The following is a 66,807-nucleotide window of genomic DNA, read 5'->3' as shown; positions in this document are numbered from 1 at the left end:
AATTTTTTATGCATACTTCCGCATCCGCAAGGTGGCGGCCTCCATGGAGCGATTTGGTGCGTCAAAGCTTCGAAATTCTCAAAGGATCCAGCAAAATCTGGCTTTTCAACATAATACGTATGCGTTAATTCACAACACTGGCTTCGCCGGCTATTAATGTAGAGGATTCTGTGTGTATTGAGATTGGAGATTTCAAGAGTCGTAATATAATTGTCGGATGCATTTATAGGGACTGTCGATTAGTAGGGAAGTAAGCAGTGTTATTACCCAGATGACATTCATTAAGTATAAAATAACAATACTAGATTCTGACACATCAGCATAGGTGTAAACATAGGCTAATGAATAAAAAAAACTCAGCAATCCAAAAGAGACTACAAGAGCGCATATGGCATTTACGCCAGGCTGAACAGTTTACGGTTTGCATCCCACTGATAGCGCGGATCTGGATCTGGGCCTGAACCAAATCGAATCAATTAGTTCTTGTCAAATGTCCAACTTGTCCAACAAGTTTTGTCCGAATCCGTTCACACCTTTTTGAGGTATTATGCTATAGTAAAAAGCGGGTTGGAACAGTTTATTCGACGGTGTAGCCTCGTGAGCTTGCCAAAGTCTGAAGCCTCGGCCTATTAAACGGTGTGCTTATATGTTCTTTATTTATTAGACATCGTACGGATGTAAATGAACACTTGTTTTACTCTGCGTGTGTTGCACATCATGTGCAGCGAAATTTTACCTCCCTGCACCTTGTATTTATTCCTATTTTAAAAAACGCTTCTGTACACTGCCGTTGAGGCTATGTGTGCAAGCCACCATCTACAATTCCAATAGAAGAGACATAATTGCTCTTTTATGGAAAAGTTGCGTTTCTTTTATCCTCAAAAATATACCGCAGTGAACACACATTCCTGTTAAATGATTGGCCTTTAAAACCAACCTTTATGAAGGGGGACATACATCGGGACAAACACACAAACTGACATTGTGTTTTATGTGGTAGGTATCGTTTTTGTCCCTATCACTCAATGGTAAATAAATATAATCAATTTAAATTTTAACAAGTCAGGAGACGACGATGGTTTACGAGCGAGTGGTATTCAATGGCAATGCTCAATGAGCAATGTTATGAGGTTAGTTAGCTACACAATACCGAAAATTCGGTTCGATTCCGACACCTTTGACCTTTGTAACCTTCAAAGGTCAAAGGTCGAGGATTCTGAAATTTGTTGAAAAACTTGTATTTCATGATGTATGTGATAATATGAGATCATGTACGACATTTCACCCTATCAGGAAGCGAACAATGTAATAAAACCATCAAAAATCGACTTTTCTAAATTTCCTGACCTTGTGACCTTGACCTGGGGCGAAAATGAAAAATCGAGCTCCGTGGGGCTAGACACATGACATTGGCCTAACCAAATACCGAAACCCCTGTCAGATTCCACCAACTCCCTCGGAGAAGATGTAGCTTGAACTCAATTACCCCCTAAAAAGACATCTTTTTTGGGCGTGGCTCTGCCCACAATGGGCGCAATACACCCACTATAGGCAGGACACAACTAGATCATGATATCAACCTCCCACCCACGTTTCATCAAGATCGGATGATATCATGGGGTAGTTATGCTGCGGACAGACACACACACACAGACAGACGCACACACATGACGAATATAGTGGTCACTTGATAACTCGTGAACCAAAAAAATCTTCTATCCAGATCTGGATCTTCACCAAAATCGAATAATTTCGTCCTTGTCAAACACCCACCTTTTTTTTTTTTTTTTTTTTTTTGCAGGATCGAGGCTCGTGAAAGAGCTAATATTTATCACACAAAAAATCAAACAGACACATAAAGTATATAATAAGGGGAGCAGTAGACAAGATGGGAAGAGAATGGGAAGCACACAAACAGAACATTTGGGACCAGGGACATCGGGAGGTCTGTGGGAGGGTGAGGGCTTGGGGGGGAGGAGGTGTGGGAAGGGGGGGGGGGGCGGTGGAAGAAGTATAAAACACAAGGACACTGCAAGGACTTCCAGGAAAGAAGTTGGTATTTCAAGAAAGTGGATTTGGGGCGAATTAGCGGGGGTAGAAAAGATCAAGGTTTGGATGGGGGAAGATAAGAGATGGTGGTAAACAGCTGTTTTAAAGACCTGGAGGGAGGAGTGGGATTGAAGAGAGTGAGGGAGTTTGTTCCAGAGGCGGGAAAAAAAGGAATGAAAGAGTGAAGGTGAGCAGAGAGCCTAGATTTTGGCAGTTTAACCATAAGAGGGTTGCAGGCAGATCTTGTGCGACGTGTAGGAATATTTGGGGGACAAAGCACAGAGAGAGCTGGGGGGGGGGGGGCAAGGCCGGAGAGGAGTCGGTAGAAGATAGAAAGACCACCAACCTGCCTGTGGTGAGTAAGTGAAAGGCCCTCAGACTTAGCTTCATCGCGGGAGATTCCAATGATTCTGAAAGCTTTGATTTCTACAGCGTGAAGCCGAGCTAGGTCCACCTGTCCACCAAGTATCGTATGAATCCTTCCATAAGGTTTTCAGATATCCTGGTCATCAACAAACAAACGAACAGACAGACAGACAGGGGTGAAAAGATAACCTAAACAAACTCTACAACAGCAATAAGGCTTCTCCTATGATATAGTAGAAGTGTTAACAAAGGAGCGAGATAGATAATATTTATGCAAGAGTATTGAGGCTCAGGTGGAGTAGGTAAGCGAGATATTATGGATATCCTTAACACCTCGGTGTAGTCAGGACAGGTACTGGAGGATTTGAAAGTAACAAATATTACACTGTTATTTAAGAATTGCTCCAGAGAGGAATAGTGTAACTAACAAACGATAGACCTATAATGTTGACTTCAGCCATCGGGAAGGTATTGTAGTCATTAAGGAACAAATATGGAACATTTTCAATAATTTGAATCTACTTAAAGGTGGTCAGCATAGATTCACTAAATGGAATTCATATTTAATAATTATAATGCAGTTCTAGAAATCAGTTTCTGAATGGATGGATGAAGGAATTTTAGTGCATGTAGTCCATTTCGACTTTCAAAAAGCTGTTAGATTATGGGTAAGAATAATGAAAATAGAGATTACATGAAGCCAGGGACAATTTTGGAGCGTGTCACACAGGAGGAAGATCTGGGGGGGTGCGAGCAGACAGGACAATCACATATACAGTTTAATAGTACATAGGAGGGCAGTTGGGATGGGAGTAAGGCTGGGGTTAAAGATTGGTCAATGCATGGGATGGTCTTCCACCATTGGGAGTGACCGTAGTCAGTAGTCAGTGGGTAGGTATCTGGAAGCGGTAACGATGGCCGATGGGGGAGTACGAAGATGTTGGCATGATAGTGCAGGCTTCGTTGACCTATTGACGTTCTGTATTTCCAAGTATATTTAAATGTCGGTTCACTAATCCCGATGGAAGATCATTCACAGATCCACATTTTTTTGAGATATTGTCTCCGTTTCTGATTGGCCAAGCTGCTTTATCGCTGCCCCTCCCCCTTTATAACCACAAACGGAGCGAAGCGTGCTTGCTGGGAGGACAATCGGTTGTTATTCTTTCCGGAGACAAATCGAAGACGCTGCCGGCGTCCAAAGATAAACTAGAAAAGCTCACGTTTCGTGAAACCAGCTTTCCGAGAAGTTCTCGCGTTTTCAGATTCAAATACGTTTGTGTATCTCACGGTTTTTTTTTGTTTGTGTTTTTTTTTTGAGCGCCAATGCATTGGTGACGTCATAAACAATGCCCCACCCACACTGAGCACGGCGGGGGACACAGACCACCACGCCGTCCAGCAGACTTTGTCTCGACTCCTGCGATTCATGTTTGAGTGTAAAACGATTAGCTCAGCTCGGCAGGATGGCCTCGCGTCGGTAGCATGGAGTAACGAAGTTGTAGAAATCGTGCAAGTCCCTGCAGGAGTGTTCCCAATGAGAAGGGCGTGCGCCCCAATGCATCTTGGCTCGAGCGTAAAGGAAAGTGAGACAGCTCAAGGCAATTAGACGTAATGGAATCAGGGTAGAAGAAGAGAAAGATTTAGACACAGCTCATTACAAAGTGGAAGTTAATTCCCATCCACGAGATGTTGCAAAAAACCCCAGCAATTACAGGAGGAGATCCTGGCACAGAGGTGTGAATGCGGACATTTCCAACGTGCCTCCTCCGAAAAACCCGACCCGACTCTGGCTCCTGCACATGGGACGAAAACCCTGACCTCGGCCCAAAAGGCTAAACTGATGAAAGTGAAAGACCACGATATACCTCTGGCCTTTGTGGTGCCGCACTACTAACTTTGGTCAAAGGTGATTGGTAGTCTACGCATTAGCAGTCGTGACGATATGTCCTCTCACCTCTCGGGTGCTGCATCAAGGAGCATGATGCTATTGTAGCATGGATGGATCATTCTCGGCGGACCGTTAGGCACATAAGGCTGCCGAGGCAGTTTTGTGGGCTCGGGGGTGCAATCCTGGACAGGTCACCACTCCGACACAGGATACTCGACTGGCTCACTTCCCAGCAAGCTGGTGCTCATTTTGCCGACTTCAGAAGGAGACCAGGCTGAGTCAACCTGCCCGGTGTTATTTTGGCATGGCTGGGGCTTGAACTCAGGATCTTAAGATCCTCAAGCTAACTGCCTTAACCGTTAAGCCACCACCAAGCTTAATATTATAATATAGGAGATGGTATTGGTATTTATAGATCCTGGAAAGAGGTGGATGATCTCGTTAATTTGAAAACTTGCTCCATAGGCAGATTGAAAGAAAATAATCAAAGATTTAGGGAAATAATATAACGGGTATTGGACAAATCTCTCCTCTCTCTCTCTCTCTCTCTCTCTCTCTCTGTCTCTGTCTCTGTCTCTCTCTCTGTCTCTCTCTGTCTGTCTCTTTCTCTCTCTCTATCACTCTCTATCCCACCCCTCTCTCCCTATCCCCCTCTCCCCCCCCCCATCCTCTCTCCTTCTCCCCCACTCTCTTTCCCCCCCCTCCCCCTTCCCCCCTATCTTTCTCTCCCCATCTCTCTCTCCCCCTCCCTCTCTTGCTTTCCTTCTCTCGATCCCCTCCTCCCTCTCTCTCTCATTTTCTCTCTATCTCTCCCCCACCCCTCTCTCTCTCTCTCTCTCTTTCGTCCCCCTCTCTATTTCTTCCCCCTCTCTCTATTTATTCTCCCTCTCTCTCTCTCTTTCTCTATTTCTGTTTCTCTCCACCTACCATCCATATTTTTTACCCTCACCTGAGGAGAGGGTATTGCATTCCAGACCATTTGTCTGTTTATTTGTCTGTCTGTTTGTTTGTTTGTTTGTCTGTTTGTTTGTCCACACAGAATAAATATGATTTTCTCTGCAACCGTTGGTCTGATTGATAAGAAATTTTCACCATAGGTGCAAACTCCACCTGTATAATTTTTAAATGATAATTATGACGTCATAGATTACGTGGTATGGCCATCTTGGAAAAACCGAAAAACGTTGCACATCTATATCTCTGAAAGTGCTGCATAGAAAAATTGAGACATGGCTCATTGTCAAGAACTCTCCATGGGGAATAAAATATGTGAATGATGATGCCATCGGTGCCTCCATTATGACGTCATTATTCGACAAGCACAAAACTTCATCTGATCAAGATGAAATTTCTTGTCATCTAGGGATAAATTGGTGGAGAAAAAAAATTTGATGACGTCATCGATCACGTTTTTTTTTCTATACAACATCGAGGCTCGTGGAAGAGCTAACATTAAACACAAAAAGTTTCTGCAGGTTCGGCCCTCGCCATCTTGGAAAAACCAAAAATATTTGCACCTCTATATCTCCACACGCTCTGCATAGAAAAAATTGAGACATTGCTCATTAAAAAGAACTCGATGTGGACATCATCATCATCATATGTTAATGCCACTTAACATATGATGATGATATGAACTCTCCATCATCATATGTTAATGATGTCATAGGTACCTCCATTATGACGTCATAATTCAACAAGTACAAAACTTCATCCGATCAAGAAGAAATTTCTTGAGCATCATCTATGGATAAATTTGTGGAGAAAAAAAAAACGAGGACATCGTCGGTCAAGTGGTTCGGTCGCCATATTTGTTTTGACACAAACTCCTTAAAAACCACCGAAAACACGTCCTGGCGGGGTCTGCAATCTCTGAATGCTCCTTCTAGTTCAATGAATGTTTATGGTTCATGGAAAATCTCATGCATTGTTAAATGCAGGATGAGAATATCAGGAATCAAAGTTCATGGGATTTGAAGCCAAGCACCCACAGCACCAGGAACCACCTGCTCTGATGGGAACACCGACCAGGTCCTTCCCTTTTGGAATGCGGGCTCGAGCCCAGATTTTCTATGGGGGAGGGACAGTGGAGTAAAGCAAAGTTCAAAGCGAAAGGGACGTCACACGACAGTAACAGTTTGTTTGTTTTTCCTCATCAAAAAGCGTTTATTGTGAGCTGCAGGGCTATGAACAAATAATACTGAGTGAGTAAATGAAACAAGAGAGGGCTGGCGCGACGTATACACGGAGAAGAGTTAAAAGCGCAGCTTCACAGACATTCAGTTTAAATCAAGTTTCGGTTAACTTCCTTCACAAGTTGCATTTTTCAAAATTGCGTCTTCCACAGTACGCGGTTTATCAGTACTCTGCTGATCTTCGCCATGCTGGGTACATTACAGTCAAAAACATGGTATAAATAAAGATAATTAATACTGTAAATAAAATATAAAATTGTTATCGGTAAAATAATGCATACTTACACACAATTAGGATGTCTAGAAAACGGGTACATGTGCCACAGATAGAGGCGCTCTTAACTGTCAAGCAATGAAACTCTTTCATTTGGTACAAATAAACTTTACGCTAGTGCTCTTACAAAGGGTCTCTGTGCTAGAAACTGGTACGATTTAGAAATAAAAATAGAAAATAGAAACGTACCCCTCAAAAAGAAAAAAAAGACAACTCAAACAAAGTGCAATTTGCTTTTGCAGTTCCACGGCCAAACTGCAGAGTTTCATGTAACTTCGCAAGCAGCTACATTTAGGCAGGCCTCGACTACACCCCGACCCTCGCGCTCTACTCTGCCGGGATATCGGTGGGAATGCGGATCCCGGGTGGTTCCAGCCACGATAAACGCGTTATTTGATCGATCGCAAGAGTCTGTAGATGGACGCGCAGATGTTATCACCGCAATTGAAGAAGTGTAGGATTAGAAAAAAAAAAAAAAAAAAGGTTCATCCTGTTGCAAAAAAAAAGGAAAAAAAAAGCCATGCTCACTTTGGGTAGTGGTATCCGTGTGCGAAGACGAGGGGTGTTCGTGGATTTGAATGTTCGATTGATCCAATGACTCCGGGTTCGAGATAGGTCGAACAATGCGGGACCTTTGCAGCGAGTGACATATCCAGACCCACGAAGGAGTCGAAGTTGTTATTAAGTTGTTTCTTTATTTTCGTATTCAGTTCTTTTTTTGTTGTTGTCGTTTTGGATTTCCGACATCGGTTTGCCACGTGACAACCTCACCTCTAACGATGGCTAACACTAAGCGGTGGGCCATTGGGAGGTAAATGTCACGTGGCATAAGGCGTGCTACTAACTACGGTAGTTACATAATGAAGAGGGGCAGAACAAGTGAGATCTCTAAACTGTCTGATGCAAGAATAATTCGAGGTTTCTTAAACGGATTTCTGCATGGCGTACTGTATGGTGTACAGTACAAAATGAAGCACGCAGTACAAGGCCGACAACAGGACAGGGATGGTTACACCAAGGTTCAGACTCGGAAGCAAAACTATTTGTGGTCGGGGTTGAGGTTAGATTCAAACTTTGTGTTCGTGTGTTTGTTTTACCACTGCTGAACAATGTGACACACTTTTTTTCATGTACGACAACTACGGCACCATACTTTACTAATACATTTACTACACTGCTTAGTAGCAAAAAGATAAGCATAATATTGGACTTGAATCTCCACTTTCCCCAAGATGTCTTGTCTCGTTCTGAGGTTAAAGGCAAACGCCAATCGACTCCATGGCTTTGCTCCTCGCCACCTACGCCTTGGAATTGCCCTTCAGAAGTCCCTCTAATTGTTTGAATCCCCAAACCGATTGTTCCCGAATGATTGGAATTTCCCTTCATAATTCCCTCTAATTGTTTGAATCCCCCAAACCGATTGTTCCAGAATGACTGGAATTGCCCTTCAGAATTCCCTCTAATTGTTTGAATCCCCAAACCGATTGTTCCAGAATGATTGGAATTGCCCTTCAGGAGTCCCTCTAATTGTTTGAATCCCCCAAAGCGATTGTTCCCGAATGATTGGAATTGCCCTTCAGAATTCCCTCTAATTGTTTGAATCACCCAAACCGATTGTTCCCGAATGATTGGATTTGCCCTTCAGGAGTCCCTCTAATTGTTTGAATCCCCCAAAGCGATTGTTCCCGAATGATTGGAATTGCCCTTCAGAAGTCCCTCTAATTGTTTGAATCCCCAAACCGATTGTTCCCGAATGATTGCAAATTTCCCTTCAGAAGTCCCTCTAATTGTTTGAATCCCCCAAACCGATTGTTCCAGAATGATTGGAATTGCCCTTCAGAAGTCCCTCTAATTGTTTGAATCCCCCAAACCGATTGTTCCAGAATGATTGGAATTGCCCTTCAGAAGTCCCTCTAATTGTTTGAATCCCCCAAACCGATTGTTCCCGAATGATTGGAATTGCCCTTCAGAAGTCCCTCTAATTGTTTGAATCCCCCAAACCGATTGTTCCCGAATGATTGGAATTGCCCTTCAGAAGTCCCTCTAATTGTTTGAATCCCCCAAACCGATTGTTCCCGAATGATTGGAATTGCCCTTCAGAAGTCCCTCTAATTGTTTGAATCCCCCAAACCGATTGTTCCCGAATGATTGGAATTGCCCTTCAGAAGTCCCTCTAATTGTTTGAATCCCCAAACCGATTGTTCCCGAATGATTGGATTTGCCCTTCAGGAGTCACTCTAATTGTTTGAATCCCCCAAAGCGATTGTTCCCGAATGATTGGAATTGCCCTTCAGAAGTCCCTCTAATTGTTTGAATCCCCAAACCGATTGCTCCCGAATGATTGGAATTGCCCTTCAGAAGTCCCTCTAATTGTTTGAATCCCCAAACCGATTGCTCCCGAATGATTGCAAATTTCCCTTCAGAAGTCCCTCTAATTGTTTGAATCCCCCAAACCGATTGTTCCAGAATGATTGGAATTGCCCTTCAGAAGTCCCTCTAATTGTTTGAATCCCCCAACCGATTGTTCCAGAATGATTGGAATTGCCCTTCAGAATTCCCTCTAATTGTTTGAATCCCCCAAACCGATTGTTCCCGAACGATTGGAATTTCCCTTCAGAATTCCCTCTAATTGTTTGAATCCCCCAAACCGATTGTTCCAGAGTGATTGGAATTGCCCTTCAGAAGTCCCTCTAATTGTTTGAATCCCCAAACCGATTGTTCCCGAATGATTGGAATTGCCCTTCAGAAGTCCCTCTAGTTGTTTGAATCCCCCAAACAGTTTGTACCAGAGTGGTTGGAATTGCCCTTCAGAAGTCCCTCTAATTGGTTGAATCCCCCAAACCGATTGTTCCAGAGTGATTGGAATTGCCCTTCAGAAGTCCCTCTAATTGTTTGAATCCCCCAAACCGATTGTTTTGGAAGGATTGGAATTGCCCTTCAGAAGTCCCTCTAATTGTTTGAATCCCCCAACCGATTGTTCCAGATTGGTTGGAATTGCCCTTCAGAAGTCCCTCTAATTGTTTGAATCCCCCAAACCGATTGTTCCCAAATGATTGGAATTGCCCTTCAGAAGTCCCTCTAATTGTTTGAATCCCCCAAACCGTTTGTTCCAGAGTGGTTGGAATTGCCCTTCAGAAGTCTCTCTAATTGTTCGAATCCCCCAAACCGATTGTTCCAGAGTGGTTGGAATTGCCCTTCAGAAGTCTCTCTAATTGTTCGAATCCCCCAAACCGATTGTTCCAGAGTGGTTAGGCAAGCGGAAACTTTCCCCAGGTTCACTGGCCTGGCCGGAGAGATAACCGGGGAAAGGTCCACATGCTATCGGGAGTTAAAATCTGAGGGACGTTAGCACGCTGTGCTTTAAACTTACTGATAACCGATAAATGAAAGTTGTGTAACTGTTTACTGAGACGACGGTGGTGGTCGGTGGCTGAACAGAACTTTAAAACAAGAATCTCGTCCTTTGTTCAACAAATGGAAGCCATCGAGAGATCCTCCATACCAGTTACATTAACTTTGAGGATATACCATGAGCCTTTTTAAAAAATGAAGTCAAGTAGTTATCTGGACTCTGCGGACCCAGAGACACCAAAAGCAGCTGTTAAAACATTGGCAGGTTATAGTAGCGACCAGTTATACAAAACCTTTTTTGACTAGAAAATCGTAAGTAGAGCAACATTCATGCGTTTATGAAGATTCGGGTTTGTTAGTGGAAGCAAGGACAAGACGACGGGTAATTATGATTATATAAAGGCTAATGTTTGGTTATAAAGTCAGGGAGGTTCTGTATGTTCATGAAGATTGTATTTTTTTGTTGTTGTTGTTGCTGTTTTCTGTTTTAATCATACTGTCGCATTACAACATACATGTTGCTCGAGTCCACGCTGTCACATTGCGAGGGGCAATGCGCTCGCGTGTACATCAACGCACAGCGGAATACAGCAATGGGCTTGCCACCCGGCTTCACCTGTTCGCTCCGCCCGTTAATCTCACCTATCCCAACACGCACCACTCGCCCACCATCTCAGTTGCCCTATTGGAAAGAATTCACGGAATTCAAATTGAAAAGACAACCTTAACCATGGGCAAAACTTTTCTTCCCCAGCCAACTCCCTCCCCATAATCTTGCGCTCATCCCAAACAGAGCACTCATCCTTCGCACTTCGGACGGTCCTCGGGTCCACGCTGTCGCATTGCGAGGGGCAATGTGCTTGCGTGTGACAGGGATGACGTGTGAGCGAAGGTTGCCAGTCCCTGGCCACGCGTTTTCCTTCCCGGCTGTAATCTTCCCTCTGGCTCATCCGGCCATTAACCCCGAGACGCAAGGCGGCGATTCAGTGACCTCCTTCGGTTGTGACGCCTCCGTAAGTCTTTGTGCTGCTGCCGTTGTTTTGATATCGATGTCTTCCTCGTCCGCCGGCCTCTTGAGTCCCGCTTGTGACCAGTCGAGTCCTTGGCTTTCTGCCACAAAGAGAGAGTTGGGGTTATGGGTTGCATGCGACATCGGCACATCCATCGAGGCAGAAGTTTTTTCTCAAAATGTCCTGTACACCATAACAGTTATGGCAGCAACTATCAACTATTCGGTATTTAGAGAGGTGAGAGAGCAATTACAATGAAAAACCAAAAGTCCTTCATTCCCCATCGAAAGAGACTATTTCTATCTATGGGTGTTTTTTTTAGACATTGATGCTAAGTGTCGCTCACATTCGTGTGTTTATTCTCCCTACTTACCAACGCCAGAAATTATCGGCCAAACTGAAAACTAGCCACAGGCCTAATCTTTTGTAAAACAAAATTTCTGGGAGACCTTTTGTTATGTTTAGACCTAATAGTCAGGTTCACTATGTTAACAAATATAATTTCGTTCAAAATTTTGGGAGATTAGCAAACCTGTACATTTTGGAATCATCAGAGCACGGAGAATCCGAAAATCAATGTTGGTATTTGCACAGACACCTGCATGGCCGCCATTTTGGATTTTCAAAATGGCCGCCGTTAAATACATATTTTGCGCTATCTCGGCTTCTAGTCAACCTGGAAACTTAATTAAATATGCTAATCCTATGTTTTCTGGGTCAAGGAATCCAATAAAGGCCTCAAAGTAGTGCTCAGGATTATAGAAAAGCAACAAACAAAGGTAATTGAAAACCATTGTCTTTATATCTGGGATATAACTGTATCCAGAGCCGGCGCCAGACTATTTTGCGCCCTAGGCTAGGCCAGCTACTTGCATCCCCCCCCCCCCCCCCCCCCGCCAATTTTTTTTTTTTGCCAACTTCAATTATTAATTCTCCCGTTTTCCTGACTATGATCAATCCATGCGCCCAAAGACGAAATGGCGGCAGCGTTTTGAACATACCGGATGTGACGTATGGGAGATGGCGCATGGGAGCAGGCTATGTCCGTTTCAAACAGGATGTGACGTATGCCACGAAGCGTACATGCTCAAAATTAATCACTTACACTATTATGAACAATGAACTATTACATTTTCCTTTTATTATGTTTTTTGTATCAAACAATAATTTGTATAAAACTGTGATCCTTTAAGGTTCAGTAATGCGCCCCTCTGATGGCTGCGCCCTAGGCGGCTGCCTAGTTGGCCTAATGGTAGCGCCGGCCCTGACTGTATCACATAATACATGATATTGCAAGTCCTTTGAAGTTATAGGTATGGGTTTATAAAGCAAGAAAGCAGCCTTGTTAGTATCAGATTGAACTATAAGTCCTATACACAGGATCTACTAGGTCTATACCGTTCAGGAATATGCTTTTACAGATCTTCATCCCTGTCTTGAGTGTCATTTTCACAAAGGTGTCTACGCAAATGCCAACATTAATTTTTGGATTCCTCATGCTCTGAATATTCCAAAAATGTATAGTTTTGCTAATCTCCAAAAAATTTGAACGAAAAAAACATAGTGAACCTGACTATAAGTTATTACCTGACTATAAACCACCATAATCACAAGTAAGTTGCAAATTTGGAAAATCAACAAGGTAAGTGGGACCTTGTGATCAGAGAGGAGGTACCTATGTATCACGCATTTACTCAAAGGTACAACATCTTGAATGCTCTAGGATGCTTATAGTGGAACCATAATTCCATAAAGCTTTCTCTAAACGGCTATAAAATGCAAAAGTGAGTATGCAACAACTAAATGATTCTGTCATTGAAAAATCAGGAAATAATACCAAACTTTTTCTACAAATGAATTTTTATTTAAGGTTAGGGAAAATTTTGAAGTTGGCCTGTTTGTTTTTCCCATATTGGCACTTAGATCATTATGCTCAGATCAAAATTTCAAATCTTATTCACAGTACTGTACTGTGTTGATATGTCCATTGATTGCTTCATTGCCCTTGTACTTAATGTCAAAGTACTGTGATGTCACTTAATTTCTTAGTCCAGCAGGTGGTCATTTTTGTAGGCCTTGGCACTGTATAGTTAAATACCTTGGTCTGTTGTAGCTCTAAGTTCCTTTTACAGATATTTTCATGGTAATTGCTCTCCTGCTCTTTCCAACCTGTAGCTTCTGTCAGGGTTTTTGGTCAGGAAACTCGTTTTGCCACCACTTCACACTGATACACTCTGGCCATACCTAGGTGTAGAACGAAGAACTATGCATGTCGCTTTTTTTTCCCATATGCTGCATCAATTTGGAATTATTTGCTGGTCTTACTTATTGATTACACCTTCCTTATAAATGATATCACAATATTGAAATAAATTGAAAAGAAGAACACCACAGAGGGGTGCACAGTCAAATGCTGCAAAACGCATTCAGGATTATGCTTGACAACAGGAGACCCAGAGTCGAGTCTCAAAGGTTGAGACTGGGATGTTCAACGTTGAGACTGGAATGTCCAAGGTTTAGACTGGAATGTCCAAGGTTTAGACTGGGATGTCAAAGATTGAGTCTCGAGTCGAGTCTCATAGGCCATCTCAACTTCAATCTCAGATGTTAAGGATCGAGTCTCGTGTCGAGTCTCAACTTCAATCTCAGATGTCACAGATTGAGTCGAGTGTCATAGGCCAGGTCTCAACTTCAATCTCAGATGTCACGGATTGAGTCTCGTGTCTCGTCTCAGGCCGAGTCTCAACTTCAATCTCAGATGTAACGGATTGAGTCTCGTGTCGAGTCTCAACTTCAATCTCAGATGTCACAGATTGAGTCTCGTGTCGAGTCTCAACTTCAATCTCAGATGTCACAGATTGAGTCTCAAGTCGAGTCTCAGGCCGAGTCTCAACTTCAATCTCAGATGTCACGGATTGAGTCTCCAGTTGTGTCATAGGCTGGGTCTCAACTTCAATCTCAGATGTTATGGATTAAGTCTCATGTCGAGTCTCATAGGCCAAGTTTCAACTTCACTCTCTGATGTCACAAATTGAGTCTCCAGTTGTGTCATAGGCTGGGTCTCAACTTCAATCTCAGATGTTATGGATTAAGTCTCATGTCGAGTCTCATAGGCCGAGTTTCAACTTCAATCTCTGATGTCACAAATGATCTTTGATGCCTACCTGAGGCAACTCCGACAAGGAAATGTCAAAAGGCTGCATTGAGGTTATGGAGCATGGTGACTCTTGACAAGGACATTATGCTGACTATTTTGTTGTCATGTGGGTCTTTTGGGACTTCCACTGGTAACATGTATCCCAGTGCTACCTTCCGCATGGTTCTGGTTGTTGGCCACTAAACCGACACCCCTCACTTTGTTAGTGGGAAGAGTGACTGTGACACCATACCAGGACTATAACCAACACCTGACAAAGGGTGGATGAGCTCGCTTCGGAGATGGTGTCTCCTAAAAAAACACCCAAGGGGAGTAGGGAAATTTATTTTTCCACCTGGCCTAGTCACCCCCTCCTGCACAGTGGACCTGCGAAGAGGTTTTCTTGTTTCAGGACTAGGTGAAGGTTCTGCCAGTTTTCTTCTTTTTTTTGTAGCCCTTTACATTCAGTGGCTCTTTGCCTTGTTTAGGGCGAATCTCAAAAAAAAAAAAAACATCCGTGTCACAATTGTGTTGATATTACCCACAATATGGTATCAACTGTAAAAGTACTTGCCCAGGGACCAGTGTAATATTCAAATAAAGTCTGCTTATGGATCTTATATTATGGTGCATCAGTGATCCTGAGGCTCTGGTGGTTACATCTTAACGGTCATTATTAGATATGGTGGTCAACCGATCGAGAGCTAAAATTGCATCGCACAATAAGCACAAGGCAGTGGGACGGCATGCAGTATAGCAGAGAAGTACAGCAGAGAAGACGTATAGCAGAGAAGGCCACAGGGAAGCAATGGTGGGAAGCAAGTATGGAGAAAAATCAGATGGATGGAAGTGCAAAGCGACAGGAATGGCAGCCAAGCAAAGAAGCAATGTGGAGGGGGAAAAGCGTGAAGCGGTGTGGCGGCACACCCGCATGAGACGTTTCAAGGATCTGATCTTGAGGCTCGAGAGGCCGCGATCCACCTTGGCAGTGTTGGCGCAGTATGATTCGAGCAGACGAAGGGTACAGCGCCGGAAGCAGCACTCCTCTACGATCCCTCGCTCCACCCGCCTGGGACTCTTGAACGATGAATGTTTGACTGTGGGGCGGCAGGAAACAGAGTGAGTCGCTAATCTCTGCACTTGATGCTCTTCTCACCTTGATGGCTGTGATCTCTGCCTTTGCTTTCGTCTTACATTCGTTTACATTAAACTGGTAAAATTGCATTACTTACTAATTACTATTATTGATAATTATTATTTGCTCGATTGCACTATTTGTGTACGGTATATAAGTATTTTCCAAATCCTCACGACCACCACCCTGACCCTTTAGGAAATGGATCTTGTAAATCGTCACTGATGACGTGTTGCATTATGCAAATGAGGCGATTGGTTAAGGTACCCTTCATGTTATGTGGTGCCATTTAGTATACATATATACTATTGGGAAAGGGGTGGTGGTGCAAATTTAGTGTTTTAAGCTAATTTATTTTTGTTGTGAGTCCTTATGATTAACAAGTACAAAAAGTTTTAATTAAAACAAAAGCCGCGTCGATGTTACACAATGCCTAGATGCAGCTGTGCCTATAACGTCGATGTTATAGGCACAGGACATTCCTATTGATTCGATTACTTGATGTTATTTTTGTGCAAAGTGAAAATATATCTCGGCAATTTCCCGTGTGTGGCGACGAATTTTTAATATATCTCGGCATTTTCCCGTCTGTTATTTCAGGCAGTGTATGACTGACCATGCCGCAATTTTAAAAAACATATATCTCGGCAATTTCCCGTGTGTGGCGACACGTGAACGAAGCTATGCTCCTCTCTCCACATTATTGTGACGACGTATAAATTAAATATTTCATCGTGACGATTGTCATCAAATGGACGAATTTTTAATATATCTCGGCATTTTCCCGTCTGTTATTTCGGGCGGTGTATGACTGACCATGCCGCGATTTAAACAAAATATATATATCTCCGCATTTTCCCGTCTGTTATTTCGGGCGGTGTATGACTGACCATGCCGCGATTTAAAAAAAATATCTCAATGGACTTGAAGTTACAGGCCTTTGAGAATTCATTTCATTCTATAAAGGGCAACTTTCATCGGATTTTCTTCCCGTTTTTTTTCAACCGAGTCTAAAACTATGTTAGCGACTGTGAAAAATGAAATGATATATCGAATTTGATTTGAAATAAAACTGTGTGAGAGAGGAAGACACCACGGGCCTACAAAACAGGCCTCAAAGCTATGCGAGTTAATAAAATGGTGGATATTTGTTTATATGAGGCCTCTCCCAGAATGGGTGGAGCTATGGTTCCCAGAATGGGTGGAGCTTTGAGGTTTTGTCTTCCCTGCAAGAACAAGAAGAAGAACAACAACAACAACAGCAGAGGGCATTCTATGACCAGCGTCTGCGACGCGGCTAAAAACATCTGATTAGGTTTGATGGTTCGAGTGTCCTTGTATAATTAATTTCATAGGTTGTCCTTTTTGGTAAGTGAGGCCTACTAGTAGTTAGGCAGTTAAGAGGAAGCACCGTTCATTTTTTCAGGAAAGCACCAAATTTGGCACAGATGTAGTATGGACCTATACAATTGTTTTCCTGAGGGGCGCCCAAAAATTCAGAAAATTCAAAAAATCCAAAAAAATGTCCTGGATGCCGTGAAAAAGGGGAGAAAACGGGTATTGATTCAAACTGTAGATTCTGATATTGTGGTCTTGGCAATAGCACACTACTTTACCTACCAGTCACACGGTGTGGAGGAACTCTGGATTGCCATTGGCACTGGTAAAAGCTACCGCTACCTTGCCATCCATAAAATTGCCACCGGCCTTGGCCGCAGGAAGTCCGAGTCTTTGCCATTATTTCATGCCTTCCCTGGCTGCGACACAGTGTCATTTTTTGCCCAAATTGGGAAAAAGACAGCCTGGAAGGCTTGGGAGGCATACCCCAGCATCACGCAGACCTTTCATGCTCTCGCTTATAGGCCATCTGTGGACGCTATTACTATGGAACTACAGAGCATTGAAAGATACGTTGCCATCCTCTATGACCGGACTACCGAGATAAAGACAGTGAATGACATGCACCGACACTTGTTCACGAAGAAGGCAAGAACAATTGATCACATTCCCCCAACAGCAGACGCCTTCGACCAACACCTAAAACGTGCATGTTTTCAGGCTGGACACGTATGGAGTCAGGCACTTGTGCCCTACCCAGAACTTCCATCACCAGCTGATTGGGGCTGGATGAAAACAGGGACTTCTTGGACACCAATTTGGACCACAATACCACTGATACAGGAGGCATGTTCAGAGCTTACAAGCTGCCATTGTAAGTCGGCCTGTAAAGGCAACTGTAAATGCTCCAGGGCAAATCTGCCCTGCACATCACTGTGTGACTGCGATGGACAGTGCTTGTAGTACTACGCGTCTGTGCGAGAGCCTCCACCTTTCAAGTGCCCACAATATTTTAAGTTAAAACTGCAACTGTGTGTAACTTTGATTAATTAATACCGTTCCATTGTTATCAGAGACCAATAAAACAATGTGTATCACTTGGAATTGAAATTTTACCTAAAATACTATGAGAGATTCAAGGAAAATGGAAACACCATGGCGGCCATCTTGAAATTAAAGATGATGGATGCCAATCTTTATGCAATTGATCCCATTGGATTCAGAGACCAGGAAAACATGGGGTAAGACACTGGAACTGTGGTGTTATCGCTCATAGTATAGAAGTTATTGAGGGAAATAGGTCACAGAGGGCGGTCATGTTGAAATTCAATATGGCGGCCACCAGGGGTTCTGAATTTTTGGGCGCCCCTCAGGAAAACAATTGTATCGGTCCATACTACATCTGTGCCAAATTTGGTGCTTTCCTGAAAAAAAGAACGGTACGCCCTATTTTTCGGTCCTAACTGCCTAAGTATTGGGATTACTTATCTTGTTAATGTCCACAAGCAAAACTTGAAGCAAAACTTTTTTTCTCTAACAACAATATCTTGAGCATTTCTTGCCAGATGCTTGATATAACTTTCCCATGCTGTCTGAGGTTTTTGTCTCATTAATGAACAAAAGATGTAATGAGTCTGGTATTTTTGGTTTCGCTAGAATGACTTTGTTTATATGATATTGTCTTGACGTAGTAACGTCAACATCACTCACTGCAGAGCCAATGAAAATATTGTAAACTTCCCAAGAATGTCAACTTGATTCACACGCAGCACAGGCACGATGGACCGAATGCCCATTTCACATTGTTTGTCTCTATTTGTATGATATGTACAAGTGAGTTTAGACTAGATTAAGTATAAAAATTTAGGATGTTAAAAAAAAATTTTTTTTGAGGCCTGACTGCGTCTCCACCAAGTCGAACACATATTCGAGACTCAATAAATAAATGAGCAGCACAGACATCGGTTCACAGCCCTTTGATTGGTTCCGATGTGTTTATGTTTATAATAACGTTATGTCGCGTTTATGGGAAACTCATGGGTGTTGATCATCATTGGCGTCACAGGGTGTTGGAACATTGGGGGCGGGGCGGGTAGAGGTGGAATAATCATACACAATCGCACTTTTCTTTCATTTTGCCTGGAAATGACCTCAAAGCTGCTTGAACCTTAAGGATCTTTTGTCCAGCTGGGATGTTGTGTATAATTTTGTGGTTAAACGTCCGTGAATAGGATAGCCAGCACATTGAGTCACTACCTTCAGACCGTGCAGCCAAACAGCCAGCTGGAACACTGCCTTTGTATCCCAGGGTTCGAATCTCCATGAGACGGAGGGACTCACCGAGCAATGCGAGGGTTTTACCCTGAGAGCCAGCCCCGGACCCCCTCCGGTTTAACCTGATGAGCTCATGGAGTCTTGGAGCCCCAAAGAGTTCTCGAGTTGCACGTCGTTACGCAACACTTTTGGGCTGCTGCCTTGCATCAGAAACATAAGTATTAAATAAGAGCAATGAGGCTAGCTCATACATTCCAAAAACTTCCATGTTTTTCTTTTTCCTTCAATGGCCAACTCATGCGCTTTGTGCTGTGTTCGCACCTGCACATGGACATTATTCACCGAACACCTCATCAGCTGAGGCTGTGCAAAGACATGACCAATCCGCTTACGAACAAATCCACCATTTTCTAGCAATGTGGTGACGAGTGAAAGCTTCTCTTTCTGTCTCGTGTTTTTTTTGTTTTTTTTAAATCTCTCTCTCTCTCTCTTTCTCCTACTCCCTCTTACTCTCCACATTATTTACTTATTTTTTCTCATGGTCAAAGGGGAGCTTCGTCATCCGCAATCACATCAAGGCAAAGACAGTAGAGTACATCAATTGGATTTTTCCATTATAATTGCAATGACAAGGACTGTCATTGTAATTATAATGTAAAAAATATTGAACCCCATAAATTATTGCACACTCAAATTGTTACCCCACATCATGAGCCAGAGGTTGAGTTGGGAACACGAGCCAGGCCAAGACGAATATTTGAACTAGGACAGCAACTTCACCAGTAAAAGGAGTTTTGATGATAATTTTACAAAAAGATGTACTCTTCAGTTTATAGATATTTGTCTTATTATCGACCTATTGACAGTGCTTTCTGATTGGGAAAACCAAACAATGGCGATACAATTACACGACAACAAAGGGCCTCTCTCATAATCCACTCAAATCCAACTCATTTTGTCATTCTGAAGAGAAAGAATAAGTCCCCTTGGACAGATATTACATTGAAAGGAAACTGTTTAAATGCATTAAATGACTTCTCAGAAATATTTACCTCCGTCACCAAAGGTGACGCCTGTATGTTTACTTCTCTGTCTGTGAGCAGGATATCTCAAAGAGTTATGGTCGGATTCGGACTAAACCTAGTGGAGGGGTTTGCTGTGTAACAAAGGACGAATTGATTCGATTTCGGTGAAGATCTGAATCCGGAACCGGATACGATGTTTTTTTTTTAAGTGATTCAATCTTCATCATTGAGTGATACGGTCAAAAACGATATATATCATGATATTTCAAAAGGTTGTGGACAAGTAATGACAAAACTTGGTGGATGAGTTGGCTAAGTAATGAGAACAAGCCGATTCAATCCCAGTTTCGGACTATCAGTGGGATACAAAACATAAACCGTTCATCCTGGTAGTCCGTCCGCTCTACCGATTGCTGTTCCAGTTTGTTTTGTAACTATTTATTCACATAACAAATGAAACATGAGGAGCATTCGAAGAGCACACGAGAAGTCGATATAAATAGATATTGTACAGATAGGATTGTGTAGTATGAGCATGGGCCATGTGAGTAGGAAGCCCATCTCGATGCATGCAAGGAGAAAAACTGTGAGTTTAAGGTTGTTCATGCGTTCTTCACACAGGGAGTGAAGACATGTTAATTAGCTCTAGGGTTTAACATTAATCTCCCCAGTATGTCATTGCCTCCTGTGATTTCCCCTATTTTCTTACAATTATAACAAGCCGGTCAAAATAACCCACATCTTTACAATTACAACAACAACAATAACAACGAGTGCTCCATTAAACCACAACTACCGGCATAAATGCCGGCAGTACCCGGACATTACGATTGACAAATAAACCCCGCCTCGAAGGAATTGTAATCGGCAATTAAGCCCCACCCAGTAGAGGCGGAGAATCGGTGGGCGGTAAAGAGTGTCGTGACGCCCCGCCCCCGAAGTGCATGATTGATCAGGGTGACGTTATCGAGAGACTTCGAGAACGGAGGAATAAGAATCAGTCTTTCTTGTCCTGGCTTTGTGGTGGGCGGTCGTGTTTTCTCGTGTGCGATCATGAGGAGAACTTTCAGAGCTCGGGTGGACTTTTGCGATCATGAGGAGGAGTTGTTAGTGGCGGTTTGTGGGTTCGCGTTGTGCTTCCCCGGACGGCAGAGGGACCTGAGGGAAGATTACCCTAAAAAAGGACCTCACATTCATGGTGCCGAGGAGCGGCTGTCTTGTGCGCTTCCTGCCTGTGGGGCTTCGAGCTTCAACAACCAGCAAGCTCCTAAAAAAAAAAGAGTGCCGGCCGATATAAAAAGCACATTTTTTCTTTTTATTTTTTCTTTCCCCTGTTTTCGTTTGTCAGTGGAGACGTCTCACCGTAGGATTTGTTTTACCTCAACATTCTTTTTTATCGTATTGCATTTATTTTCATTAAACCATTATTATTCTTGCATTTCCTTTGTTGTGTCTTCTTTGCATGGTGTTGGGTCCATGAATAAACCAGTGTGGCTTTTGTCCATGCAGGTACGCACCCCATTGCTTTTTGTCCGATGCACGCCAAAAAGTGCCACCAATTTTCGGCTTGTTAGCCTCGGAGTAAAGACCGACCGGCTTTCCCTCCAAGGCTGGTCTTCAACGGCCACAGACCTGACTATGTATATATGTATATGTATATATATATATATATATATATATATATATATATATATATATATATATATATATATATATATATATATACATGGCGGGGCTAGCCCCAAAACTGTGGGAGTAGTTTGGGGACGGATGGACAGACAGACAGACGGACGGACAGACACTCCTGTTTTATAACATATATTATATAATTTCAAAACACACCTGGTCACAAGTGTGCCTCAATGACCGGGTGCCCAGTCGATGTCCTCAGCATAATCCTGTTTCGGCCCTTCAACCTCGATACGGTCAGATAAGGTGGGCCAGCAGGGGCACATACGCCTCCACATGCAGCAGCTACATCCGGATGCGTACATACCCCCACCCGCAGCCAGTGAGAACACAGACTACAACAACAAAACCGCCTCCACTCCCAGAATCCACAGCCCTTCATCCACTCGCACACCAAAAAAAACCAAAAAAACCGACCACCACCCTTACAACATGCACCACTCAAACAAAAACACATTAATGCAAAACCACACCCACTTCTGCAACACACACACACACACACACACACACACACACACACACACACACACACACACACACACCATTCACACATCTCCATTTCTCTTCCGCGCTCAGTCACTACCCATTTAGACTAAATGAAATATATATATATATATCAATTCATCGAATCAATTAACCCTGGTGGCTAAATTATATAAATTAACCTTTCCCATGTTGTTCTCCCCAATGAAAACTGCATAAAGCAACCAATAAAAGTTACACAAGGTAAGCCCTTTGCTGTTCTTCTACTCTGCCCAAGTTCATCTACAGCTGTAGTACATGCATGAGAATCCCAATGCTATATAATCGAAGCCACTTTAATAATTATCATTTACATAACCAGTGCACAATGTTTTGAGACATTGTGCTGTATATAGTTTTTGGCCCGATCTCTCAAATGTGAAGATGCACTTAGAAGATTATTATCATATCCGAATCCGGATCTTCACCAAAATTGAATCGATTATTCCTTGTCACACATCCAACCTCTCCACCAAATTTTGGCCGAATACATCCACAACTTTTTGAGATATACTGCTCACAGACATACAGACAGGGGTGCATACATAACCTAGGACCACCTACGCTGACATAGGTAAATATAGCTGAAAGATGGGTGGAGAAGTCAGACACTTGTGTGTCAGAAAACTCAACATTTTAGGATGAGAGGGGAGGCTATGTAGACATCCAATTCTGGTGGTTGCTAATTGAGGATATTCATTTTTTTTTTTCCTGGAAGTTCCAGCAGTGTCCATGTGTTTCGTACTTTCCCACCCCCCACCTCCACCCCCCCCCCCCGCCTTCCCATGCTTCCTCCCCGCCTAAATCTAGGCTCTCTGCTCACCTTCTCTCTTTCATTCCTCTTTTCTCCCACCTCTGGAACAAACTCCCTCACTCTCTTCAATCCCACTCCTCCATCCAGGTCTTTAAAACAGCTGTTCACCACCATCTCTCATCTTCCCCCCATCCAAAACCTTGATCTTTTCTACCCTCGTTAATTCACCCCAGATACACTTTTTTGAAATATCAACTTCTTTCCTGGAATTCCTTGCAGTGTCCATGTGTTTTATACTTCTCCCACCCCCCGCCCCCTCCTTCCCACAGATCTCCCGATGTCCCTGCTCTCAAACGTTGTACTTGTGTGCTTCTCTCTCTCTCCCCATCTTGTCTCCCGCTCCCTTTTTGTATGTTGTTGTGTGTCCGTTTGTTTTTGGGTTTTTTTTTTCCTGTGATTGATGTTAGTTAGCTCTCACACGATCCTCGATCTTGTATACAAAAAAAACAAACAAACAAAAAACGCCTATATTCACATTAATTTAAGGGATATTGATGAATAATTAACCCTTCAATAACACCAAATAATCTTGTAACTATATTAGAACTTTATGTGAACCTGCATAACTTTATTGAACCTCCATAATTATTGGAAAAGTGAAGTTAAATTTGTTAAATTTTTTTAAATTAAATGGTAAAGCCATTAGTTGGTAAATAAATGGTAAAGTTAAATGGTATACATGGAAATACCAAGAAATAAAAGCTTGCCTTCTGTACCCTTGCCTCATATTCATCTTTTGTTGAGTATATAGCAATAATAATTTAAAAATTATTTCACTGTTCCATTATTTATGGAGGGCACTGTATGTGCATGGGCTCACGAGACACCCTGGTGGTACACACACTCGTCTCTCAGCCGTCTCGCCTGGGTTTGAATCCCGACCCAGCTATCAACTGTCATCCTGGTGTTTTACACGCAGTGAGATTCATCAATGGATGTGCCATCCCTGGATGGAAGATAAACTGGTGTCCCATCTGCTGACATTCGTTGGTGGACGTGAAAGATCCCATGGTGTCCTTCATGAAGAGGAAGCGAGTTATCTCCGGCACCCTAAACAAATTACAAATTTTTGCCATAACTACAATTGGGAGACGGTTGGCAAACTACCCAACTTAAACCTTGCCAAGAAACTGCTTCAGCAACACCAACACTCCATAAAGAGTATGCTTCATATATGTACAGTCGTGGCCAAAAATATTGGCACCCTTGCACCTTTTTCAAATAATGTACCATTTCTTCCAGAAAATTGCTGAAATTAAAAAATCTTTTGGTATCCACATATGTGTTTCTTTGGTTTGCAGTGGAACAAAATCAAAAAAAAAAGCTGAAAAGATAACTAAATCTTAGCTTATTCCACACAGAAATCCTAAAATGGCCCAGACAATATCATTAGTACCTTTTAGTAGTTTATAGAAATAATTAGATTTCAAGCAGGTGATTCGCCTATACTTTGGAATTGAACTCACCTGTGGTGAGTTGCAGTTGCCTGCAATATAAAAATCACTCATTCAACCAGTTTGAATGGAGAAAAGGAGCCATTCTGCTGTTTTGTGTCACTGTGTGCCAATGAGCATGGAGAAAAGAAAGAAAACCAGAGAATTGTCTGAGGAGGTCAGACACAAGATTATAACCAAGCATGGACAATCTCAAGGCTGCAAGTCCATCTCCAGAGACCTTGATGTTCCTGTGTCCACCGTACACAATGTTATCAGGACGTTTATGGCCCATTGCACTGTAGCCAATCTCCCTGGATGTGGCTGCAAGAGAAAACTTGATCGAAGATTGCAGCGAAGGATTTTTTGAATGGTGGAGAGAGCACCTCAATCGACTGCCAACCAGATTCAAGCTGACCTTCAGACACAAGGTACGACAGTTTCAACTCGCACCATCCGTCGCCTAACCAATGAAAGGGGGTTCTATACCTGGGAGACCCAGGCGGAGCCCACTGCAAAGAAAGCCCGACTGGAGTTTGCCAAAACACACCTGAACAAGCCAAAATTATTCTGGGAGAATGTCCCATGGACAGATGAGACCAAATTAGAGCTTTTTTGGAAAGCACATCATCTCTATGTTTACAGAAAACAAAATGAAGTCTTCAAAGAAAAGAACACCTTCCCTACAGTCAAACATGGAGGAGGTTCAGTGATGTTTTGGGGTTGCTGTGCTGCCTCTGGTACTGGGTACCTTGAATGTGCGAATGGCATCATGAAATCAGGAGATTAAAAAGGCATTTTGGAGCGCAATGTTCAACCCAGTGTCAGAAATCTGGGTCTCCGGCGAAGGTCATTGGTCTTGCAGAAGGACAATGACCCCAAACACACTTCAAAAAGCACCCAGGAATGGTTCAAGACAAAACGCTGGAATGTTCTGAAGTGGTCAGAAATGAGTCCAGATCTAAATCCCATTGAACACCTGTGGGGAGATCTGAAAACATCAGTTGGGATAAGGCACCCTTCAAATCTGGGAGACTGGAGCAGTTTGCTCAAGAAGAGTGGGCCAAGCTGTCAGTATAGAGGTGTAGGAAGCTCATTAATGGTGATAGGAAGCGCTTGACTGCAGTTATTTTGTCCAACGGTTTGTTGTGTTCCCAAATATTAATCGAGGGTGTCAATAATTTTGTCAATGGATATATTAAGTTCTGAATCAAAAACAAAGGTTCTGTAATAGTGAAATAAAGAATGTGAAGACCAAATACTTTTGTCAATTTCATCTTTTTTTGGGTAGAAAATTGTGAGTTATTTAAAAAATGTGCAAGGGTGCCAATATTTTTGGCCAGGAATGTATATATATATATATATATAAAGACCCCAAACACACTTCTTCCGTTGTGATGACCTTCTTCTTCGGATGACTTCTGTTGAACTTGGGGACGACTAAGAAGAAGACCTTTGTTGGTCGAAAGCTTGTCGAAAATTAAAGATCGACCGTCTTGAAGCTTCGTCCGCGTCTGATTTAATCTCCCGATTATTTATTTAATGCAAGTGAGACGCCCTGCTCGTACTGTGGAGTTTCTACTATTTCTATATATATATATAATATAATATAATATAATATAATATCCACGATGCATATATGTATATGTATATGCAGTATATACGTACTTTATAGAATGCTAATGTGATATAAAAATGGGTTTGAAGAATAAACAATGTGCAGTTTTGTAAAAGATTATTACCTCCACAACCAAAGGTGGATGGAGGTTATGGTTTGGTTGTTGTTATTATCGTGAATATGATTTTGTTGTTATTATAGTGAATATGATTTGGTTGTTGTTATTATAGTGAATATGATTAGGTTGTTATTATAGTGAATATGATTTGGTTGCTGTTATTATAGTGAATATGATTTGGTTGTTATTATGACAATGAATATGATGAGGTTGTTGTTATTATAGTGAATATGATTTGGTTGTTGTTATTATAGTGAATATGATTAGGTTGTTATTATGATAGTGAATATGATGAGGTTGTTGTTATTATAGTGAATATGATTAGGTTGTTATTATGATAGTGAATATGATTTGGTTGTTGTTATTATAGTGAATATGATTAGGTTGTTATTATTATAGTGAATATGATGAGGTTGTTGTTATTATAGTGAATATGATTAGGTTGTTATTATGATAGTGAATATGATTTGGTTGTTGTTATTATAGTGAATATGATTAGGTTGTTATTATGATAGTGAATATGATGAGGTTGTTGTTATTATTGTGAATATGGTTTGGTTGTTGTTATTATAGTGAATATGATTTTGTTGTTGTTATTATAGTGAATATGATTAGGTTGTTATTATGACAGTGAATATGATGAGGTTGTTGTTATTATAGTGAATATGATTTGGTTGTTGTTATTATAGTGAATATGATTAGGTTGTTATTATAGTGAATATGATGAGGTTGTTGTTATTATAGTGAATATGATTTGGTTGTTGTTATTATAGTGAATATGATTTGGTTGTTGTTATTATAGTGAATATGATTAGGTTGTTATTATGATAGTGAATATGATTAGGTTGTTGTTATTATAGTGAATATGATTTGGTTGTTATTATGATAGTGAATATGATGAGGTTGTTGTTATCATAGTGAATATGATTAGGTTGTTATTATAGTGAATATGGTTTGGTTGTTGTTATTATAGTGAATATGATTTGGTTGTTGTTATTATAGTGAATATGATTAGGTTGTTGTTATTATAGTGAATATGATTTGGTTGTTGTTATTATAGTGAATATGATGAGGTTGTTGTTATTATAGTGAATATGATTTTGTTGTTATTATAGTGAATATGATTTGGTTGTTGTTATTATAGTGAATATGATTTGGTTGTTGTTATTATAGTGAATATGGTTTGGTTGTTGTTATTATAGTGAATATGATTTTGTTATTATGATAGTGAATATGATGAGGTTGTTGTTATTATAGTGAATATGATTTGGTTGTTGTTATTATAGTGAATATGGTTTGGTTGTTGTTATTATAGTGAATATGATTTTGTTATTATGATAGTGAATATGATGAGGTTGTTGTTATTATAGTGAATATGGTTTGGTTGTTGTTATTATAGTGAATATGATTTTGTTATTATGATAGTGAATATGATGAGGTTGTTGTTATTATAGTGAATATGATGAGGTTGTTGTTATTATCGTGAATATGATTAGGTTGTTATTATAGTGAATATGATGAGGTTGTTGTTATTATAGTGAATATGATTTGGTTGTTGTTATTATAGTGAATATGATTTGGTTGTTGTTATTATAGTGAATATGATTAGGTTGTTATTATGATAGTGAATATGATTAGGTTGTTGTTATTATAGTGAATATGATTTGGTTGTTATTATGATAGTGAATATGATGAGGTTGTTGTTATCATAGTGAATATGATTAGGTTGTTATTATAGTGAATATGGTTTGGTTGTTGTTATTATAGTGAATATGATTTGGTTGTTGTTATTATAGTGAATATGATTAGGTTGTTGTTATTATAGTGAATATGATTTGGTTGTTGTTATTATAGTGAATATGATGAGGTTGTTGTTATTATAGTGAATATGATTTTGTTGTTATTATAGTGAATATGATTTGGTTGTTGTTATTATAGTGAATATGATTTGGTTGTTGTTATTATAGTGAATATGGTTTGGTTGTTGTTATTATAGTGAATATGATTTTGTTATTATGATAGTGAATATGATGAGGTTGTTGTTATTATAGTGAATATGATTTGGTTGTTGTTATTATAGTGAATATGGTTTGGTTGTTGTTATTATAGTGAATATGATTTTGTTATTATGATAGTGAATATGATGAGGTTGTTGTTATTATAGTGAATATGGTTTGGTTGTTGTTATTATAGTGAATATGATTTTGTTATTATGATAGTGAATATGATGAGGTTGTTGTTATTATAGTGAATATGATGAGGTTGTTGTTATTATCGTGAATATGATTTTGTTATTATAGTGAATATGATGAGGTTGTTGTTATTATAGTGAATATGATTTGGTTGTTGTTATTATAGTGAATATGATTTTGTTATTATGGTGAATATGATGAGGTTGTTGTTATTATAGTGAATATGATTTGGTTGTTGTTATTATAGTGAATATGGTTTGGTTGTTGTTATTATAGTGAATATGATTTGGTTGTTGTTATTATAGTGAATATGATTTGGTTGTTGTTATTATAGTGAATATGGTTTGGTTGTTGTTATTATAGTGAATATGATTTGGTTGTTGTTATTATAGTGAATATGATTTGGTTGTTGTTATTATAGTGAATATGGTTTGGTTGTTGTTATTATAGTGAATATGATTTTGTTATTATGATAGTGAATATGATGAGGTTGTTGTTATTATTGTGAATATGATTTGGTTGTTGTTATTATAGTGAATATGATTAGGTTGCTATTATTACAGTGAATATGACTAGGTTATTGTTATTATTGTGAATATGATTTGGTTGTTGTTATTATAGTGAATATGATTACGTTGTTATTATGACAATGAATATGATGAGGTTGTTGGTATTATTGTGAATATGATTAGGTTGCTATTATTACAGTGAATATGACTAGGTTATTGTTATTATTGTGAATATGATTTGGTTGTTGTTATTATTGTGAATATGATTAGGTTGTTGTTATTATAGTGAATATGATTAGGTTGTTATTATTACAGTGAATATGACTAGGTTATTGTTATTATTGTGAATATGATTTGGTTGTTGTTATTATTGTGAATATGATTTGGTTGTTGTTATTATAGTGAATATGATTTTGTTGTTATTATAGTGAATATTATTTGGTTGTTGTTATTATAGTGAATATGATTTTGTTGTTATTATAGTGAATATTGTTTGGTTGTTGTTATTATACTGAATATGATTTGTTTGTTGTTGCAGTGAATATGATTTGGTTGTTGTTTTTATTGTGAATGATTTGGTTGTTGTAGCCAATATGATTTGGTTGTTGTTTTTATTGTGAATGATTTGGTTGTTGTTATAGCCAATATGATTTGTTTGTTGTTACAGTGAATATGATTTGGTTGTTGTTACAGTGAATATGATTTGGTTGTTGTTTTTATTGTGAATGATTTGGTTGTTGTAGCCAATATGATTTGGTTGTTGTTTTTATTGTGAATGATTCGGTTGTTGTAGCCAATATGATTTGGTTGTTGTTTTTATTGTGAATGATTTGGTTGTTGTTATAGCCAATATGATTTGGTTGTTGTTTTTATTGTGAATGATTTGGTTGTTGTTATAGCCAATATGATTTGGTTGTTGTTTTTATTGTGAATGATTTGGTTGTTGTAGCCAATATGATTTGGTTGTTGTTTTTATTGTGAATGATTTGGTTGTTGTTATAGCCAATATGATTTGGTTGTTGTTTTTATTGTGAATGATTTGGTTGTTGTAGCCAATATGATTTGGTTGTTGTTTTTATTGTGAATGATTTGGTTGTTGTAGCCAATATGATTTGGTTGTTGTTTTTATTGTGAATGATTTGGTTGTTGTTATAGCCAATATGATTTGGTTGTTGTTTTTATTGTGAATGATTTGGTTGTTGTTATAGCCAATATGATTTGGTTGTTGTTTTTATTGTGAATGATTTGGTTGTTGTTATAGCCAATATTATTTGGTTGTTGTTTTTATTGTGAATTATTTGGTTGTTGTTATAGCCAATATGATTTGGTTGTTGTTTTTATTGTGAATGATTTGGTTGTTGTTATAGCCAATATGATTTGGTTGTTGTTTTTATTGTGAATGATTTGGTTGTTGTAGCCAATATGATTTGGTTGTTGTTTTTATTGTGAATGATTTGGTTGTTGTTATAGCCAATATGATTTGGTTGTTGTTTTTATTGTGAATGATTTGGTTGTTGTAGCCAATATTATTTGGTTGTTGTTTTTATTGTGAATGATTTGGTTGTTGTAGCCAATATGATTTGGTTGTTGTTTTTATTGTGAATGATTTGGTTGTTGTTATAGCCAATATGATTTGGTTGTTGTTTTTATTGTGAATGATTTGGTTGTTGTTATAGCCAATATGACTAGGTTATTGTTATTATTGTGAATATGATTTGGTTGTTGTTATTATAGTGAATATGATTTGGTTGTTATTATTATAGTGAATATGATTTGGTTGTTATTATTATAGTGAATATGATTTGGTTGTTATTATTATAGTGAATATGATTTGGTTGTTGTTAATATAGTGAATATGATTTGGTTGTTGTTATTATAGTGAATATGATTTGGTTGTTATTATTATAGTGAATATGATTTGGTTGTTATTATTATAGTGAATATGATTAGGTTGTTGTTAATATAGTGAATATGATTTGGTTGTTATTATTATAGTGAATATGATTTGGTTGTTATTATGGTGAATATGATTAGGTTGTTATTATAGTGAATATGATTAGTTGTTGTTAATATAGTGAATATGATTTGGTTGTTATTATTATAGTGAATATGCTTTGGTTGTTATTATTATAGTGAATATGATTTGGTTGTTGTTAATATAGTGAATATGATTTGGTTGTTATTATGGTGAATATGATTTGGTTGTTGTTATTGTGAATGATTTGGTTGTTGTTATTGTGAATGATTTGGTTGTTGTTGTTATTGTGAATGATTTGGTTGTTATTATTGTGAATGTTTTGGTTGTTGTTATTATTGTGAATGATTTGGTTGTTGTTATTATTGTGAATGATTTGGTTGTTGTTATTATTGTGAATGATTTGGTTGTTGTTAATATAGTGAATATGATTTGGTTGTTATTATGGTGAATATGATTTGGTTGTTGTTATTGTGAATGATTTGGTTGTTGTTATTGTGAATGATTTGGTTGTTATTATTATTGTGAATGATTTGGTTGTTGTTAATATAGTGAATATGATTTGGTTGTTATTATGGTGAATATGATTTGGTTGTTGTTATTGTGAATGATTTGGTTGTTATTATTGTGAATGTTTTGGTTGTTGTTATTATTGTGAATGATTTGGTTGTTGTTATTATTGTGAATGATTTGGTTGTTGTTATTATTGTGAATGATTTGGTTGTTGTTAATATAGTGAATATGATTTGGTTGTTATTATGGTGAATATGATTTGGTTGTTGTTATTGTGAATGATTTGGTTGTTGTTATTGTGAATGATTTGGTTGTTATTATTATTGTGAATGATTTGGTTGTTGTTAATATAGTGAATATGATTTGGTTGTTATTATGGTGAATATGATTTGGTTGTTGTTATTGTGAATGATTTGGTTGTTATTATTATTGTGAATGATTTGGTTGTTGTTAATATAGTGAATATGATTTGGTTGTTGTTGTTATTGTGAATGATTTGGTTGTTGTTATTATTGTGAATGATTTGGTTGTTGTTAATATAGTGAATATGATTTGGTTGTTATTATGGTGAATATGATTTGGTTGTTGTTATTGTGAATGATTTGGTTGTTGTTATTATTGTGAATGATTTGGTTGTTATTATTGTGAATGTTTTGGTTGTTGTTATTATTGTGAATGTTTTGGTTGTTGTTATTATTGTGAATGATTTGGTTGTTGTTATTATTGTGAATGATTTGGTTGTTGTTAATATAGTGAATATGATTTGGTTGTTGTTGTTATTGTGAATGATTTGGTTGTTGTTATTATTGTGAATGATTTGGTTGTTGTTAATATAGTGAATATGATTTGGTTGTTGTTATTGTGAATGATTTGGTTGTTGTTATTGTGAATGATTTGGTTGTTGTTATTATTGTGAATGATTTGGTTGTTATTATTGTGAATGTTTTGGTTGTTGTTATTATTGTGAATGTTTTGGTTGTTGTTATTATTGTGAATGATTTGGTTGTTGTTATTATTGTGAATGATTTGGTTGTTGTTATTATTGTGAATGATTTGGTTGTTGTTATTATTGTGAATGATTTGGTTGTTGTTATTATTGTGAATGATTTGGTTGTTATTATTGTGAATGATTTGGTTGTTGTTATTATTGTGAATGATTTGGTTGTTGTTATTATTGTGAATGATTTGGTTGTTGTTATTATTGTGAATGATTTGGTTGTTGTTATTATTGTGAATGATTTGGTTGTTGTTATTATTGTGAATGATTTGGCTGTTGTTATTATTGTGAATGATTTGGTTGTTGTTATTATTGTGAATGATTTGGTTGTTGTTATTATTGTGAATGATTTGGTTGTTGTTATTATTGTGAATGATTTGGTTGTTGTTATTATTGTGAATGATTTGGTTGTTGTTATTATTGTGAATGATTTGGTTGTTGTTATTATTGTGAATGATTTGGTTGTTGTTATTATTGTGAATGATTTGGTTGTTGTTATTATTGTGAATGATTTGGTTGTTGTTATTATTGTGAATGATTTGGTTGTTGTTATTATTGTGAATGATTTGGTTGTTGTTATTATTGTGAATGATTTGGTTGTTGTTATTATTGTGAATGATTTGGTTGTTGTTATTATTGTGAATGATTTGGTTGTTGTTATTATCGTGAATATGATTTGTTTGTTGTGACTTCCCAAGAATGACAGGATATGACGTCAGTGGACGAGGTATTACGTCTCCCTGGACATTTCCTTGCACGTTTTGGCGTCACGTGGGTCGCGATGATCTTCTTCATTAACATCCTCATTGCTCCCTTCTCGCTCTGTGTCTCATTCTGTCTTTGTCTTTCGCACAGAATGAGGGAAAAAGAGAATCCTTCCACACAATCGCTTGAAGTGAATTGACCAATTAAAATGCCCTCCTCACCACAGGTGCCATTTCCTCAAACAGAACCCTTTGTTTCAGTTTCACGATCGGTCCGGCGAACACCTTGAGCTTTCTTTCTTTATTATCTCAATCGCCTAATTTTTGTTCCTAATTCTCCTCATTCCCCCCAAATACTTTCATTCCCCTCCTTCATTCCCTTCATGCCCCTCACCTCATTCCCCTCATTTATTTCCTCATTCCCCTCAGGCTCATTCCCTTCATATGGTCTTGTCCCTCCACGCGTTCAGATTCCCATCCCAGGTTAGTCGATCATCAATCATCTTCATGATCTAGGCCGCCATCTTTGGTTGTTATCTCTTTGGTTTTTATTATAATATGACGTTTATGGTTTGTTCTTATTTCTCCACTCTTCTCTTCAACCAAACAACAGTTAGACCTAACCTCTATCAACCAACATATATACATATTATACATATTATACATTGTGTGTGTGTAATCCAAATGTACATACCGACATTCTGTCTACACGACTGGAATGTACCCAATCCTTCACTGGACCTCGACCCCAGACCTCTGGTTTGTATATTCATGGCAAACAAACCCACGTGACCGACCACGTGACCGAATGTGCAGGTTTTCCTCAGTGACGTAGAGAGAAGTGTATATGTGAGAGGAGGTGTTAAAGAGGTCATGTTAACGAGGTGTCATTTTTGTTATCGACATATGCAGGTTTCAGAAGGTGGAACGGTACCCTTCCAGGCAAATTGTGTGTGTGTGTGGTGTGTGTATATATATATGTGTGTGTGTGTGTGTAACTTATAGTTGACTGTGATCCTGTAGTGTGTGTGTTTGTGTGTGTGCATGTGTGTGTGTGTGTGTGTGTGTGTGTGTGTGTGTGTGTAAGTTGCTGTTGTTGACTGTGATCCTGTACTGTGTGTGTGTGTGTGTGTGTGTGTGTGTGTGTGTGTGTGTGTGTGTGTGTGTGTGTAAGTTGCTGTTGTTCACTGTGATCCTGTAGTGTGTGTGTGTGTGTGTGTATGCTCGTCGAAGGGTTTGCACGTGCTAACTCAGGTGCGCTGATTGATCCATGTATCCATCGGATCCTCACTCGGTTATGTTGTGTCCACTGGACGTTTCAGCACCAGGTTCTGCATTGTTAGCGACTCGTGCGCCCCCTGCAGGCGCGCAGCGGGATGGACACGGCGAGGATGCCGTTTGAACATGAGGTTATTCCTGAATCCTGAGCCATTTGGCTCGTTTTCCACGCGGTGATGGAGGGAGCGCGGTGGATGCGAGTTGGCTCGCTGGGGCTAACGTTACGCTGTGGGAGTGCAGGAGCGGCGTGCCCAGAGTGCGCGGTGGTGGGAAGTGGGAACGACTGCGAGCGGGTGTTCGGGAGAAGGAAAGAGGATGGGAGGAGCTGCAGGAGGACCTCGGGAGGGTCGCGGCACGGAGCGCGTTTCCACCGGGGGGTAGCGAGCCACTCTCGTTTTGCGTGCTTTCCAGGAAATAAGAATTCCAAAGAAAATGGCGACTTGTGAGATTGGGAGTATTAGGGGCTACGAGCTTGAGAAGCATGTCTGACCCCCGCCAGGATCGCTCTACTTGTTAGAGGACCAGTTGAAGCAGTGAAACGAGTTCGGCAGAGTCTCCACAAAGGCTTAACTCGCTCGCCAGTGGGGTGACCATTTTGAGGCCGTTAATAAATGTCGTTCAGCTCCTTCACTCCACTCCTCTATAGGGGTGGAAGGAAGTAATTATTTTGCCATATGTACCAGCTATCAGAGTGCTCCGTAACCACATCAGGTGTTCAGGTGTCACCCTCACCCCGGTCACTTACGAAAGTGAAATCCCCGTGTCCCACACACGAACTGCAGCGCGTCCACCAGCTCGGCTCCGCAGAGGGTCTCCGGCGCCGCGCCGACGACCATGACAGACAGGCTGAAAGTCACTGACAGGAGCAAGAGGCGGTGCGGTGGGAACACCCGACACAGCTGTGAAAGATGGGGTGAAAGACAGAAAGTGTGGTTATGACGAGAGGAAGAAAGTACACCGGCGAAGGCAAATAGCAGGATTAATGGTGAGTCACACCTTCTCTAATCGAAGGATGTACAATAGCAATAAAATGTAAATAATATATCAGAAATCGAGCAACGGTCAGCTCGACTGATCTCTGAGAAATCGGCCATTGGGGGGTGAGAGAGAGAGAGAGGGAGAGAGAGATAGAGATAGAGATAGAGAGAGATATATATAGAGAGAGAGAAAGAGAGAGAGAGAGAGAGAGGTGATCATATGGGCAGCCCCGGGGGTGACCCAGAAGAGCCACAACGTGGGTGAGCCACCTTCTATGCGGCCGCGCCCAGGGGACCGGCGAGGCTTGCCACGACTTGCCCGGGAAGGCGACTCGTGCCTCGCGGATGGGGACGCATTCCAAAAATACGACGATGATTTGATGGAGACCGATTTGCGCCCTAATGCAATGCCCTGGTCACGTCGACCCCTCGTGCTGGGTCCGTTCCTCTGCCGAGGTGACGAGAGAAGCCGCGAAAGTGCTCCAAGAGGCACGAAAAGCCACGAAAAAAGATGTCTCGGTACATGCGTAATGCGGAGGTATTATCGCGTCCGTGGACACTGTGCGTTTGGAAAGTACTGGGAATGATATTCTGCTGCCTTTTTCAAGCGACGGTACAAAGCGAACGTCTTTGCAGAACGCGGTCCTCGCACCGTCCGTGCACCTTCTCACGTCGCCCCTGTCCAAGATTTCTGAACCCACGGCGAATCCCGGTGCAGACAATCAACGCAGACGGTTTTTTGCCCCCTCCTCGGTGTTCAAGTATTACATCACGATTGCACCGAGCGGTGAGATCATCACAATCCAGGTCCATCTCTGGAGACAGAGACAGAGAGAGAGAGAGAGAGAGAGAGAGAGAGAGAGAGAGAGAGAGAGAGAGAGAGAGTGAGAGAGTGAGAGTGAGTGAGTGAGTGAGATTGAGATGTTCGCATCTGATTTACCCTGCCCACGATCATGTCACGAGGTAGGTTAAGACCCACGAGTTGGCACCCTTGAATCGTGGTCCACACTTCGAAGCTCTCTCTACCTTTAGAAATCGACCTTCTGTTCTCACTGGAGGACGAGGTAAGGAAGGGAGGTGTCATGATGATCTCCACGGAGCGTCGGGGCATGATCTTAAGGAAGACCGATGCTTGTGGGCAACAGGCAGCGGCGATGGTTGCTGCAGCAGAGGTTATCCCACAACCCTCGGACTTTCTGACCGACGACCCCGTTTGCCTCCACCAGAGCTTCTCCCACAAAGCCCCACTAGCTCCTTCCTCTCTCTCTCTCCCGCACCTATCTCCAACCCGACGGGTGCATCCTCGAATCGTGGAATCGTCTCTTTGCACTCTACGCGATGCTCGGTCGCGGCGTTCTGCTGCAACACGACAGCGACACGTCGCAGACACAGGATCGTGACACCGACGTAGCTTTTGTGGCTATTTTTAGCAACAAATGACATCATTGTTACAACCCTTTGTACAATACCTATTGTTGCGCCCTATTATTTTTCCATACATTTGTGCGCACAATATCGCGCAAGCTTTGATTTCAGCCTCCACCCAACCTTTTTCGTTCAATACACAACACCTATAGGTATACCCACCCTCCCCCTCCCCAACCCCCCCTCCGTCTTTGGTTACCCTTACGTCACCCCTGCAGTTTTATATCGAGGACGTAACGCGCTGTTTTTCTTTGTTTTCCATGAGACGGAGCAACTTTGCGCAGTTCAAACGCTTGATGTCCCGTGCCCGTCACGCTGCAAAAACGGCACCGAACGCCGATCCGAGCCAATAGGTGCCAAGGTACACACAGGTGCGGTGCACATTCTGTCGAACATCGTCGTCGACCTGCGGCGCCAAAACCCATCGTTTCACCCGCTCAGCCAAATCCGCACATTCTGCACTCGCAAGTTCGGAGAGATTTTAAAATATCTGCTCCTTTTAATTTTAATGAAAGAAGAACAACATCGGAAATGCTCGCGTTCACACTTCTACCTGTAACTTCACGTTGGCACACTTTTTGCCTCGCACGTCATGAGGACTCGCGTCTGCCTGCCGGTCCATGATACGAGGATGGGCTTCGATGGGCTCGGGTGTGCGCACGAACGACTCGATCGGCACGAAAACGCGCAACTCCTCCAACTTTGGAGGAACGGACCGCGGTACCTGGCAGGAGGAGCCGCGTCGCTTCGGACTGTTGCCTCGATGCGAGCGGCCGCAGGAATCCATGGCGAGCTCGGTTCACGAGTAAGGGGTGGGGGGCAGGGGGAAAGGGTGTTTCTGACGGCTCGGGCCAGGGAGGGGAGAGCGGAACAGGAGAGAAGTGTGGACGCTCGACTCACGGCGGCCACCGAGCGAGGGGGTACCCGATGCACCCCGCCTTTTTATAAGAGTGTGTGCGAAATAGTCGTGCGCTCTCCTCCCCCAGCCGCCCACCGCCCCACGAATACCCCACCCTCTCCCGCAACCGCCCACCCCAGGCGCAGCTCGTTTGCTCCACAGCTGTTCGATTGATCTCACTGTGCAAATGAAAGTTCCTTCATCCTGTATACCTTGCGATGGCCATCGCAGCCTCCTCCCGACGAGTCGCCTCTCCGTGTGCCTTGTTCTCCGAGTGGCACCGAAGCGTTTCTCCGGAGGATCTCCCGTCCCGCGCGTCGCAACGATCTCTCACAGACGGATCGATGGAACACTCCTGTCTGTCTCGCCACGGCACAGATTTCCTGTCACTCAACTCCTCGAATCAAACCTCATCTCGATACGCGGAGTCTCCGCGTGCGGCGCAGGGTCGTTGGAGAATTCCTTGAAACATGCACTTATTATATATGGCGCTTTTCCCTTGGACGAGAATGAAATACAGTCTGAAAAAAAAAACATTTTCATTAATTTACTCTTTAACTCACCTGAACCGACCAAGCAATAGGGAACAGAACTTTCATTTTCACGAATTTACTCAATAAATTCACCTGAACCGACCAAACAATGGGAAACAAAACTTTCATTTTCACTAATTTACTCATTAAACTTACCTGAACCGACCAAACAATAGGGAACAGAACTTTCATTTTCACTAATTTACTCAATAAACTCACCTGATCCGACCAAACAATAGGAAACAAAACTTTCATTTTCACTAATTTTTTTTGTTTGTTTGTTTTTTTGTTTTTTTGTATACAAGATCGAGGCTCGTGAAAGAGCGAACATTAATCACACAGAAAGACAAACAGACACACAAAACAAATAACATCGGGAGCGGTAGACAAGATGGGGAGAGAGGGGGAAGGACACAAACACAACATTTGAGAGCAGGGACCGAGAGACATGGAGACATCGAGAGAACTGTGGGAGGGAGAGGGCTTTGGGGGGGGGAGGCTAGAAAATTTAGAAATTTACTAGAAACTAGAAACTAGAAATTTACTCATTAAACTCACCTGAACCGACCAAAAAATAGGAAACAAAACTTTAATATTCACATATTTACTCAGTAAACTTACCTCAACCGACCAATGTAAACACAACTTTCATTTTCATGAATGAATTCATGAACTCACATCAACCGACCAAACAATAGGAAACAAAACTTTCATTTTCACAAATTTACTCATTACACTTACCTGAACCGACCAAACAATAGGAAACAAAACTTTCATTTTCACTAATTTACTCATTAAACTCACCTGAACCGACCAAACAATTGTGAAACAAAACTTTCATTTTCACTAATTTACTCATGAAACTCACCTGAACCAACGAAACAATAGGAAACAAAACTTTCATTTTCACTAATTTACTCATTAAACTCACCTGAACCGACCAAACAATGGGAAACAAAACTTTCATTTTCACAAATTTACTCATTAAACTTACCTGAACTGACCAAACAATGGGAAACAAAACTTTATTTTCACAAATTTACTCATTCCACTTACCTGAACCGACGAAACAATGGGAAACAAAACTTTCATTTTCACAAATTTACTCATTAAACTTACCTGACCTGACCAAACAATGGGAAACAAAACTTTATTTTCACAAATTTACTCATTCCACTTCCTGAACTGACCAAACAATGGGAAACAAAACTTTCATGTACACAAATTTACTCATTACATTTACCTGAACCGACCAAACATTGGGAAACAAAACTTTCATTTTCGCAAATTTACTCATTAAACTCACCTGAACCGACCAAACAATAGGAAACAAAACTTTCATTTTCACTAATTTACTCATTAAACTTACCTGAACCAACCAAACAAGAGGAAACAAAACTTTCATTTTCACTAATTTACTTATCAAACTTACCTGAACCGACCAAGCAATAGGGAACAGAACTTTCATTTTCACTAATTTACTCATGAAACTTACCTAAACCGACCAAACAATAGGAAACAAAACTTTCATTTACACAAATTTACTCATCAAACTTACCTGAACCGACCAAACAATAGGAAATAAAACATTCATTTTCACAAATTTACTCATTAAACTCACCTGAACCGACCAAGCAATAGGGAACAGAACTTTCATTTTCACTAATCTACTCATTAAACTCACCTGAACTGACCAAACAATGAGGACTAAAACTTTCATTTTCACAAATTTACTCATTAAACTCACCTGAACCGACCAAACAAAAGCAAACAAAACTTTCATTTTCACATATTTACTCAATAAACTTACCTGAACCGACCAAACAATGGGGAACAAAACTTTCATTTTCATTAATTTACTCATTAAACTCTCCTGAACCGACCAAACAATAGGAAACAAAACTTTCATTTTCACAAATTTACTCATTAAACTCTCCTGAACCGACCAAACAATCAGAAACAAAACTTTAATTTTCACATATTTACTCAGTAAACTTACCTCAACCTACCAATATAAACAAAACTTTAATTTTCACATATTTACTCAGTAAACATACCTCAACCTACCAATATAAACACAACTTTCATTTTCACGAATGAATTCATGAACTCACCTAAACCGACCAAACAATAGGAAACAAAACTTTCATTTTCACAAATTTGCTCATTACACTGACCTGAACCGACCAAACAATGGGAAGCAAAACTGTCATTTTCACAAATTTACTCATTACACTTACCTGAACCGACCAAACAATGGGAAACAAAACTTTCATTTTCACAAATTTACTCATTACACTTAACTGAACCGACCAAACAATGGGAAACAAAACTTTCATTTTCTCTAATTTACTCATTAAACTCACCTGAACCGACCAAACAATAGGGAACAGAACTTTCATTTTCACTCATTTACTCATTAAACTTACCTGAACCGACCAAACAATAGGAAACAAAACTTTCATTTACACAAATTTACTCATCAAACTTACCTGAACCGACCAAACAATAGGAAACAAAACTTTCATTTTCACAAATTTACTCATTAAACTTACCTGAACTGACCAAACAATATTTAAGAATCTTTCATTTTCACAAATTTACTCATTAAACTCACCTGAAACGACGAAACAAGAGGAAACATAACTTTCACTTGAACATATTTACTCAGTAAACTTACCTCAAGCGACCAATGAGAACACAACTTTCTTTTTCACTAATTTATGCAGTAAACTTACCTGAGCCAACGAAACGATGGAAAGAAAACTTTCATTTTCTCTAATTTACTCATTAAACTCACCTGCACCGACCAAACAATGAGGACTAAAACTTTCATTTTCACTGCTTTACTCATTAAATTTACCTGAACCGACCAAACAATTGTTAACAAAACTTTAATTTTCACAAATTTACTCATTAAACTGACATGAACCGACCAAACAATAGGGAACAGAACTTTCATTTTCACTCATTTACTCATTAAACTCACCTGAACCAACCAAACAATAGGGAACAGAACTTTCATTTTCACTCATTTACTCATTAAACTTACCTGAACCGACCAAACAATGGTTAACAAAACTTTCATTTTCACAAATTTACTCATTAAACTCACCTGAAACGACCAAACAATGGGAAACAAAACTTTCCTTTTCACTAATTTACTCATTGAACTTACCTGAACCGACCAAACAATAGGAAACAAAACTTTCATTTTCACAAATTTACTCATTAAACTCTCCTGAACCGACCAAACAATCGGAAACAAAGCTTTAATTTTCACATATTTACTCAGTAAACTTACCTCAACCTACCAATATAAACACAACTTTCATTTTCACGAATGAATTCATGAACTCACCTGAACCGACCAAACAATAGGAAACAAAGCTTTCATTTTCACAAATTTACTCATTACACTGACCTGAACCTGCCAAACAATGGGAAGCAAAACTGTCATTTTCACAAATTTACTCATTACACTTACCTCAACCGACCAAACAATGCGAAACAAAACTTTCATTTTCACAAATTTACTCATTACACTTACCTGAACCGACCAAACAATGGGAAACAAAACTTTCATTTTCACAAATTTACTCATTAAACTCTCCTGAACAGACCAAACAATGGGAAACAAAACTTTCATTTTTACTAATTTACTCATTAAACTAACCTGATCCGACCAAACAATCGGAAACAAAACTTTCATTTTCACTAATTTACTCATTAAACTCACCTGTACCGACCAAACAATGATGACAAAAACGTTCATTTTCACTCCTTGACTCATTAAATTTACATTAACACTCCAAACAATGGTTAACAAAACTTTAATTTTCACAAATTTACTCATTTAACTCACATGAACCGACCAAACAATAGAAAACAAAACTTCCATTTTTACTAATTTACTCATTAAACTCACCTGATCCGACCAAACAATTTGGAAACAAAACTTTCATTTTCACTAATGTACTCATTAAACTCACCTATACCGACCGACCAAACAATAGGAAACAAAACTTTCATTTTCACAAAATTACTCATTACACTTGACTGAACCACCCAAACAATGGGGGAAAAAAACTTTCATTTTCACAAATTTACTCATTAAACTCACCTGAACTGACGAACAAGAGGAAATAAAACTTTCATTTACATTAATTTACTCATTAAACTCACCTGAACCGACCAAACAATGAGGCCAAAAACGTTCATTTTCACTACTTGACTCATTAAATTTACGTTAACCGACCAAACAATGGTTAACAAAACTTAAATTTTCACAAATTTACTCATTAAACTCACATGAACCGACCAAACAATAGAAAACAAAACTTTCATTTTTACTAATTAACTCATTAAACTCACCTGATCCGACCAAACAATCGGAAACAAAACTTTCATTTTCACTAATTTACTCATGAAACTTACCTAAACCGACCAAACAATAGGAAACAAAACTTTCATTTACACAAATTTACTCATCAAACTTACCTGAACCGACCAAACAATAGGAAATAAAACATTCATTTTCACAAATTTACTCATTAAACTCACCTGAACCGACCAAGCAATAGGGAACAGAACTTTCATTTTCACTAATCTACTCATTAAACTCACCTGAACTGACCAAACAATGAGGACTAAAACTTTCATTTTCACAAATTTACTCATTAAACTCACCTGAACCGACCAAACAAAAGCAAACAAAACTTTCATTTTCACATATTTACTCAATAAACTTACCTGAACCGACCAAACAATGGGGAACAAAACTTTCATTTTCATTAATTTACTCATTAAACTCTCCTGAACCGACCAAACAATAGGAAACAAAACTTTCATTTTCACATATTTACTCAGTAAACTTACCTCAACCTACCAATATAAACAAAACTTTAATTTTCACATATTTACTCAGTAAACATACCTCAACCTACCAATATAAACACAACTTTCATTTTCACGAATGAATTCATGAACTCACCTAAACCGACCAAACAATAGGAAACAAAACTTTCATTTTCACAAATTTACTCATTACACTGACCTGAACCGACCAAACAATGGGAAGCAAAACTGTCATTTTCACAAATTTACTCATTACACTTACCTGAACCGACCAAACAATGGGAAACAAAACTTTCATTTTCACAAATTTACTCATTACACTTAACTGAACCGACCAAACAATGGGAAACAAAACTTTCATTTTCTCTAATTTACTCATTAAACTCACCTGAACCGACCAAACAATAGGGAACAGAACTTTCATTTTCACTCATTTACTCATTAAACTTACCTGAACCGACCAAACAATAGGAAACAAAACTTTCATTTACACAAATTTACTCATCAAACTTACCTGAACCGACCAAACAATAGGAAACAAAACTTTCATTTTCACAAATTTACTCATTAAACTTACCTGAACTGACCAAACAATATTTAAGAATCTTTCATTTTCACAAATTTACTCATTAAACTCACCTGAAACGACGAAACAAGAGGAAACATAACTTTCACTTGAACATATTTACTCAGTAAACTTACCTCAAGCGACCAATGAGAACACAACTTTCTTTTTCACTAATTTATGCAGTAAACTTACCTGAGCCAACGAAACGATGGAAAGAAAACTTTCATTTTCTCTAATTTACTCATTAAACTCACCTGCACCGACCAAACAATGAGGACTAAAACTTTCATTTTCACTGCTTTACTCATTAAATTTACCTGAACCGACCAAACAATTGTTAACAAAACTTTAATTTTCACAAATTTACTCATTAAACTGACATGAACCGACCAAACAATAGGGAACAGAACTTTCATTTTCACTCATTTACTCATTAAACTCACCTGAACCAACCAAACAATAGGGAACAGAACTTTCATTTTCACTCATTTACTCATTAAACTTACCTGAACCGACCAAACAATGGTTAACAAAACTTTCATTTTCACAAATTTACTCATTAAACTCACCTGAAACGACCAAACAATGGGAAACAAAACTTTCCTTTTCACTAATTTACTCATTGAACTTACCTGAACCGACCAAACAATAGGAAACAAAACTTTCATTTTCACAAATTTACTCATTAAACTCTCCTGAACCGACCAAACAATCGGAAACAAAGCTTTAATTTTCACATATTTACTCAGTAAACTTACCTCAACCTACCAATATAAACACAACTTTCATTTTCACGAATGAATTCATGAACTCACCTGAACCGACCAAACAATAGGAAACAAAGCTTTCATTTTCACAAATTTACTCATTACACTGACCTGAACCTGCCAAACAATGGGAAGCAAAACTGTCATTTTCACAAATTTACTCATTACACTTACCTCAACCGACCAAACAATGCGAAACAAAACTTTCATTTTCACAAATTTACTCATTACACTTACCTGAACCGACCAAACAATGGGAAACAAAACTTTCATTTTCACAAATTTACTCATTAAACTCTCCTGAACCGACCAAACAATGGGAAACAAAACTTTCATTTTTACTAATTTACTCATTAAACTAACCTGATCCGACCAAACAATCGGAAACAAAACTTTCATTTTCACTAATTTACTCATTAAACTCACCTGAACCGACCAAACAATGATGACAAAAACGTTCATTTTCACTCCTTGACTCATTAAATTTACATTAACACTCCAAACAATGGTTAACAAAACTTTAATTTTCACAAATTTACTCATTTAACTCACATGAACCGACCAAACAATAGAAAACAAAATTCCATTTTTACTAATTTACTCATTAAACTCACCTGATCCGACCAAACAATTTGGAAACAAAACTTTCATTTTCACTAATGTACTCATTAAACTCACCTATACCGACCGACCAAACAATAGGAAACAAAACTTTCATTTTCACAAAATTACTCATTACACTTGACTGAACCACCCAAACAATGGGGGAAAAAAACTTTCATTTTCACAAATTTACTCATTAAACTCACCTGAACTGACGAACAAGAGGAAATAAAACTTTCATTTACATTAATTTACTCATTAAACTCACCTGAACCGACCAAACAATGAGGCCAAAAACGTTCATTTTCACTACTTGACTCATTAAATTTACGTTAACCGACCAAACAATGGTTAACAAAACTTAAATTTTCACAAATTTACTCATTAAACTCACATGAACCGACCAAACAATAGAAAACAAAACTTTCATTTTTACTAATTAACTCATTAAACTCACCTGATCCGACCAAACAATCGGAAACAAAACTTTCATTTTCACAAATTTACTCATTAAACTCACCTGAACCGACCAAAAAATAGGAAACAAAACTTTAATATTCACATATTTACTCAGTAAACTTACCTCAACCGACCAATGTAAACACAACTTTCATTTTCATGAATGAATTCATGAACTCACATCAACCGACCAAACAATAGGAAACAAAACTTTCATTTTCACAAATTTACTCATTACACTTACCTGAACCGACCAAACAATAGGAAACAAAACTTTCATTTTCACTAATTTACTCATTAAACTCACCTGAACCGACCAAACAATTGTGAAACAAAACTTTCATTTTCACTAATTTACTCATGAAACTCACCTGAACCAACGAAACAATAGGAAACAAAACTTTCATTTTCACTAATTTACTCATTAAACTCACCTGAACCGACCAAACAATGGGAAACAAAACTTTCATTTTCACAAATTTACTCATTAAACTTACCTGAACTGACCAAACAATGGGAAACAAAACTTTATTTTCACAAATTTACTCATTCCACTTACCTGAACCGACGAAACAATGGGAAACAAAACTTTCATTTTCACAAATTTACTCATTAAACTTACCTGACCTGACCAAACAATGGGAAACAAAACTTTATTTTCACAAATTTACTCATTCCACTTCCTGAACTGACCAAACAATGGGAAACAAAACTTTCATGTACACAAATTTACTCATTACATTTACCTGAACCGACCAAACATTGGGAAACAAAACTTTCATTTTCGCAAATTTACTCATTAAACTCACCTGAACCGACCAAACAATAGGAAACAAAACTTTCATTTTCACTAATTTACTCATTAAACTTACCTGAACCAACCAAACAAGAGGAAACAAAACTTTCATTTTCACTAATTTACTTATCAAACTTACCTGAACCGACCAAGCAATAGGGAACAGAACTTTCATTTTCACTAATTTACTCATGAAACTTACCTAAACCGACCAAACAATAGGAAACAAAACTTTCATTTACACAAATTTACTCATCAAACTTACCTGAACCGACCAAACAATAGGAAATAAAACATTCATTTTCACAAATTTACTCATTAAACTCACCTGAACCGACCAAGCAATAGGGAACAGAACTTTCATTTTCACTAATCTACTCATTAAACTCACCTGAACTGACCAAACAATGAGGACTAAAACTTTCATTTTCACAAATTTACTCATTAAACTCACCTGAACCGACCAAACAAAAGCAAACAAAACTTTCATTTTCACATATTTACTCAATAAACTTACCTGAACCGACCAAACAATGGGGAACAAAACTTTCATTTTCATTAATTTACTCATTAAACTCTCCTGAACCGACCAAACAATAGGAAACAAAACTTTCATTTTCACAAATTTACTCATTAAACTCTCCTGAACCGACCAAACAATCAGAAACAAAACTTTAATTTTCACATATTTACTCAGTAAACTTACCTCAACCTACCAATATAAACAAAACTTTAATTTTCACATATTTACTCAGTAAACATACCTCAACCTACCAATATAAACACAACTTTCATTTTCACGAATGAATTCATGAACTCACCTAAACCGACCAAACAATAGGAAACAAAACTTTCATTTTCACAAATTTACTCATTACACTGACCTGAACCGACCAAACAATGGGAAGCAAAACTGTCATTTTCACAAATTTACTCATTACACTTACCTGAACCGACCAAACAATGGGAAACAAAACTTTCATTTTCACAAATTTACTCATTACACTTAACTGAACAGACCAAACAATGGGAAACAAAACTTTCATTTTCTCTAATTTACTCATTAAACTCACCTGAACCGACCAAACAATAGGGAACAGAACTTTCATTTTCACTCATTTACTCATTAAACTTACCTGAACCGACCAAACAATAGGAAACAAAACTTTCATTTACACAAATTTACTCATCAAACTTACCTGAACCGACCAAACAATAGGAAACAAAACTTTCATTTTCACAAATTTACTCATTAAACTTACCTGAACTGACCAAACAATATTTAAGAATCTTTCATTTTCACAAATTTACTCATTAAACTCACCTGAAACGACGAAACAAGAGGAAACATAACTTTCACTTGAACATATTTACTCAGTAAACTTACCTCAAGCGACCAATGAGAACACAACTTTCTTTTTCACTAATTTATGCAGTAAACTTACCTGAGCCAACGAAACGATGGAAAGAAAACTTTCATTTTCTCTAATTTACTCATTAAACTCACCTGCACCGACCAAACAATGAGGACTAAAACTTTCATTTTCACTGCTTTACTCATTAAATTTACCTGAACCGACCAAACAATTGTTAACAAAACTTTAATTTTCACAAATTTACTCATTAAACTGACATGAACCGACCAAACAATAGGGAACAGAACTTTCATTTTCACTCATTTACTCATTAAACTCACCTGAACCAACCAAACAATAGGGAACAGAACTTTCATTTTCACTCATTTACTCATTAAACTTACCTGAACCGACCAAACAATGGTTAACAAAACTTTCATTTTCACAAATTTACTCATTAAACTCACCTGAAACGACCAAACAATGGGAAACAAAACTTTCCTTTTCACTAATTTACTCATTGAACTTACCTGAACCGACCAAACAATAGGAAACAAAACTTTCATTTTCACAAATTTACTCATTAAACTCTCCTGAACCGACCAAACAATCGGAAACAAAGCTTTAATTTTCACATATTTACTCAGTAAACTTACCTCAACCTACCAATATAAACACAACTTTCATTTTCACGAATGAATTCATGAACTCACCTGAACCGACCAAACAATAGGAAACAAAGCTTTCATTTTCACAAATTTACTCATTACACTGACCTGAACCTGCCAAACAATGGGAAGCAAAACTGTCATTTTCACAAATTTACTCATTACACTTACCTCAACCGACCAAACAATGCGAAACAAAACTTTCATTTTCACAAATTTACTCATTACACTTACCTGAACCGACCAAACAATGGGAAACAAAACTTTCATTTTCACAAATTTACTCATTAAACTCTCCTGAACCGACCAAACAATGGGAAACAAAACTTTCATTTTTACTAATTTACTCATTAAACTAACCTGATCCGACCAAACAATCGGAAACAAAACTTTCATTTTCACTAATTTACTCATTAAACTCACCTGAACCGACCAAACAATGATGACAAAAACGTTCATTTTCACTCCTTGACTCATTAAATTTACATTAACACTCCAAACAATGGTTAACAAAACTTTAATTTTCACAAATTTACTCATTTAACTCACATGAACCGACCAAACAATAGAAAACAAAACTTCCATTTTTACTAATTTACTCATTAAACTCACCTGATCCGACCAAACAATTTGGAAACAAAACTTTCATTTTCACTAATGTACTCATTAAACTCACCTATACCGACCGACCAAACAATAGGAAACAAAACTTTCATTTTCACAAAATTACTCATTACACTTGACTGAACCACCCAAACAATGGGGGGAAAAAACTTTCATTTTCACAAATTTACTCATTAAACTCACCTGAACTGACGAACAAGAGGAAATAAAACTTTCATTTACATTAATTTACTCATTAAACTCACCTGAACCGACCAAACAATGAGGCCAAAAACGTTCATTTTCACTACTTGACTCATTAAATTTACGTTAACCGACCAAACAATGGTTAACAAAACTTAAATTTTCACAAATTTACTCATTAAACTCACATGAACCGACCAAACAATAGAAAACAAAACTTTCATTTTTACTAATTAACTCATTAAACTCACCTGATCCGACCAAACAATCGGAAACAAAACTTTCATTTTCACTAATTTACTCATTAAACTCACCTGAACTGACCAAACAATCGGAAACAAAACTTTCGTTTTCACTAATTTACTCATTAAATTCACATGAACCGACCAAACAATTTGGAAACAAAACTTTCATTTTCTCTAATTTACTCATTAAACTCACTTGAACTGACCAAACAATCGGAAACAAAACTTTCATTTTCACAAGTTTACTCATTAAACTCACCTGAACGGAACAAACAATTGGAAACAATACTTTCATTTTCACGAATGTACTCATTAAACTCACTTATACCGACCGACCAAACAATAGGAAACAAAACATTCATTTTCACAAATTTACTCATTACACTTACCTGAACCGACCAAACAATGGGAAACAAAACTTTCATTTTCACAAATTTACTCATTAAACTCACCTGAACCGACCAAACAATGGGAAACAAAACTTTCATTTTTACTCATTTACTCATTAAACTCACCTGATCCGACCAAACAATCGGAAACAAAACTTTCATTTTCACTAATTAACTCATTAAACTCACCTGAACCGACCAAACAATGAGGACAAAAACGTTCATTTTCACTACTTGACTCATAAAATTTACGTTAACCGACCAAACAACGGTTAACAAAACTTTAATTTTCACAAATTTACTCATTAAACTCACATGAACCGACCAAACAATAGAAAAGAAAACTTTCATTTTGACTAATTTACTCATTAAACTCACCTGATCCGACCAAACAATCGGAAACAAAACTTTCATTTTCACTAATTTACACATTAAATTCACCTGAACCGACCAAACAATTTGGAAACAAAACTTTCATTTTCTCTAATTTACTCATTAAACTCACCTGAACCGACCAAACAATGAGGACTAAAACTTTCATTTTCACAAGTTTACTCATTAAACTCACCTGAACCGAACAAACAACAGGAAACAATACTTTCATTTTCACTAACGTACTCATTAAACTCACCTATACCGACCGACCAAACAATAGGAAACAAAACATTCATTTTCACTACTTTACTCATTAAACTCACCTGAATCGACCAAACAATAGGAAACAGAACTTTCATTTTCACTCATTTACTCATTAAACTTACCTGAACCGACCAAACAATGGGAAGCAAAACTTTCATTTTCACAAATTTACTCATTACACTTAACTGAACTGCCCAAGCAATGGGGGAAAAACTTTCATTTTCACAAATTTACTCATTAAACTTACCTGAACCGACCAAACAATTGGGAACAAAACTTTTATTTTCACTAATTTACTCATTAAACTCACCTGAACCGACCAAACAATGGGGAACAGAACTTTCATTTTCACTCATTTACTCATTAAACTTACCTGAACCGACCAAACAATGGTTAACAAAAACTTTCATTTTCACAAATTCACTCAAGAAACTCACCTGAACCGACCAAACAATAGACAACAAAACTTTCATTTTTACTAATTTACTCATTAAACTCACCTGATCCGACCAAACAATGGTTAACAAAACTTTCATTTTCACAAATTTACTCATTAAATTCACCTGAACCGACCAAACAATTTGGAAACCAAACTTACATTTTCTCTAATTTACTCATTAAACTCACCTGAACTGACCAAACAATCGGAAACAAAACTTTCATTTTCACAAGTTTACTCATTAAACTCACCTGAACGGAACAAACAATAGGAAACAATACTTTCATTTTCACGAATACAACAACAACAACATGCATTTTAATTCATTTTCACTAATGTACTCACTAAACTCACCTATACCGACCGACCAAACAATAGGAAAGAAAACATTCATTTTCACAAATTTACTCATCACACTTACCTGAACCGACCAAACAATGGGAAACAAAACTTTCATTTTCACAAATTTACTCATTCAACTCACCTGAACCGACCAAATAATGGGAAACAAAACTTTCATTCTTACTAATTTACTCATTAAACTCACTTGAACCGACCAAACAATTGGAAAAAACTTTCATTTTCACAAATTTACTCATTAAACTCACCTGAACTGATGAACAAGAGGAAATAAAACTTTCATTTTCATTAATTTACTCATTAAACTCACCTGAACCGACCAAAGAATGAGGACAAAAACGTTCATTTTCACTACTTGACTCATTAAATTTACGTTAACCGACCAAACAATGGTTAACAAAACTTAAATTTTCACAAATTTACTCATTAAACTCACATGAACCGACCAAACAATAGAAAACAAAACTTTCATTTTTACTAATTAACTCATTAAACTCACCTGATCCGACCGAACAATCGGAAACAAAACTTTCATTTTCACTAATTTACTCATTAAACTCACCTGAACTGACCAAACAATCAGAAACAAAACTTTCGTTTTCACTAATTTACTCATTAAATTCACCTGAACCGACCAAACAATTTGGAAACAAAACTTTCATTTTCTCTGATTTACTCATTAAACTCACTTGAACTGACCAAACAATCGGAAACAAAACTTTCATTTTCACAAGTTTACTCATTAAACTCACCTGAACGGAACAAACAATCAGAAACAATACTTTCATTTACACGAATGTACTCATTAAACTCACTTATACCAACCGACCAAACAATAGGAAACAAAACATTCATTTTCACAAATTTGCTCATTACACTTACCTGAACCGACCAAACAATGGGAAACAAAACTTTCATTTTCACAAATTTACTCATTAAACTCACCTGAACCGACCAAACAATGGGAAACAAAACTTTCATTTTTACTAATTTACTCATTAAACTCACCTGAACCGACCAAACAATAGGAAACAAAGCTTTCATTTTCACAAATTTACTCATCAAACTTACCTGAACCGACCAAACAATAGGAAATAAAACATTCATTTTCACTAATTTACTCATTAAACTCACCTGAACCGACCAAGCAATAGGGAACAGAACTTTCATTTTCACTAATCTACTCATTAAACTCACCTGAACTGACCAAACAATGAGGACTAAAACTTTCATTTTCACAAATTTACTCATTAAACTCACCTGAACCGACCAAACAAAAGCAAACAAAACTTTCATTTTCACATATTTACTCAATAAACTTACCTGAACCGACCAAACAATGGGGAACAAAACTTTCATTTTCATTAATTTACTCATTAAACTCTCCTGAACCGACCAAACAATAGGAAACAAAACTTTCATTTTCACAAATTTACTCATTAAACTCTCCTGAACCGACCAAACAATCAGAAACAAAACTTTAATTTTCACATATTTACTCAGTAAACTTACCTCAACCTACCAATATAAACACAACTTTCATTTTCACGAATGAATTCATGAACTCACCTAAACCGACCAAACAATAGGAAACAAAACTTTCATTTTCACAAATTTACTCATTACACTGACCTGAACCGACCAAACAATGGGAAGCAAAACTGTCATTTTCACAAATTTACTCATTACACTTACCTGAACCGACCAAACCATGGGAAACAAAACTTTCATTTTCACAAATTTACTCATTACACTTAACTGAACCGACCAAACAATGGGAAACAAAACTTTCATTTTCTCTAATTTACTCATTAAACTCACCTGAACCGACCAAACAATAGGGAACAGAACTTTCATTTTCACTCATTTACTCATTAAACTTACCTGAACCGACCAAACAATAGGAAACAAAACTTTCATTTACACAAATTTACTCATCAAACTTACCTGAACCGACCAAACAATAGGAAACAAAACTTTCATTTTCACAAATTTACTCATTAAACTTACCTGAACTGACCAAACAATATTTAAGAATCTTTCATTTTCACAAATTTACTCATTAAACTCACCTGAAACGACGAAACAAGAGGAAACATAACTTTCACTTGAACATATTTACTCAGTAAACTTACCTCAAGCGACCAATGAGAACACAACTTTCTTTTTCACTAATTTACGCAGTAAACTTACCTGAGCCAACGAAACGATGGAAAGAAAACTTTCATTTTCTCTAATTTACTCATTAAACTCACCTGCACCGACCAAACAATGAGGACTAAAACTTTCATTTTCACTGCTTTACTCATTAAATTTACCTGAACCGACCAAACAATTGTTAACAAAACTTTAATTTTCACAAATTTACTCATTAAACTGACATGAACCGACCAAACAATAGGGAACAGAACTTTCATTTTCACTCATTTACTCATTAAACTCACCTGAACCGACCAAACAATAGGGAACAGAACTTTCATTTTCACTCATTTACTCATTAAACTTACCTGAACCGACCAAACAATGGTTAACAAAACTTTCATTTTCACAAATTTACTCATTAAACTCACCTGAAACGACCAAACAATGGGAAACAAAACTTTCCTTTTCACTAATTTACTCATTGAACTTACCTGAACCGACCAAACAATAGGAAACAAAACTTTCATTTTCACAAATTTACTCATTAAACTCTCCTGAACCGACCAAACAATCGGAAACAAAGCTTTAATTTTCACATATTTACTCAGTAAACTTACCTCAACCTACCAATATAAACACAACTTTCATTTTCACGAATGAATTCATGAACTCACCTGAACCGACCAAACAATAGGAAACAAAGCTTTCATTTTCACAAATTTACTCATTACACTGACCTGAACCTGCCAAACAATGGGAAGCAAAACTGTCATTTTCACAAATTTACTCATTACACTTACCTCAACCGACCAAACAATGCGAAACAAAACTTTCATTTTCACAAATTTACTCATTACACTTACCTGAACCGACCAAACAATGGGAAACAAAACTTTCATTTTCACAAATTTACTCATTAAACTCTCCTGAACCGACCAAACAATGGGAAACAAAACTTTCATTTTTACTAATTTACTCATTAAACTAACCTGATCCGACCAAACAATCGGAAACAAAACTTTCATTTTCACTAATTTACTCATTAAACTCACCTGAACCGACCAAACAATGATGACAAAAACGTTCATTTTCACTCCTTGACTCATTAAATTTACATTAACACTCCAAACAATGGTTAACAAAACTTTAATTTTCACAAATTTACTCATTTAACTCACATGAACCGACCAAACAATAGAAAACAAAACTTCCATTTTTACTAATTTACTCATTAAACTCACCTGATCCGACCAAACAATTTGGAAACAAAACTTTCATTTTCACTAATGTACTCATTAAACTCACCTATACCGACCGACCAAACAATAGGAAACAAAACTTATATTTTCACAAAATTACTCATTACACTTGACTGAACCACCCAAACAATGGGGGAAAAAAACTTTCATTTTCACAAATTTACTCAATAAACTCACCTGAACTGACGAACAAGAGGAAATAAAACTTTCATTTACATTAATTTACTCATTAAACTCACCTGAACCGACCAAACAATGAGGCCAAAAACGTTCATTTTCACTACTTGACTCATTAAATTTACGTTAACCGACCAAACAATGGTTAACAAAACTTAAATTTTCACAAATTTACTCATTAAACTCACATGAACCGACCAAACAATAGAAAACAAAACTTTCATTTTTACTAATTAACTCATTAAACTCACCTGATCCGACCAAACAATCGGAAACAAAACTTTCATTTTCACTAATTTACTCATTAAACTCACCTGAACTGACCAAACAATCGGAAACAAAACTTTCGTTTTCACTAATTTACTCATTAAATTCACATGAACCGACCAAACAATTTGGAAACAAAACTTTCATTTTCTCTAATTTACTCATTAAACTCACTTGAACTGACCCAACAATCGGAAACAAAACTTTCATTTTCACAAGTTTACTCATTAAACTCACCTGAACGGAACAAACAATAGGAAACAATACTTTCATTTTCACGAATGTACTCATTAAACTCACTTATACCGACCGACCAAACAATAGGAAACAAAACATTCATTTTCACAAATTTACTCATTACACTTACCTGAACCGACCAAACAATGGGAAACAAAACTTTCATTTTCACAAATTTACTCATTAAACTCACCTGAACCGACCAAACAATGGGAAACAAAACTTTCATTTTTACTCATTTACTCATTAAACTCACCTGATCCGACCAAACAATCGGAAACAAAACTTTCATTTTCACTAATTAACTCATTAAACTCACCTGAACCGACCAAACAATGAGGACAAAAACGTTCATTTTCACTACTTGACTCATAAAATTTGCGTTAACCGACCAAACAACGGTTAACAAAACTTTAATTTTCACAAATTTACTCATTAAACTCACATGAACCGACCAAACAATAGAAAAGAAAACTTTCATTTTGACTAATTTACTCATTAAACTCACCTGATCCGACCAAACAATCGGAAACAAAACTTTCATTTTCACTAATTTACACATTAAATTCACCTGAACCGACCAAACAATTTGGAAACAAAACTTTCATTTTCTCTAATTTACTCATTAAACTCACCTGAACCGACCAAACAATGAGGACTAAAACTTTCATTTTCACAAGTTTACTCATTAAACTCACCTGAACCGAACAAACAACAGGAAACAATACTTTCATTTTCACTAACGTACTCATTAAACTCACCTATACCGACCGACCAAACAATAGGAAACAAAACATTCATTTTCACTACTTTACTCATTAAATTTACCTGAACCGACCAAACAATGGTTGACAAAACTTTCATTTTCACTAATTTACTCATTTAATTCACCTGAACCGACCAAACAATTGGGAAGCAAAACTTTCATTTTCTCTAATTTACTCATTAAACTCACCTGATCCGACCAAACAATCGGAAACAAAACTTTCATTTTCACTAATTTACTCATTAAACTCACCTGAACTGACCAAACAATCGGAAACAAAACTTTCGTTTTCACTAATTTACTCATTAAATTCACATGAACCGACCAAACAATTTGGAAACAAAACTTTCATTTTCTCTAATTTACTCATTAAACTCACTTGAACTGACCAAACAATCGGAAACAAAACTTTCATTTTCACAAGTTTACTCATTAAACTCACCTGAACGGAACAAACAATAGGAAACAATACTTTCATTTTCACGAATGTACTCATTAAACTCACTTATACCGACCGACCAAACAATAGGAAACAAAACATTCATTTTCACAAATTTACTCATTACACTTACCTGAACCGACCAAACAATGGGAAACAAAACTTTCATTTTCACAAATTTACTCATTAAACTCACCTGAACCGACCAAACAATGGGAAACAAAACTTTCATTTTTACTCATTTACTCATTAAACTCACCTGATCCGACCAAACAATCGGAAACAAAACTTTCATTTTCACTAATTAACTCATTAAACTCACCTGAACCGACCAAACAATGAGGACAAAAACGTTCATTTTCACTACTTGACTCATAAAATTTACGTTAACCGACCAAACAACGGTTAACAAAACTTTAATTTTCACAAATTTACTCATTAAACTCACATGAACCGACCAAACAATAGAAAAGAAAACTTTCATTTTGACTAATTTACTCATTAAACTCACCTGATCCGACCAAACAATCGGAAACAAAACTTTCATTTTCACTAATTTACACATTAAATTCACCTGAACCGACCAAACAATTTGGAAACAAAACTTTCATTTTCTCTAATTTACTCATTAAACTCACCTGAACCGACCAAACAATGAGGACTAAAACTTTCATTTTCACAAGTTTACTCATTAAACTCACCTGAACCGAACAAACAACAGGAAACAATACTTTCATTTTCACTAACGTACTCATTAAACTCACCTATACCGACCGACCAAACAATAGGAAACAAAACATTCATTTTCACTACTTTACTCATTAAATTTACCTGAACCGACCAAACAATGGTTGACAAAACTTTCATTTTCACTAATTTACTCATTTAATTCACCTGAACCGACCAAACAATTGGGAAGCAAAACTTTCATTTTCTCTAATTTACTCATTAAACTCACCTGAACCGACCAAACAATGAGGACTAAAACTTTCATTTTCACTACTTTACTCATTAAACTCACCTGAATCGACCAAACAATAGGAAACAGAACTTTCATTTTCACTCATTTACTCATTAAACTTACCTGAACCGACCAAACAATGGGAAGCAAAACTTTCATTTTCACAAATTTACTCATTACACTTAACTGAACTGCCCAAGCAATGGGGGAAAAACTTTCATTTTCACTAATTTACTCATTAAACTCACCTGAACCGACCAAACAATGAGGACAAAAACGTTCATTTTCACTACTTGACTCATTAAATTTACGTTAACCGACCAAACAATGGTTAACAAAACTTAAATTTTCACAAATTTACTCATTAAACTCACATGAACCGACCAAACAATAGAAAACAAAACTTTCATTTTTACTAATTAACTCATTAAACTCACCTGATCCGACCAAACAATCGGAAACAAAACTTTCATTTTCACTAATTTACTCATTAAACTCACCTGAACTGATCAAACAATCGGAAACAAAACTTTCGTTTTCACTAATTTACTCATTAAATTCACATGAACCGACCAAACAATTTGGAAACAAAACTTTCATTTTCTCTAATTTGCTCATTAAACTCACTTGAACTGACCAAACAATCGGAAACAAAACTTTCATTTTCACAAGTTTACTCATTAAACTCACCTGAACGGAACAAACAATAGGAAACAATACTTTCATTTTCACGAATGTACTCATTAAACTCACTTATACCGAACGACCAAACAATAGGAAACAAAACATTCATTTTCACAAATTTACTCATTGCACTTACCTGAACGGAACAAACAATAGGAAACAATACTTTCATTTTCACGAATGTACTCATTAAACTCACTTATACCGACCGACCAAACAATAGGAAACAATACTTTCATTTTCACGAATGTACTCATTAAACTCACTTATACCGACCGACCAAACAATAGGAAACAAAACAATCATTTTCACAAATTTACTCATTACACTTACCTGAACCGACCAAACAATGGGAAACAAAACTTTCATTTTCACAAATTTACTCATTAAACTCACGTGAACCGACCAAACAATGGGAAACAAAACTTTCATTTTTACTAATTTACTCATTAAACTCACCTGATCCGACCAAACAATCGGAAACAAAACTTTCATTTTCACTAATTAACTCATTAAACTCACCTGAACCGACCAAACAATGAGGACAAAAACGTTCATTTTCACTACTTGACTCATAAAATTTACGTTAACCGACCAAACAACGGTTAACAAAACTTTAATTTTCACAAATTTACTCATTAAACTCACATGAACCGACCAAACAATAGAAAAGAAAACTTTCATTTTGACTAATTTACTCATTAAACTCACCTGATCCGACCAAACAATCGGAAACAAAACTTTCATTTTCACTAATTTACACATTAAATTCACCTGAACCGACCAAACAATTTGGAAACAAAACTTTCATTTTCTCTAATTTACTCATTAAACTCACCTGAACCGACCAAACAATGAGGACTAATACTTTCATTTTCACAAGTTTACTCATTAAACTCACCTGAACCGAACAAACAACAGGAAACAATACTTTCATTTTCACTAACGTACTCAGTAAACTCACCTATACCGACCGACCAAACAATAGGAAACAAAACATTCATTTTCACTACTTTACTCATTAAATTTACCTGAACCGACCAAACAATGGTTGACAAAACTTTCATTTTCACTAATTTACTCATTTAATTCACCTGAACCGACCAAACAATTGGGAAGCAAAACTTTCATTTTCTCTAATTTACTCATTAAACTCACCTGAACCGACCAAACAATGAGGACTAAAACTTTCATTTTCACTACTTTACTCATTAAACTCACCTGAATCGACCAAACAAGAGGAAACAGAACTTTCATTTTCACTCATTTACTCATTAAACTTACCTGAACCGACCAAACAATGGGAAGCAAAACTTTCATTTTCACAAATTTACTCATTACACTTAACTGAACTGCCCAAGCAATGGGGGAAAAACTTTCATTTTCACAAATTTACTCATTAAACTTTCCTGAACCGACCAAACAATTGGGAACAAAACTTTTATTTTCACTAATTTACTCATTAAACTCACCTGAACCGACCAAACAATGGGGAACCGAACTTTCATTTTCACTCATTTACTCATTAAACTTACCTGAACCGACCAAACAATGGTTAACAAAAACTTTCATTTTCACAAATTTACTCAAGAAACTCACCTGAACCGACCAAACAATAGACAACAAAACTTTCATTTTTACTAATTTACTCATTAAACTCACCTGAACTGACCAAACAATCGGAAACAAAACTTTCATTTTCACAAGTTTACTCATTAAACTCACCTGAACGGAACAAACAATAGGAAACAATACTTTCATTTTCACGAATACAACAATAACAACAACATGCATTTTAATTCATTTTCACTAATGTACTCACTAAACTCACCTATACCGACCGACCAAACAATAGGAAAGAAAACATTCATTTTCACAAATTTACTCATCACACTTACCTGAACCGACCAAACAATGGGAAACAAAACTTTCATTTTCACAAATTTACTCATTCAACTCACCTGAACCGACCAAACAATGGGAAACAAAACTTTCATTCTTACTAATTTACTCATTAAACTCACTTGAACCGACCAAACAATTGGGAAAAACTTTCATTTTCACAAATTTACTCATTAAACTCACCTGAACTGATGAACAAGAGGAAATAAAACTTTCATTTTCATTAATTTACTCATTAAACTCACCTGAACCGACCAAACAATGAGGACAAAAACGTTCATTTTCACTACTTGACTCATTAAATTTACGTTAACCGACCAAACAATGGTTAACAAAACTTAAATTTTCACAAATTTACTCATTAAACTCACATGAACCGACCAAACAATAGAAAACAAAACTTTCATTTTTACTAATTAACTCATTAAACTCACCTGATCCGACCAAACAATCGGAAACAAAACTTTCATTTTCACTAATTTACTCATTAAACTCACCTGAACTGACCAAACAATCGGAAACAAAACTTTCGTTTTCACTAATTTACTCATTAAATTCACATGAACCGACCAAACAATTTGGAAACAAAACTTTCATTTTCTCCTTTTTACTCATTAAACTCACTTGAACTGACCAAACAATCGGAAACAAAACTTTCATTTTCACAAGTTTACTCATTAAACTCACCTGAACGGAACAAACAATTGGAAACAATACTTTCATTTTCACGAATGTACTCATTAAACTCACTTATACCGACCGACCAAACAATAGGAAACAAAACATTCATTTTCACAAATTTACTCATTACACTTACCTGAACCGACCAAACAATGGGAAACAAAACTTTCATTTTCACAAATTTACTCATTAAACTCACGTGAACCGACCAAACAATGGGAAACAAAACTTTCATTTTTACTAATTTACTCATTAAACTCACCTGATCCGACCAAACAATCGGAAACAAAACTTTCATTTTCACTAATTAACTCATTAAACTCACCTGAACCGACCAAACAATGAGGACATAAACGTTCATTTTCACTACTTGACTCATAAAATTTACGTTAACCGACCAAACAACGGTTAACAAAACTTTAATTTTCACAAATTTACTCATTAAACTCACATGAACCGACCAAACAATAGAAAAGAAAACTTTCATTTTGACTAATTTACTCATTAAACTCACCTGATCCGACCAAACAATCGGAAACAAAACTTTCATTTTCACTAATTTACACATTAAATTCACCTGAACCGACCAAACAATTTGGAAACAAAACTTTCATTTTCTCTAATTTACTCATTAAACTCACCTGAACCGACCAAACAATGAGGACTAAAACTTTCATTTTCACAAGTTTACTCATTAAACTCACCTGAACCGAACAAACAACAGGAAACAATACTTTCATTTTCACTAACGTACTCGGTAAACTCACCTATACCGACCGACCAAACAATAGGAAACAAAACATTCATTTTCACTACTTTACTCATTAAATTTACCTGAACCGACCAAACAATGGTTGACAAAACTTTCATTTTCACTAATTTACTCATTTAATTCACCTGAACCGACCAAACAATTGGGAAGCAAAACTTTCATTTTCTCTAATTTACTCATTAAACTCACCTGAACCGACCAAACAATGAGGACTAAAACTTTCATTTTCACTACTTTACTCATTAAACTCACCTGAATCGACCAAACAATAGGAAACAGAACTTTCATTTTCACTCATTTACTCATTAAACTTACCTGAACCGACCAAACAATGGGAAGCAAAACTTTCATTTTCACAAATTTACTCATTACACTTAACTGAACTGCCCAAGCAATGGGGGAAAAACTTTCATTTTCACAAATTTACTCATTAAACTTACCTGAACCGACCAAACAATTGGGAACAAAACTTTTATTTTCACTAATTTACTCATTAAACTCACCTGAACCGACCAAACAATGGGGAACAGAACTTTCATTTTCACTCATTTACTCATTAAACGTACCTGAACCGACCAAACAATGGTTAACAAAAACTTTCATTTTCACAAATTTACTCATGAAACTCACCTGAACCGACCAAACAATAGACAACAAAACTTTCATTTTTACTAATTTACTCATTAAACTCACCTGATCCGACCAAACAATGGTTAACAAAACTTTCATTTTCACAAATTTACTCATTAAATTCACCTGAACCGACCAAACAATTTGGAAACCAAACTTACATTTTCTCTAATTTACTCATTAAACTCACCTGAACTGACCAAACAATCGGAAACAAAACTTTCATTTTCACAAGTTTACTCATTAAACTCACCTGAACGGAACAAACAATAGGAAACAATACTTTCATTTTCACGAATACAACAATAACAACAACATGCATTTTAATTCATTTTCACTAATGTACTCACTAAACTCACCTATACCGACCGACCAAACAATAGGAAAGAAAACATTCATTTTCACAAATTTACTCATCACACTTACCTGAACCGACCAAACAATGGGAAACAAAACTTTCATTTTCACAAATTTACTCATTCAACTCACCTGAACCGACCAAACAATGGGAAACAAAACTTTCATTCTTACTAATTTACTCATTAAACTCACTTGAACCGACCAAACAATTGGGAAAAACTTTCATTTTCACAAATTTACTCATTAAACTCACCTGAACTGATGAACAAGAGGAAATAAAACTTTCATTTTCATTAATTTACTCATTAAACTCACCTGAACCGACCAAACAATGAGGACAAAAACGTTCATTTTCACTACTTGACTCATTAAATTTACGTTAACCGACCAAACAATGGTTAACAAAACTTAAATTTTCACAAATTTACTCATTAAACTCACATGAACCGACCAAACAATAGAAAACAAAACTTTCATTTTTACTAATTAACTCATTAAACTCACCTGATCCGACCAAACAATCGGAAACAAAACTTTCATTTTCACTAATTTACTCATTAAACTCACCTGAACTGACCAAACAATCGGAAACAAAACTTTCGTTTTCACTAATTTACTCATTAAATTCACATGAACCGACCAAACAATTTGGAAACAAAACTTTCATTTTCTCTAATTTGCTCATTAAACTCACTTGAACTGACCAAACAATCGGAAACAAAACTTTCATTTTCACAAGTTTACTCATTAAACTCACCTGAACGGAACAAACATTAGGAAACAATACTTTCATTTTCACGAATGTACTCATTAAACTCACTTATACCGAACGACCAAACAATAGGAAACAAAACATTCATTTTCACAAATTTACTCATTACACTTACCTGAACGGAACAAACAATAGGAAACAATACTTTCATTTTCACGAATGTACTCATTAAACTCACTTATACCGACCGACCAAACAATAGGAAACAATACTTTCATTTTCACGAATGTACTCATTAAACTCACTTATACCGACCGACCAAACAATAGGAAACAAAACATTCATTTTCACAAATGTACTCATTACACTTACCTGAACCGACCAAACAATGGGAAACAAAACTTTCATTTTCACAAATTTACTCATTAAACTCACGTGAACCGACCAAACAATGGGAAACAAAACTTTCATTTTTACTAATTTACTCATTAAACTCACCTGATCCGACCAAACAATCGGAAACAAAACTTTCATTTTCACTAATTAACTCATTAAACTCACCTGAACCGACCAAACAATGAGGACAAAAACGGTCATTTTCACTACTTGACTCATAAAATTTACGTTAACCGACCAAACAACGGTTAACAAAACTTTAATTTTCACAAATTTACTCATTAAACTCACATGAACCGACCAAACAATAGAAAAGAAAACTTGCATTTTGACTAATTTACTCATTAAACTCACCTGATCCGACCAAACAATCGGAAACAAAACTTTCATTTTCACTAATTTACACATTAAATTCACCTGAACCGACCAAACAATTTGGAAACAAAACTTTCATTTTCTCTAATTTACTCATTAAACTCACCTGAACCGACCAAACAATGAGGACTAATACTTTCATTTTCACAAGTTTACTCATTAAACTCACCTGAACCGAACAAACAACAGGAAACAATACTTTCATTTTCACTAACGTACTCAGTAAACTCACCTATACCGACCGACCAAACAATAGGAAACAAAACATTCATTTTCACTACTTTACTCATTAAATTTACCTGAACCGACCAAACAATGGTTGACAAAACTTTCATTTTCACTAATTTACTCATTTAATTCACCTGAACCGACCAAACAATTGGGAAGCAAAACTTTCATTTTCTCTAATTTACTCATTAAACTCACCTGAACCGACCAAACAATGAGGACTAAAACTTTCATTTTCACTACTTTACTCATTAAACTCACCTGAATCGACCAAACAAGAGGAAACAGAACTTTCATTTTCACTCATTTACTCATTAAACTTTCCTGAACCGACCAAACAATGGGAAGCAAAACTTTCATTTTCACAAATTTACTCATTACACTTAACTGAACTGCCCAAGCAATGGGGGAAAAACTTTCATTTTCACAAATTTACTCATTAAACTTACCTGAACCGACCAAACAATTGGGAACAAAACTTTTATTTTCACTAATTTACTCATTAAACTCACCTGAACCGACCAAACAATGGGGAACAGAACTTTCATTTTCACTCATTTACTCATTAAACTTACCTGAACCGACCAAACAATGGTTAACAAAAACTTTCATTTTCACAAATTTACTCAAGAAACTCACCTGAACCGACCAAACAATAGACAACAAAACTTTCAATTTTACTAATTTACTCATTAAACTCACCTGATCCGACCAAACAATGGTTAACAAAACTTTCATTTTCACAAATTTACTCATTAAATTCACCTGAACCGACCAAACAATTTGGAAACCAAACTTACATTTTCTCTAATTTACTCATTAAACTCACCTGAACTGACCAAACAATCGGAAACAAAACTTTCATTTTCACAAGTTTACTCATTAAACTCACCTGAACGGAACAAACAATAGGAAACAATACTTTCATTTTCACGAATACAACAACAACAACAACAACAACATGCATTTTAATTCATTTTCACTAATGTACTCACTAAACTCACCTATACCGACCGACCAAACAATAGGAAACAAAACATTCATTTTCACAAATTTACTCATTACACTTACCTGAACCGACCAAACAATGGGAAGCAAAACTTTCATTTTCACAAATTTACTCATTCAACTCACCTGAACCGACCAAACAATGGGAAACAAAACTTTCATTCTTACTAATTTACTCATTAAACTCACTTGAACCGACCAAACAATTGGAAAAAACTTTCATTTTCACAAATTTACTCATTAAACTCACCTGAACTGATGAACAAGAGGAAATAAAACTTTCATTTTCATTAATTTACTCATTAAACTCACCTGAACCGACCAAACAATGAGGACAAAAACGTTCATTTTCACTACTTGACTCATTAAATTTACGTTAACCGACCAAACAATGGTTAACAAAACTTAAATTTTCACAAATTTACTCATTAAACTCACCTGAACCGACCAAACAATGGGAAACAAAACTTTCATTTTCACAAATTTACTCATTAAACTCACCTGAACCGACCAAACAATGGGAAACAAAACTTTAATTTTCACAAATTTACTCATTAAACTGACCTGAACCGACCAAACAATAGGGAACAGAACTTTCATTTTCACTCATTTACTCATTAAACTCACCTGAACCGACCAAACAATGGGAAACAAAACTTTCATTTTTCCTAATTTACTCATTAAACTCACCTGATCCGACCAAACAATCGGAAACAAAACTTTCATTTTCACTAATTTACTCATTAAACTCACCTGAACCGACCAAACAATGAGGACAAAAACGTTCATTTTCACTCCTTGACTCATTAAATTTACGTTAACCCTCCAAACAATGGTTAACAAAACTTTAATTTTCACAAATTTATTCATTTAACTCACATGAACCGACCAAACAATAGAAAACAAAACTTTCATTTTTACTAATTTACTCATTAAACTCACCTGATCCGACCAAACAATTTGGAAACAAAACTTTCATTTTCACTAATGTACTCATTAAACTCACCTATACCGACCGACCAAACAATAGGAAACAAAACTTTCATTTTCACAAATTTACTCATTTCACTTGACTGAACCACCCAAACAATGGGGAAAAAAACTTTCATTTTCACAAATTTACTCATTAAACTCACCTGAACCGACCAAACAATAGGGAACAGAACTTTCAATTTCACGAATTTACTCAGTGAACTTACCTGAACTGACTAAACAATAGGAAACAAAACTTTCATTTTCACATATTTACTGAGTAAACTTACCTCAACCGACCAATGTAAACACAACTTTCATTTTCACGAATGAATTCATGAAACTCACCTAAACCGACCATACAATTGGAGACAAAACTTTCATTTTCACAAATTTACTCAATACACTTAACTGAACCGCCCAAACAATGGGGGAAAAAACTTTCATTTTCACAAATTTACTCATTAAACTCACGTGAACCGACCAAACAATGGGAAACAAAACTTTCATTTTTACTAATTTACTCATTAAACTCACCTGATCCGACCAAACAATCGGAAACAAAACTTTCATTTTCACTAATTAACTCATTAAACTCACCTGAACCGACCAAACAATGAGGACAAAAACGTTCATTTTCACTACTTG

At 37.3% G+C, this 66,807-nt stretch overlaps 1 protein-coding gene across 7 annotated transcripts; it reads right to left on the bottom strand.

Moving 5' to 3' along the window:
- Positions 1-6,095: 6,095 nt before the first annotated feature.
- LOC137423051 (insulin-like growth factor 2) lies at positions 6,096-37,754 on the bottom strand. 7 transcript variants are annotated; one of them, XM_068109846.2, is made up of 4 exons: positions 37,362-37,722; positions 35,152-35,305; positions 15,200-15,369; positions 6,096-6,376 (listed from the first exon to the last, which is right to left on the bottom strand). In XM_068109846.2, exons 1-4 carry the CDS (start codon positions 37,593-37,595, stop codon positions 6,257-6,259), a joined length of 678 nt encoding a protein of 225 aa, XP_067965947.1. In that variant the 5' UTR covers positions 37,596-37,722; the 3' UTR covers positions 6,096-6,256. The 7 variants fall into 7 exon arrangements, with proteins under 7 accessions (XP_067965947.1, XP_067965957.1, XP_078627261.1 ...); XM_068109856.2 differs by having other exon boundaries at positions 15,254-15,369; XM_078771135.1 differs by having other exon boundaries at positions 37,533-37,722.
- Between the last annotated feature and the right edge of the window lie 29,053 nt (positions 37,755-66,807).

This window comes from Myxine glutinosa, chromosome 1, assembly GCF_964187855.1.
Source record: "Myxine glutinosa chromosome 1, kmMyxGlut1.1, whole genome shotgun sequence".
Classification (NCBI taxonomy): domain Eukaryota; kingdom Metazoa; phylum Chordata; class Myxini; order Myxiniformes; family Myxinidae; genus Myxine; species Myxine glutinosa.
Note: the sequence above shows the minus strand (reverse complement) of the source record. Positions and strands in the feature narration are given on the sequence as shown.

Coding starts and splice junctions, on each gene's coding strand:
- LOC137423051 (XM_068109826.2), bottom strand. CDS start 37,595: ATGGATTCCTGCGGCCGCTCGCATCGAGGCAACAGTCCGAAGCGACGC. Junction 35,306..37,361: donor GTGCCAACGTGAAGTTACAG/GTAGAAGTGTGA, acceptor CATCTTTCACAG/CTGTGTCGGGTGTTCCCACC. Junction 15,370..35,151: donor GACACGGGGATTTCACTTTC/GTAAGTGACCGG, acceptor GCCGCCCCACAG/TCAAACATTCATCGTTCAAG.